Source organism: Rattus norvegicus, chromosome 1, assembly GCF_021556685.1.
Source record: "Rattus norvegicus strain SHRSP/BbbUtx chromosome 1, alternate assembly SHRSP_T2T, whole genome shotgun sequence".
In the NCBI taxonomy this organism is placed as follows: domain Eukaryota; kingdom Metazoa; phylum Chordata; class Mammalia; order Rodentia; family Muridae; genus Rattus; species Rattus norvegicus.
Genome location: NC_141534.1, coordinates 223395290 through 223467378, shown reverse-complemented (window position 1 = coordinate 223467378; position 72089 = coordinate 223395290). Strand labels below are relative to the sequence as shown.

Here is a 72089-nt window from a genome sequence, read left to right as displayed (position 1 = left end):
GTCATCAAAAAAGATAAGGAAGGACACTTCATATTCATCAAAGGAAAAATCCTCCAAGATGAACTCTCAATCCTAAATATCTATGCCCCAAATACAAGGGCACATACATACGTAAAAGAAACCTTACTAAAGCTCAAAACACACATTGCACCTCACACAATAATAGTGGGAGATTTCAACACCCCACTCTCATCAATGGACAGATCATGGAAACAGAAATTAAACAGTGATGTCGACAGACTAAGAGAAGACATGAGCCAAATGGACTTAACGGATATTTATAGAACATTCTATCCTAAAGCAAAAGGATATACCTTCTTCTCAGCTCCTCATGGTACTTTCTCCAAAATTGACCATATAATTGGTCAAAAAACGGGCCTCAACAGGTACAGAAAGATAGAAATAATCCCATGCGTGCTATCGGACCACCACGGCCTAAAACTGGTCTTCAATAACAATAAGGGAAGAATGCCCACATATACGTGGAAATTGAACAATGCTCTACTCAATGATAACCTGGTCAAGGAAGAAATAAAGAAAGAAATTAAAAACTTTTTAGAATTTAATGAAAATGAAGATACAACATACTCAAACTTATGGGACACAATGAAAGCTGTGCTAAGAGGAAAACTCATAGCGCTGAGTGCCTGCAGAAAGAAACAGGAAAGAGCATATGTCAGCAGCTTGACAGCACACCTAAAAGCTCTAGAACAAAAAGAAGCAAATACACCCAGGAGGAGTAGAAGGCAGGAAATAATCAAACTCAGAGCTGAAATCAACCAAGTAGAAACAAAAAGGACCATAGAAAGAATCAACAGAACCAAAAGTTGGTTCTTTGAGAAAATCAACAAGATAGATAAACCCTTAGCCAGACTAACGAGAGGACACAGAGAGTGCGTCCAAATTAACAAAATCAGAAATGAAAAGGGAGACATAACTACAGATTCAGAGGAAATTCAAAAAATCATCCGATCTTACTATAAAAACCTATATTCAACAAAATTTGAAAATCTTCAGGAAATGGACAATTTCCTAGACAGATACCAGGTATCGAAGTTAAATCAGGAACAGATAAACCAGTTAAACAACCCCATAACTCCTAAGGAAATAGAAGCAGTCATTAAAGGTCTCCCAACCAAAAAGAGCCCAGGTCCAGACGGGTTTAGTGCAGAATTCTATCAAACCTTCATAGAAGACCTCATACCAATATTATCCAAACTATTCCACAAAATTGAAACAGATGGAGCCCTACCGAATTCCTTCTACGAAGCCACAATTACTCTTATACCTAAACCACACAAAGACACAACAAAGAAAGAGAACTTCAGACCAATTTCCCTTATGAATATCGACGCAAAAATACTCAATAAAATTCTGGCAAACCGAATTCAAGAGCACATCAAAACAGTCATCCACCATGATCAAGTAGGCTTCATCCCAGGCATGCAGGGATGGTTTAATATACGGAAAACCATCAACGTGATCCATTATATAAACAAACTGAAAGAACAGAACCACATGATCATTTCATTAGATGCTGAGAAAGCATTTGACAAAATTCAACACCCCTTCATGATAAAAGTCCTGGAAAGAATAGGAATTCAAGGCCCATACCTAAACATAGTAAAAGCCATATACAGCAAACCAGTTGCTAACATTGAACTAAATGGAGAGAAATTCATTGAAGGAATCAGAGAAAGAACTGGAAGAGCTTGAAGGGGCTCGAGACCCCAAAAGTACAACAATGCCAAGCAACCAGAGCTTCCAGGGACTAAGCCACTACCTAAAGACTATACATGGACTGACCCTGGACTCTGACCCCATAGGTAGCAATGAATATCCTAGTAAGAGCACCAGTGGAAGGGGAAGCCCTGGGTCCTGCTAAGACTGAACCCCCAGTGAACTAGTCTATGGGGGGAGGGCGGCAATGGGGGGAGGGTTGGGAGGGGAACACCCATAAGGAAGGGGAGGGGGGAGGGGGATGTTTGCCCGGAAACCGGGAAAGGGAATAACACTCGAAATGTATATAAGAAATACTCAAGTTAATAAAAAAAATAGACAAACAGACTGGATATGTAAAGAGGACACAGTGTTTTGCTGCGTACAGGAAATACTCCTCAGGGACAAAGACAGACACTATCTCAGAGTAAAAGACTATAAAACGACTTTTCAAGCAAATGGACCAAAGAAACATGGTGGAGTAGCCATTCTAATATTGAATAAAAGTGACTTTCAACCAAAAGTCATCAAAAAAGATAAGGAAGGACACCTTATATACATCAAAGGAAAAATCCACCAAGATGAACTCTCAATCCTAAATGTCTGTGCTCCAAATGCAAGGGCACCTACATACATAAAGGAAACCTTACTAAAGCTCAAGTCACACATTACACTTCACACAATAATAGTATGAGATTTCAACACTCCACTATCATCCATGGACAGATCATGGATACAGAAATTAAAAAAAAGACTTAGAGAAATGAACAGAAGTTATGAATAAAGTGGATTTAACAGACATTTATAGAACATTCCATCCTAAAACAAAAGAATATACCTTCTTCTCAGCACCTCATTGTACCTTCTCCACAACATACCACATAATTGGTCAAAAAAGAGGCTTCAACAGATACAGCAAGATAAAAATAATCCCATGCACCCTATTAGATCACCAGAGACTAAGGATGGTCTTCAGTACCAACAATAATGACAGAACACCCACATGTACATAGAAGATGAACAATGCTCTATTCAATGATAACTTGGTCAAGGAAAGAATACAGAAAGGAATTAAAGACTTCATAGAATTTAATGAAAATGAAGGGACAATGTACACAAAGTTAGGGGACACAATGAAAACAGTGCTAAGAGGAAAACTCATAGCTCTGAGTGCTTGCAAAAGGAAACAGGAGGGAGCATATATACAGCACACCTAAAAGTTCTATAATAAATAGAAGCAAATACACCCAAGAGGAACAGACAGCAGGAAATAATCAAACTTGGGCCTGAAATCAACCAAATAGAAACAAAAGGACTATACAAAGAATCAACAAAACCAGGAGATTAACCCTTAGCCAGACTAACCTGAGGGCACAGAGAGTATCTCCAAATTAACAAAATCAAAAATGAAATGAGAGATATAACAACAGAATCTCACGAAGATTAAAAAAAATCATCAAATCCTCCTACAAAAGCCTATAGTCAACAAAACTGGAAAACCTGAAAGAAACAATTTTCTAGACAAATCCCAGGTACCAAAGTTAAATCAGGAACAGATAAACCATTTATACAACCCCATAACTCTTAAAGAAATAGATCCAGTTTTTAACAGTCTCCCAACCAAAAGAAGCCCAGGAGTGTATGGGTTTAGTTCAGAATTCTATCAGACCTCATAGAAGACCAATACAAATACTGTCCAAACTATTCCACAAAATAAAAACAAATGAAGCACTATGAAATTCCTTCTACAAAGCCACAATTCCTCTTATACCTAAACCACACAGAGACCCAACAAAGAAAGGGAACTTCAGACCAAGTTCCCTTATGAATATTGACACAAAAATACTCAATAAAATTCTTACAAAACGAATCCAAGAACACAGCAAAATGATCATCCATCATGATCAAGTAAGCCCTCATTCTAGCGATGCAGGGGTGTTTCAATATTCAAAAATCCATGAAGGTCATCTACCATAGAACCAATTTAAAAGATAAAAACCACATGATCATTTCATTAAATGCTGAGAAAGCATTTGACAAACTTAACACCCCTTCATGATAAAAGTCCTAGAAAGATCAGGAATTCAAGGCCCATATCTAAACCTAGGAAAGCAATGTACAGCAAACCAGTAGCCAACATCAAACTAAAAGGTGAGATACTTGAAGCAATCCCACTAAAATCAGGGACTAGACAAAGCTGCCCACTCTCTCCCTACATTTCAATATAGCACTCGATGTCCTAGACAGAGCAATCAGACAATGAAAGGAGGTCGAAGGAAGAAGTCAAAATATCACTATTTGCAGATGATATGATAGTATATATAAGTGACAACAAAAGCTCCATCAGAGAACTGCTAAGCCTGATAAACAACTTTAGCCATGTTGCTTGGTATAAAATTAACTCAAACGAATCAGTAGCCTTCCTCCACTCAAAGGAAAGAAAGGCTGAGAAAGAAATTAGGGAAATGACACCCTTCAAAATAGTCCCAAGTAATATAAAATAACTCAGTGTGACTTTAATGAAGCAAGTGAATGATCTCTATGACAAGAACTTCAAGTCTCTGAAGTAAGAAATTGAAGAAGATCTCAGAAGATGGAAAGATCTCCCATGCTCATTCATTGGCAGGATTAATATAGTAAAAATAACCATTTTGACTAAAGCAATCTATAGACTCAATGCAATCCCCATCAAATTTCCAACTCAATTCTTCATAGAGATAGAAAGAGGAATGCACAAATTCATTTGGAATGTCAAAAAACCCAGGGTAGCAAAAACTATACTTGACAATAAAAGAACTTCTATGGGACTAACCATTCCTGACCTCAAGCAGTATTACAGAGCAATAGTAATAACTGAATGATATTGGTATAGTCAGGCAGATAGATCAGTGAAATAGAATTGAAGACCCAGAAATGAATCCACACACCTATGGTCACTTGATTTTTGACAAAGGAGCTAAAACCAACCAATGGCAAAAATATAACATTTTCAGCAAATGATGCTGATTCTACTGGAGGTCAGTATGTAGAAGAATGCAAATATATCCAATCTTATCATCCTTTACAAAGCTTAATGCCAAGTGGATCAAGGACCTCCATATCAAACCAGATACTCTCAAAGTAATAGAAGAAAGTATGTCAGTACCAGCAAGTTATGGTACTGAGAACCAAGTGTAGGCCTGAAGGATTTAAAAAGAACAAACAGACTTACGTCATTCATGTTAAAAAAAAGAATGCCAAGTTTTACTGAGGTTCACAGAATATATACCCCAAGTTGAACAAGTGGAGAATTCCAGGAAGCACAATGGGAAAACAGGTTTCTGTCCTCAGGAGAAAAACATGAACAGAAAATAGGAACTGAATTAACAGTGTTATCTCCCAGGTGTACTGCCAAGGTATTACCTTGCAGATCAAACAGAAAGGTCAACATGTTACTTTGTTAGAAAGAAAAGGCTTTCACATGCATCAGCAAGATTCAGTCGGGTCCAAACACTGACAGTGCCCAGGAGGGTCCAACAGAAGTTTCTTGGGCACATATGTACTGGGAAAAATTTCCTCAGCAAAACATGAATGGGTTATAGTCTAAGATCAAGAATTGACAAATGGAACCTCATAAAACTGTAAAGCTTCTGTAAGACATAGGACACTGTCATTAGGAGAAAATGGCAACCAAGAGATTGGGAAAAGATCTTTACCAATCTTACATCCCATAGAGGGCTAATGACCAAAATATAGGAAGAACTGAAGAAGTTAGACTCTAGAGAGCCATATAACTGTACTAAAAATGGGTTACAGTGTTAAACAAATAATTCTTATCTGAGGAATATGGAATGGCTGAGAAGCACCTAAACAAATGTTCAAGATCCTTAGTCATCAGGGAAATGCAAATCCAAGCAACCCTGAGATTCCACCTCACACTAGTCAGAATGGCTAAGATTAAAAACTCAGGCCTCAACAGATGCTGGCAATGATGTGGAGAAAGCAGAACACTCCTCCATTGTTGGGATTGCAAACTGGTACAACAACTCTGGAAATCAGTCTGGAGGTTCCTCGGAAAATTGGACATTCCACTACCTGAGGACCCAGTTATACCCTGGGCATATACCCAAAAGATGCTCAAACATACAACAAAGACACATGCTCCACTGTGTTCAGAGCAGCCTTAGTTATAATGGCCCCGATTTGGAAAGAACCCAGATGCCCTTCAACAGAGGAATGGATACAGAAATGTGGTATATGTACACAATGGAGTACTACTCAGCTATCAAAAACAATGACTTCATGAAATTCATAGGCAAATGGAATGAACTAGAAAATCTCATCCTGAGTGAGGCAACCCAATCACAGAAAAACACACAGGGCATGTTCTCACTGATAAGTGGATATTAGCCCAAAAGCTTGAATGCAATCAACAGACTACATGAAACTCAGGAAGAAGAATAACCAAAATGTGGATGCTTCACTCGTTCTTAAAAAGGGGAACAAAAAAAATCCATATCAGGGGATAGGGAGGCAAAGTTTAGAGTGGAGACTGAAGGAACAGCTATTCAGAGCTGGCCCCACATGTGGCCCATATATTTATAGAGCCACCCAAGCTAGATAAGATTGATGAAGCTAAGAAGTGCATGCTGGCAGGAACCAGTTATAGATCTCTCTTGAAAGACACAGCCAGGGCATGTCAAACACAGAGGCAAAGGCTAGCAGGAAACCATATAACTGAGAACAGGACCCCCATTAGAGGAATTAGAGAAAGAATTGAAAGAGCTGAAGAGGCTTGCAACCCCATAAGAACAACAATGTCAACCAACCAGAGTTTCCAGGGAATAAACCACTACCCAAAGATTATACATGGACTGACCCATGGCTCCAACTGCTTATGCAGCAGAAGATGGCCTGTTGGTCACCAATGGAAGGAGAAGCCCTTGGTCCTGCCAACCTTTGACCCCCAGTGTAGAATGTTAAGGGCTGCCCAGAAGGGGGGAGCAGTTTTGGATGGGAACACCCTTTTAGAAAGGAGGTGGAGGGCATAGGGGCCTTGTGAACAGAAACATTTGAAATATAAATAAAGAAATATCCAATAAAAAACAAACAAACACACAATCAAAGAATACAAAGCATTATAAACTCCTAACCTAAAACATCTGGGAGATCCAGGACACAATGAAAAGATCAAATATAAGAATGGTAGGAATAGATGTGAAGGAGGATTCCCAACTCAAAGGAGCAGAAAACATCTTCAGCAAAAATCATAGAAGAAAACTTTCCCAACCTAAGAAAAGAGAAGGCCATAAATGTTTAAGAAGCCTATAGAAAACCAAATGGGTTGTACCATAAAAGAAGTTCCTCTCATTATATAATAATCAAAACACTAAATGCCCAGAATAAAGAAAGAATATTAAAACCTGTAATGGAAAATGGTCAAGTAACATGTAATGGTAGATGTATCAGAACTACACCAGGTGTCTCAACAAAGACCCTAAAAGCCAGAAGAATCTGGACATACCTCATGCAGAACATAATAGAACACAAATGTCAGCTTAGTATACTATGCGTAGGAAAACTTTCAATGATTGTACATAGAGAAATCAAAAAATACTATGAGAAAATTAAATTTAAACAATATCTATTTACTAATCCAGCTATACAAAGGAATTTAGAAGGAAAACTCCAACAGGGAGTTTACAATCAGGGACTTACACACACACACACACACACACACACACACACACACACACACACACACACACAAAGATTTAATCATTTCATAACAAAACCAAAATGAAAGAATCACATACGTACAATGCCACATAAAATAGCAAACATAATAGGAACTAACAAACTACTCTGTTTATTATTGCTCAATATAATAGGCCTCAAATTCCCAATAAAAGATATGAGATAACAGACTGGATACACAATCAGAATCCAGTATTTTGTTGCATACAAGAAACACACCTCAATGACAAAGGAAGACACTACCTCAGATGAAGGCTGAAAGAAGTTTTAAAAACAAATGGTCCCAAGAAAAAAGGAAGGAGTTGCCATACTTATAAAAATAACTTAAAGTTTTCAAGTTTTGATGGGGAAGATCACGTCATATTCATCAAAGTTAAAAGAAATCTACCAAAACAAAGTCTCAATTCTGAACATCTATGCTCCAAATACATTCATCACAGAAACTTCACTAAAGCCCAAAACAGACATTGAGCCCCACACAATAATATTGGCAGACTTCAACACCCCATTCTCACCAATAGACAGGTCATGAAAACAGAAACCAAACAAAGACACAGTGAAACAAATAGAGGTTATGAACCAAATGGATTTAACAAATATTTACAGAATATTCCAGCCTAAAACAAAACGATATACTTTCTTCACAACATCTCAGGCTACATGCAACAGTTGACCATATAATTGGTCACAAAAAGTCTGGGACAAGACCCTTCTGCTCTCCATCTTCTCCCAGAGGGCTGTCTCACAGCCCTATGACTCAAAACCTGACCAGACAGAGATGGTCTCCCAGGACTGCTCTCACTCCTAAGATTGCAGACTCACAGTTCCAGAGGAGGTACAAGCTCCAGTTCGACAAAGAAAGGCAAAATAAAATCAGAGAGAACCAGAAGGCAGGAGGCAAGTGTGAGAACTTAAGAAAAAATTCAGGAAATAAACTAGCATCATCAGAATACAGCTCTTTCACCACAACAAGAACTGGATACCCCAGCACACTTGAAAAGTAAAATTGGATTTAAAAACTACACTTACTGATGATTGTAGAGGACTTTTAAAGGGGCATAAATAACTCCCTTAAAGAAATACAGGAGAACACAGGTATACAAGTAGAAGCCCTCAAAGAGGAAACACAAAAATCCCTTAAAGAATTACACGATACAGACCCGGTGAGAGAGAGACCCAACTGCCTGGTCAGGTGGGCACTCCTGAGGCTGCAGAGCGGAAGAGACCACCAACACTGCTCACCCCTGCCCACATCCCTGGCCCAAGAGGAAACTGTATAAGGCCTCTGGGCTCCCGTGGGGGAGGGCCCAGGAGCTGCAGGACCCCTGCCAGAGACACCGCCAGACCCTGAAGGAAACAGACCGGATAAACAGTTCTCTGCACCCAAATCCCGTGGGAGGGAGAGCTAAACCTTCAGAGAGGCAGACAAGCCTGGGAAACCAGAAGAGACTGCTCCCTGCACACACATCTCGGACGCCAGAGGAAAAAGCCAAAGACCATCTGGAACCCTGGTGCACTGAAGCTCCCGGAAGGGGCGGCACAGGTCTTCCTGGTTGCTGCCGCTGCAGAGAGCCCCTGGGCAGCACCCCACGAGCAAACCTGAGCCTCAGGACCACAGGTAAGACCAAATTTTCTGCTGCAAGAAAGCTGCCTGGTGACCTCAAGACACAGGCCCACAGGAACAGCTGAAGACCTGTAGAGAGGAAAAACTACACGCCCGAAAGCAGAGCACTCTGTCCGCATAACTGACTGAAAGAGAGGAAAACAGGTCTACAGCACTCCTGACACACAGGCTTATAGGACAGTCTAGCCACTGTCAGAAATAGCAGAACAAAGTAACACTAGAGATAATCTGATGGCGAGAGGCAAGCGCAGGAACCCAAGCAACAGAAACCAAGACTACATGCCATCATCAGAGCCCAATTCTCCCACCAAAACAAACATGGAATATCCAAACACACCAGAAAAGCAAGATCTAGTTTCAAAATCATATTTGATCATGATGCTGGAGGACTTCAAGAAAGACATGAACACACTTAGGGAAGCACAGGAAAACATTAATAAACAAGTAGAAGCCTACAGAGAGGAATCGCAAAAATCCCTGAAAGAATTCCAGGAAAACACAATCAAACAGTTGAAGGAATTAAAAATGGAAATAGAAGCAATCAAGAAAGAACACATGGAAACAACCCTGGACATAGAAAACCAAAAGAAGAGACAAGGAGCTGTAGATACAAGCTTCACCAACAGAATACAAGAGATGGAAGAGAGAATCTCAGGCGCAGAAGATTCCATAGAAATCCTTGACTCAACTGTCAAAGATAATGTAAAGCGGAAAAAGCTACTGGTCCAAAACATACAGGAAATCCAGGACTCAATGAGAAGATCAAACCTAAGGATAATAGGTATAGAAGAGAGTGAAGACTCCCAGCTCAAAGGACCAGTAAATATCTTCAACAAAATCATAGAAGAAAACTTCCCTAACCTAAAAAAAGAGATACCCATAGACATACAAGAAGCCTACAGAACTCCAAATAGATTGGACCAGAAAAGAAACACCTCACGTCACATAATTGTCAAAACACCAAACGCACAAAATAAAGAAAGAATATTAAAAGCAGTAAGGGAAAAAGGTCAAGTAACATATAAAGGGAGACCTATCAGAATCACACCAGCCTTCTCGCCAGAAACTATGAAGGCCAGAAGATCCTGGACTGATGTTATACAGACCCTAAGAGAACACAAATGCCAGCCCAGGTTACTGTATCCAGCAAAACTCTCAATTAACATTGATGGAGAAACCAAGATATTCCATGACAAAACCAAATTTACACAATATCTTTCTACAAATCCAGCACTACAAAGGATAATAAATGGTAAAGCCCAACATAAGGAGGCAAGCTATACCCTAGAAGAAGCAAGAAACTAATCGTCTTGGCAACAAAACAAAGAGAAGAAAAGCACACAAACATAACCTCACATCCAAATATGAATATAACGGGAAGCAATAATCACTATTCCTTAATATCTCTCAATATCAATGGCCTCAACTCCCCATTAAAAAGACATAGATTAACAAACTGGATAGGCAATGAGGACCCTGCATTCTGCTGCCTACAGGAAACACACCTCAGAGACAAAGACAGACACTACCTCAGAGTGAAAGGCTGGAAAACAACTTTCCAAGCAAATGGTCAGAAGAAGCAAGCTGGAGTAGCCATTCTAATATCAAATAAAATCAATTTCCAACTAAAAGTCATCAAAAAAGATAAGGAAGGACACTTCATATTCATCAAAGGAAAAATCCACCAAGATGAACTCTCAATCCTAAATATCTATGCCCAAAATACAAGGGCACATACATACGTAAAAGAAACCTTACTAAAGCTCAAAACACACATTGCACCTCACACAATAATAGTGGGAGATTTCAACACCCCACTCTCATCAATGGACAGATCATGGAAACAGAAATTAAACTGTGATGTCGACAGACTAAGAGAAGTCATGAGCCAAATGGACTTAACGGATATTTATAGAACATTCTATCCTAAAGCAAAAGGATATACCTTCTTCTCAGCTCCTCATGGTACTTTCTCCAAAATTGACCATATAATTGGTCAAAAAACGGGCCTCAACAGGTACAGAAAGATAGAAATAATCCCATGCGTGCTATCGGACCACCACGGCCTAAAACTGGTCTTCAATAACAATAAGGGAAGAATGCCCACATATACGTGGAAATTGAACAATGCTCTACTCAATGATAACCTGGTCAAGGAAGAAATAAAGAAAGAAATTAAAAACTTTTTAGAATTTAATGAAAATGAAGATACAACATACTCAAACTTATGGGACACAATGAAAGCTGTGCTAAGAGGAAAACTCATAGCGCTGAGTGCCTGCAGAAAGAAACAGGAAAGAGCAGCTTGACAGCACACCTAAAAGCTCTAGAACAAAGAGAAGCAAATACACCCAGGAGGAGTAGAAGGCAGGAAATAATCAAACTCAGAGCTGAAATCAACCAAGTAGAAACAAAAAGGACCATAGAAAGAATCAACAGAACCAAAAGTTGGTTCTTTGAGAAAATCAACAAGATAGATAAACCCTTAGCCAGACTAACGAGAGGACACAGAGAGTGTGTCCAAATTAACAAAATCAGAAATGAAAAGGGAGACATAACTACAGATTCGGAGGAAATTCAAAAAATCATCAGATCTTACTATAAAAACCTATATTCAACAAAATTTGAAAATCTTCAGGAAATGGACAATTTCCTAGACAGATACCAGGTATCGAAGTTAAATCAGGAACAGATAAACCAGTTAAAGAACCCCATAACTCCTAAGGAAATAGAAGCAGTCATTAAAGGTCTCCCAACCAAAAAGAGCCCAGGTCCAGATGGGTTTAGTGAAGAATTCTATCAAACCTTCATAGAAGACCTCATACCAATATTATCCAAACTATTCCACAAAATTGAAACAGATGGAGCCCTACTGAATTCCTTCTACGAAGCCACAATTACTCTTATACCTAAACCACACAAAGACACAACAAAGAAAGAGAACTTCAGACCAATTTCCCTTATGAATATCGACGCAAAAATACTCAATAAAATTCTGGCAAACCGAATTCAAGAGCACATCAAAACAATCATCCACCATGATCAAGTAGGCTTCATCCCAGGCATGCAGGGATGGTTTAATATACGGAAAACCATCAACGTGATCCATTATATAAACAAACTGAAAGAACAGAACCACATGATCATTTCATTAGATGCTGAGAAAGCATTTGACAAAATTCAACACCCCTTCATGATAAAAGTCCTGGAAAGAATAGGAATTCAAGGCCCATACCTAAACATAGTAAAAGCCATATACAGCAAACCAGTTGCTAACATTAAACTAAATGGAGAGAAACTTGAAGCAATCCCACTAAAATCAGGGACTAGACAAGGCTGCCCACTCTCTCCCTACTTATTCAATATAGTTCTTGAAGTTCTAGCCAGAGCAATCAGACAACAAAAGGAGATCAAAGGGATACAGATCGGAAAAGAAGAGGTCAAAATATCACTATTTGCAGATGACATGATAGTATATTTAAGTGATCCCAAAAGTTCCTCCAGAGAACTACTAAAGCTGATAAACAACTTCAGCAAAGTGGCTGGGTATAAAATTAACTCAAATAAATCAGTTGCCTTCCTCTATACAAAAGAGAAACAAGCCTAGAAAGAAATTAGGGAAACGACACCCTTCATAATAGACCCAAATAATATAAAGTACCTCGGTGTGACTTTAACCAAGCAAGTAAAAGATCTGTACAATAAGAAGTTCAAGACACTGAGGAAAGAAATTGAAGAAGACCTCAGAAGATGGAAAGATCTCCCATGCTCATGGATTGGCAGGATTAATATAGTAAAAATGGCCATTTTACCAAAAGCAATCTACAGATTCAATGCAATCCCCATCAAAATACCAATCCAATTCTTCAAAGAGTTAGACAGAACAATTTGCAAATTCATCTGGAATAACAAAAAACCCAGGATAGCTAAAGCTATCCTCAACAATAAAAGGACTTCAGGGGGAATCACTATCCCTGAACTCAAGCAGTATTACAGAGCAATAGTGATAAAAACTGCATGGTATTGGTACAGAGACAGACAGATAGACCAATGGAATAGAATTGTAGACCCAGAAATGAACCCACACACCTATGGTCACTTGATTTTTGACAAAGGAGCCAAAACCATCCAATGGAAAAAAGATAGCATTTTCAGCAAATGGTGCTGGTTCAACTGGAGGGCAACATGTAGAAGAATGCAGATCGATCCATGCTTATCACCCTGTACAAAGCTTAAGTCCAAGTGGATCAAGGACCTCCACATCAAACCAGACACACTCAAACTAATAGAAGAAAAACTAGGGAAGCATCTGGAACACATGGGCACTGGAAAAAATTTCCTGAACAAAACACCAATGGCTTATGCTCTAAGATCAAGAATCGACAAATGGGATCTCATAAAACTGCAAAGCTTCTTCTGTAAGGCAAAGGACACTGTGGTTAGGACAAAACGGCAACCAACAGATTGGGAAAAGATCTTTACCAATCCTACAACAGATAGAGGCCTTATATCCAAAATATACAAAGAACTCAAGAAGTTAGACCGCAGGGAAACAAATAACCCTATTAAAAAATGGGGTTCAGAGCTAAACAAGAATTCACAGCTGAGGAATGCCGAATGGCTGAGAAACACCTAAAGAAATGTTCAACATCTTTAGTCATAAGGGAAATGCAAATCAAAACAACCCTGAGATTTCACCTCACACCAGTGCGATTGGCTAAGATTAAAAACGCAGGTGACAGCAGATGCTGGCGAGGATGTGGAGAAAGAGGAACACTCCTCCATTGTTGGTGGGATTGCAGACTGGTAAAACCATTCTGGAAATCAGTCTGGAGGTTCCTCAGAAAATTGGACATTGAACTACCTGAGGATCCAGCTATACCTCTCTTGGGCATATACCCAAAAGATCCCTCAACATATAAAAGAGACACGTGCTCCACTATGTTCATCGCAGCCTTATTTATAATAGCCAGAAAATGGAAAGAACCCAGATGCCCTTCAACAGAGGAATGGATACAGAAAATGTGGTACATCTACACAACGGAATATTACTCAGCTATCAAAAACAACGAGTTTATGAAATTCGTAGGCAAATGGTTGGAACTGGAAAATATCATCCTGAGTGAGCTAACCCAATCACAGAAAGACATACATGGTATGCACTCATTGATAAGTGGCTATTAGCCCAAATGCTTGAATTACCCTAGATCCCTAGAACAAACGAAACTCAAGACGGATGATCAAAATGTGAATGCTTCACTCCTTCTTTAAATGAGGAAAAAGAATACCCTTGGCAGGGAAGGGAGAGGCAAAGATTAAAACAGAGACTGAAGAAACACCCATTCAGAGCCTGCCCCACATGTGGCCCATACATATACAGCCACCCAATTAGACAAGATGAATGAAGCAAAGAAGTGCAGACCGACAGGTGCCGGATGTAGATCTCTCCTGAGAGACACAGCCAGAATACAGCAAATACAGAGGCGAATGCCAGCAGCAAACCACTGAACTGAGAAGGAATCAGAGAAAGAACTGGAAGAGCTTGAAGGGGCTCGAGACCCCAAAAGTACAACAATGCCAAGCAACCAGAGCTTCCAGGGACTAAGCCACTACCTAAAGACTATACATGGACTGACCCTGGAATCTGACCCCATAGGTAGCAATGAATATCCTAGTACGAGCACCAGTGGAAGGGGAAGCCCTGGGTCCTGCTAAGACTGAACCCCCAGTGAACTAGTCTATGGGGGGAGGGCGGCAATGGGGGGAGGGTTGGGAGGGGAACACCCATAAGTAAGGGGAGGGGGGAGGTGGATGTTTGCCCGGAAACCGGGAAAGGGAATAACACTCGAAATGTATATAAGAAATACTCAAGTTAATAAAAAAAAAAAAAATTACACGATAACACAACCAAACAGGTGAAGGAATTGAACAAAAACAATAGAGGATCTAAAAGTAGAAGTAGAAACAATTAAAAAAAAGCACAAAGACAGACAATGCTGGAGATAGAAAACCTGGGAACGAGTTCAAGAGTCATAGATGCAAGCATCACCAACAGAATACAAGAGATTGAAAAGAGAATTTCAAGAGCATACCATTGAAACAATAATAAAAGAAAATATAAAATGCAAAAAGCTTCTACTCAAAACATTCCAGAAATTCAGGGTGTACTGAGAAGACAAAACCTATGGAAAATAGATATAGAGGAGAGCTAAGATTCCCAACTTAAAGGGTCAGAAAATATCTTCAACAAATTATGGAAGAAAACTTTACTAACGTAAACAAAGAGATATCCATGAACATACAAGAAGCCTCTATAACTCCAAATAGATTGGACCAGAAAATAAACTCCTCCCATTACATGATAGTCAAAACAACAAATTCACACAAAAAAAGAAAGAATATTAAAAATACTAAGGAAAAATGGTCAAGTAATATATAAATTCAGACCTATCAGAATTACACTAGACTTCTCACCATAGACTATGAAAGCTAGAAGATTCTGGGCAGACGTCTTATAGACCCTAGGAGAACACAAATGCTAGTTCAGGCTACTATTTCCAGCAAAACTTTAAATTACCATAAATGGAGAAAAAAGATATGTAAAATGAAATCAAATTTTCACAATAGCATTATACAAATCCAGCACTACAAAGGATAATCAATGGAAAACTCCAAAATAAGGAGGGAAACTACACCCTATAAAAGTCAAGAAATTCATCTTCTTTTAGCCAACCTAAAAGAAGTTAGTCACAAAAAAAAAAAAAAATACGTCCACCTCTAACAACAAGAATAACAGGAAACAAAAAATACTATTCCTTAATATCTCTTAATTTTAATGGACTCACCTTCCCAATAAAATACATAGACTAACAAACTGGATACAAAAAGAGGAACAGCATTTTGCTGCATATAAGAAACACACCTGAGTGACAAAGACAGACAATACCTCAAAGTAAAAGGCTGGAAAACAATTTTCCAAGTAAATGGTTTCAAGGAACAAGGAGTACCCATTTTAATATTAAATAAAATTGACTTTCAACCACAAATTATCAAAAAATAAGGAAGAACCCTTCATATTCATCAAAGGAGAAAATAAACCAGGATGAACTCTCTCTTTTTTTTTTTCCGGAGCTGGGGACCAAACCCAGGGCCGTGCGCTTCCTAGGCAAGCGCTCTTCCACTGAGCTAAATCTCCAACCAGGATGAACTCTCAATCATGAATATCTGTGCTCCAAATGCAAGGACATCTATATTCATAAAGAAAACCTTACTAAAGATCAAAGCACACATTGCCCCTCACACAATAATAGTGTGAGACTTCAACACCCTTCTTTTAGCAATGGACAGATCGTGGAAACAGACTAAACAGAGATACAGAGAAACTAGCAGAAGTTATGAACCAAATGAATTTAAGAGATATCTGTAGATCGCTGCATCCTAAAAGAAAAGAATATACCTTCTTCTCTGCTCTTTATGGTACCTTCTCCACAATTGACCATATAACCAGTCACAAAGCAGGCCTCAACAGATACAAGAAGATTGAAATAATAAAATGCTATTCCATCCTATCAGACTATTATGGACTAGGGCTGATCTTCAATATAAACAAAAGCAAAAGAAATCCCACATACACATTGAAGTTGAACAACATTCTATTCAATGATAATTTGGTAAAGAAAGGAATAAAGAACTAAATTAAAGACATTTGAGAATTTAATGAAAATGAAGGGACAACATACCCATACCTGTGGGATACAATGAAAGCAGTGCTAAGAGAAAAGCCATAGCTCAGATGCCTCCAAAAATAAACTCGGGAGAGTGAACACTAACAACTTGATAGTGTACCTGAAAGTTCTAGAACAAAAAGAAGCAAACATACTCAAAAGGAGTAGAAGGCAGGAAATAATCAAACTCAGGGCTGAAATCAACCAAGTAGAAACAAAGAGAACTACAGATAGAATAAAAAAAGAAAACAAAACAAAACAAAACAAACAAACAAACAAACAAAACAAAACCAGGAGCTGGTTCTTTGAGAAAAATCAACAGGATAAACACTTAGCCAGACTAACCACTAACCAGCAGGCACAGAGATAGTACCAAAATTAATAAAATTAGAAATCAAACAGAAGGCATAATAACAGAAACTGAGGCAATTCAAAAAATTATCAGATCATACTGCCAAAGATTTTACTCAAGAAAACTTGAAAATATGCATGAGAGAGAAAATTTTCTAGGCAGATAACAAATACCAAATTTAAATCAGGACCATATAAACAATCTAAACAGTCACATAATCCTTAAAATAATAGAAGCAGTTATTAAAATTCTCCCAACAGAAAAAGTACAGGATCAAAAGGGTTTAGTGCAGAATGCCACCAGACCTTCAATGAAGACCTAATACCAATCCTCTTCAAACTATTCCACCAAATAGAAACAGAAGGAATACTACTCAATTCATTCTTTGGAGCCACAATTATACTTACAACACAAAGACCCTACAAGGAAATAAAACTTCATACCAATTTTCCTCCTGAATAACGATGCAAAAATATTCAATGAAATTCACATGAGGTGAATCTAAGAACATGAAAATATCACCCATCATGATCCAGTAAGCTTCATCCATGATGTGGTTCAATATATTTAAATCCATTAACATAATCCACTATATAAACAAATTCAAGATAATTCTGTGTGATCATGTAATTAGATGCTGAGAAAGCATTTGACAAATTTCAACACTCCATCATGATAAAAATCTTGGAAAAAATCAGGCATACAAGGGCCATATCTAAACATAGTAAAAGCAATATACAGCAAACCAGTAGTCAACATTAAACAAAATGGAGAGAAACTTGAAGCTATCCCACTAAAATTAGAGACTATAAAAGATGGTCCACTCTCTACCTACCTATTCAAAATAGTACTTGAAATCCTAGCAAGAGCAATTAGACAAAAAAATGGCGGTCAAAGGGATAGAAACTGGAAATGAAGAAGTCAAAATATCACTATTTGCAGATTATATGATAGTATATTTAAGTGATCCCAAAAATTCCACCAGAGAACTACTGCAGCTAATAAACTACTTCAGCAAAGTGGCTCGATAGAAAATTCACTCAAACAAATAAGTAGCCTTTCTCAACTCAAATGATAAACAGGTTGAGAAAGAAAGTAGGGAAATGACACCCTTCACAATAGTCACAAATAATATAAAATATCTTGGTGTGACCTAATCAAGCAAGTGAAAGATTTGTATGACAAGAACTTCAAATCTCTGAGGAAAGAAATGGAAAAGAACCCAGAAGATGGAAAGACCTCCCATGCTCATGGATTGGGAGGATTAATATAGTAACAATGGACATTTTGCCAAAAACAGTCTACAAATTCAATGGAATCCCCATCAAAATTCAATTCTTCATAGAGCTAGAAAGAACAATTTGCACATTCATGTATTATAACAAAAAACTCTGGATCCTTAAAACTATTGTCAACAATAAAAACTTCTGGGGAAATCGTCATCCCTCACCTCAAGTTCTACCAGAGAGTAATTGTGATAAAAACTGCCTGATATTGGTACAGAGACAGGACCATAGATCAAGGGAATAGAAGTGAAGACACAAAAATAAACCAACATACCTATGGTCACTTGATCTTTGACAAAGGATTTAAAAACATTCAATGGAAAAAAGACAGCATTTCCAACAAATGGTGCTTGCTCAACTAGAGATCAGCATGTAGAACAATGCAAATCAACACTGTCCTATATCTTTGTATTGAAGCTCAAGCCTAAGTGGATAAAAGACCTCCATAACAACAAATGCACTAAAACTAACAGAAAAGAAAGTAGGGAAGAGCCTCAAACACATAGAAACAGGGGAAATTTTTCTGAACAGATCACCAATGACATCTTATTTAAAATTAAGACTTGACAAACGGGACTTCATAAAATTGCTAACTTGTGTAAGGCAAAGGACAATGTCAATAGGACAAAACAATAACCAACAGATTTGAAAAAGATCTTTACTGATATATTTAATTGTGTGCTAATATTTAAGATATAAAAATGACTCAAGAAATTAGACTCTGGAGAACCAAATAATCTAATTAAAAATGGTGTACAGAGCTTAAAAAATAATTCTCAACTGGGGAATATCAAATGGACTTGAAGCACCTAAAGAAATGTTCAACACCCTTAGTCATCAGGGAAATTCAAATAAAAGACAAACAAAGAAACAAACAAAAACCCCTGATTTTCTGCCTCACACCATTAAAAGGAGTTAAGGTCAAAAACTCAGGTGACAGCAGATTTTGATAGGGATGTGGAGAAAGAGGAACACTCCTCCATTGTTGGTGGGATTGCAAGCTGCTATAAGCACTCTGGTAGTTCCTCACACAATTGGACATAGTGCAACCTGAGGACCCAACTATTCATCTCATGGGCATATACCCAAAAGATGCCTCAATAAGAACACGTGCTCCACTATGTTCATAGTAGCAATTTATAATACACAGAAGCTGGAAAGAACCCAGATGTGCTTCAGTGGAAAAATGAATACAGAAAATATGGTACATTTTCACAATCAAGTACTATTCAGCAATTAAAAACAATTACTTAATGAAATTCTCAGGCAAATGGATGGAACTAGAAAATATAAACCTGAGTGAGCTAAGCTAGCTAAAAAGAACCCACATGGTAAATACTCACTGATAAGTGGATATTAGCCCTAGTGTGTGGAATACCTGTGTAGCAATTTACAAATCATATGCAGCTGAAGAAGAAGGAAGACTAAAATGTGGGTGGTTCAGTTCTTCTTAGAACAGAGACCAAAATACTCAAGGTAGGAAATACTGGGACAAAGTTTGGCACAGGAAATGAAGGAATTGTCATCTAGAGACTTCTCCACCTGGGGATCATTCCCATATTCAGCCATCAAACCAGACACTGTTGTGGATGCCAAGAAGTGCATTTGTACAGGAGCCTGATATAGTTGACATTTGAGAAGCTCTGCCAGAACCCTCCTGATAGAAATGAGGATGCTTGCAGCTAACCATCAGACTGAGCACAAGGACCTAATGGAGGAGTTAGGAAAAGAACTGAAGGAGCTGATGGCATTTGCATCCCCATAGGAAGAACAACAATATCTACCAACCAGATCCCCCCTGATCTCTAGGGGCTTAATCCACAAACCAAACAGTACACCTGGAAGGACCCATGACTCCAGCAGCATATGTAGCAGAGGATTGCATTGTCTGGCATCAATGTGAGAATTCCTTGGACCTTGAATGCTCATTTCCTCAGTGTAGGGGAATGTCAGGGTGTTGAGTCAGGAATGGATTGGTGGGAATGCAAGAGTGGGAGTGGATACATCTTCCTAGAAGCAGGGGGAGGGAACATGAATATGGGAGAAAGAAAAAATTCATAGCTCTAAGTACCTTAGCAAAGTAATTTGAGAGATCCTACATTAGCAGCTTAACAGTACATCTGAATACCTTAGGGGGAAAAAAGAAGCAAGCACACCTAAGAGGAGTAAGCTGCAAGAAATAAACCAAGGGCCAAAATTAATCAAATAGAAACAAAGAGAACTGTAGAAAGACTAAAACAAATCCAAAATCTGGTTCTAGAGAAAAATCAACAAAACAGATAAACCTTTAACCAAATAAACTAAATGGCATAAGACATTATGCAAATAGAATCAGAAATGAAAAGGGAGACATAACAACAAAAACTGAGAAAATTAAAAAAAATCATCAGATCCTGCTAAAGAGTCTATGCTCCATTAAACTGGGAAGTCTAGATGAAATGGCTCGTTTTCTAGATAGATACCACTACTATCACGTACCAATGTTAAATCATCAGCAGGTAAACTATCTAAACAGACCGATATTCCCTGAGAAAATATAGTAAAAAAAAAAACTTCCAAACACAGCCATTAAACCCTGATACTATTTCAAATGATAAGAAGTGCATGCTGACAAGAGCCTGATATAGCTATCACCTGAGAGGTTCTATCATAGCCTGACAAATACAGGGACAGATGCTCAGAACAAACCTTTGGACTAAGAACAGGCTCACCAATGGATGACTTAAGGAAAGGACCAAAGGAGCTGAAGGTGTTTGCTACTCCATAGGAAGAACAATACCAACCAACCAGACAGACTAGAGCTCCCAAGGACTAAACCACCAATAAAAGAGTACACATGGAGTGACTGATGGCTCCAGCCATACATGTAGCAGAGGATGACCGTGTTGGGCATCAGTGGGAGGAGATGCCCTTTGTCCTGTTAGGGCTCAATATCTCAATGTAGGGAAATGCCAGGGTGGGAAGAATGGAGGTAGCACCCTCATAGAAGCAGGAGGAGGGGAATGGGATGGGGGATGCTGGACAGTAAACTAGGAAGGGGGATGACATTTGAAATGTAAAGAAAACATTCAATAAAAGAAAAAGATACTCAATAAAAGAAAAAAATGAAAAAAAAAAACTCCCAAGCAATTACAGCCCAGGGTCTGATGGTTGTAGTTCAGAATTCTACCACATCTTCACTGAGGAGTTAATACCAATACTCCTAAAACTATACCATAACATAGAAAGAAAAGTAACATTACCTAATTCATTCTGTGAAAATACAACTATGCTGATACCTCAACCACCCAACGATCCCACAAAGAGAACTTCAGACCAATTCTGCTTATGAATATTGATGCAAAAATACTCAGTAAAATTACCCTAGATTCACAGAACACATGAAACTCAAGAAGGATGACCAAAATGCAGATGCTTCACTCCTTCTTTAAAAGGGGAACAAGAATACCCTTGGGAGGGCATAGGGAGGCAAAGTTTAGAATAGAGGACGAAGGAACGCCCATTCAGCGCCTGCCCCACATGTGGCCCATACTTACAGCCACCAAACTAGATAAGATGGATGAAGCAAAGAAGTGCAAGCTGACAGGAACCAGATGTAGATCTCTCCTGAGAGACAAAGCCAGAATACGGCAAAGACATAGACTAATGCCATCATTAAACCACTGAACTGAGAACGGGACCCCCGTTGAAGAAATCAGAGAAAGGACTGAAAGAGCTGAAGGAGCTTGAGACGTCATATGAACAATGCCAACCCACCAGAGCTTCCAGGGACTAAGCCACTACCCAAAGATTATACATGGATTAACCCTTGGTCCTGCCAAGGGTGGACCCCAAGTGAACAGTGATTCTTGGGAGGAGGGTGATAATGGGGGGAGGATGGGGAGGAGAACACTCATGGAGAAGGGGGGGAGGGGTTAGGGGAATGTTGGCCTGGAAACTGGGAAAGGGAATAACATTTGAAATGTAAATAAGAAATACCCAAATTAATAAAGATGGAAAAAAAAAGTGTGGAGGTCAGGAATTCAAGGCCCATACCTAAACATAAGAAAAGAGACCAGAAAACCAACAGCCAATAGCAAATTAAATGGAGAGATACTTGAAGCAATCCCAGTAAAATCTAGGACAAGACAAGGTTCCCTCTGTTTAATTGAAGCTCTCACTAGAGGAAAAAGAAAATAAAAAGAGATCAAGAGGAAACAAGTTGGACATGATAGTATACATAAGCAGACAGAATTCCATCTGAATTCCATCAGAAAACTTCTACAGTTGACACAAAACTTCACCAAAGTGGCTGGGTATAAAACTAACTAAAAAAACAAACAAACAAACAACAACAACAACAAAACAGGAACAAACAAACAAACAAACAAACAAAAAAACCCAGTAGTCTTGCTTTTCGTTAATGTGGAATCTCTAGGTCATTTTTATTTTTATTTTTTTTCCATGATGACTAAGTCCTTTGAACATTTCTTTAAGCACTTCTAGGCCATTCAAGGTTTCTCTGTTGTGAATTCTCTGTTCAGCCCTATACCCCAGTTTTTATTTAGGTTGAGTTCTTTATAAATGGTGGCTATTAGCCTATATTGGTTGTTAGTGAAGCTTTTTCTAAGTCTCTCTATTCTCCATTTGTCTTATTGACTATGTATGTTCTTTCTTCGTTACAGAAACTTTTCAGTTTCATGAGGTCCCATTTTTCAATTCTTGGTCTTAGAGTCTAAGCCATTGGAGGTATGTTTAGGAAATTTATCCCCATTCCAATGAGTTCTAGGTACTTTCCTATTTCCTCTTCTATTAGTATGTAGTATATCTGGTTTTATGTTGAGATCCTTGAGCCACTTAAACTTGTGCAAAGTTGGCAAATATATATCTATATTTGTTTTTCTCCATACAGACTGCCAGTTACATCTGCACCATTGGTTAAAGATGCTTTGTTTTATTCCACTGTGTATTTTTGTCTTCTTCGTCAAAGATTAAGTGTCCATGTTGTGTGGTTTTATTTCTGAGTTTTCTATTCTCTTAAGTTGATCATCCTGTCTCTGTACCAATACCACGCAGTTTTATCACTATTACTCTATAGCTATAGCTTGAGGTCAGAGAACTTCCCCCAGAAGATTTTTATTGTTAATAATTGTTTTCACTATCCTGAGATTTTTGTTTTTTCATATGAAATTGAGAATTGCTTTTTCCATGTCTGTGAATAATTTGTGTTGGAATTTTAATGGGGCTTGCATTGAATATGTAAATTGATTTTGGTACAATGGCCACTTTTATGATGTTGATCCTATCAATCCATGACCATGGGAAATTTCTCCATTTTGTTTAGTTTTTCGTTCATTTCTTTCTTGAGAGACATGAAGTTATTGTCATACAGAACTTTCACTGGTTTGTGTAGAGTTACCCCAAGATACTTTCTATTTTTGGGGACTATTTTGAGTGCTGTTTCTTTTCTTTTTCAGCCCTTTTATCCTCAGCCCTACCACTTAGAATATTACCCTTTTCACCTTTAACTGAGGATATTAATTTTATGTTGCCTGTCAAGACAATACTGCTGTTCTTAAAAACGTGTTACCTGAATTCCCAGTCCTGCCCAGTTTCCCATTTTGGAGCAATGGGTGAGGAGGCATAGAATCAATGTCTCAACCTCAGGCAACAGGTGAGAATGCAATAGTAAAATCGTTCATTAATTCTCTGGGAGTGCCCTTTATATACTACACCTGCATTCACTTGGTCCCAAGCCAGTGTGTCATCTACATCGAAGTTAGTTATTGACTGTCATTAGCTGCAGCACCAATATTTATTCTATCGGGCAGCCTTCAGTTTGTTTATGTAGAAGCAGTCACTATGTAGCAGGACTTTTCTGATCCTCCTACAAGAACACATCAAGAGTTGTCTCAAGACCTACAACTATACTTAACAATACTAAAAGAAGGCACTTAGACAGCGGTGTGGGTAGAGAACCTAGTCCATTAATAGGTATCCAACACTTCTAAAGACCTTTTTGAGTTTGCTAATTTATTCCAGCTAAGGACTGGGAAATATATGTGGAATGAATTTTAGCAAGAATACCCTTGGGAGGGGATAGGGAGGCAAAGTTTAGAACAGAGGCAGAAGGAACACCCATTCAGAGCCTGCCCCACATATGGCCCATACATATACAGCCACCAAACTTGATAAGATGGATGAAGCAAAAAAGTGCAGGCCTACAGGAACCGGATGTTGATCTCTCCTGAGAGACACAGCAAGAATACAGCAAATACATAGGCGAATGCCATCATTTAACCACTGAACTGAGAATGGGATCCCCGTTGAAGGAATCAGAGAAAGGACTGAAAGAGCTTGAAGGGTCTTGAAACCCCATATGAACAACAATACCAACCAACCAGAGCTTCCAGGGACTAAGCCACTACCCAAAGACTATACAGGGACCGACCCTGGCCTCCAACCTCATAGGTAGCAATGAATAGCCTAGTAAGAGCACCAGTGGAACGGGAAGCCCTTGGCCCTGCCAAGACTGAACCCCCAGTGAACGTGATTGTTGGGGGGGGAGGGCAGTAATGGGGAGAGGATGGGGAGAGGAACACCCATATAGAGGGGGAGGGGGAGGGGTTAGGGGCATGTTGGCCTGGAAACAGGGAAAGGGAATAACAATCGAAATGTAAATAAGAAATACCCTAGTTAATACAGTTGAAAAAAAAGACTGTGGGATATGGTGGAAAGAACAAAATTCTGTATCAGGACGAATTTATTGAAATGGCCCCTTTGAGTGGAGATTCTTCGTTTAATACAGAAGCTAACATAATTAATAATAGTTTCAAAAGTTTCTTTGAAATGTTGGCTGAAGCATTTTTCCAAAAATAAGTCAGTGGAAAGGAGTTAGTTATTCCTATAATACTTTGCTTTAGTGTTGACAAAGTAAAAAATTTTAAGGCACTAGAAACAAAAAATAGTAATGATAAAATGGAGACACTGTGTAAAAACCTAAATGCCTTCAATGGGAAGGTCAGAACACATAGCCTTCACTAATCATATAGGACATAAATAATGAGAGACACCAGCACATTTGAAGTGCTTTATTTTTTTTCTAAAGATTTATTATTTTATGAATATGAGTACACTTCAGACACACCAGAAGAGGGCATCAGATCTCATTACAGATGGTTGTGAACCACCATGTGGTTGCTGGGATTTGAACTCAGGACCTCTGGAAGAGCAGTCAGTGCTCTTAACCGCTGAGCCATCTCTCCAGCCCCCTTGAAGTGCTTTATTGTCATCCTTTTTCTCCTCCTAAACCTTAGCATTGACAATAATGTGCATTTTAGATAATTATATGCAATAGGTTTAAATGTGTTCTCAGGTTGCAGAGGTCAGATGGAATTTCCAAAGTCAAATTGATCATGATTATCCTAAAGCTCAGTATAGGCAAAATAATGGCCTAACCTGTAATGGTAAGCACAGGCAATCTGAATTATAAGGTGCCACAACAGGCATGATCATTTGGTACTGGTTAATGAATCATGGTGTCTCCAGCCATTAAATGTATGAGAAATCTAGTAAATTGTTTGATCTGTATAGGCAGAAAATTTCTCAAACAAATGAAAGAAAGTTACAATGTGGCAAAAGAAATCTTGGCTCATCAATTAATTTCCAGATGAGACAATTTGCAGACAGACAGTCCATAGAATGAAAGGACAGCCAGTTTTCCCTGAAGAAGGAAATTGATAAAACACCTAACTTTTACTCTTATCTTTTATCCAGTCCTTCTTCAATAAGCAACCTACAGCTTTTCACAAAAGTAAATATACAAAATAAAACAATCAGACACGTGAGGGTCTACTGAACACTTCTTATAAATTAATGCTGATTCTGTGAGATTCCTAAGAAACATTTTGTCTCCCCAGCTAAAGTAGGGGTTTTTGGAGGTCAGTGGGTTGAGATTTGATTGAAGTTCTACTTGCAGTATGTCTAGTGGGAGCCCAAATTTACTCTGTGGTTATTTTCCCAGTCTCATAGTGTATAATTGGGAAGATATACTTAGAAGGTGGACCTTCAGCAATGAGGTGATGGCAATTATTGTTGGAAAGGATAAAGAGCAGCCTTTAGTTTTTCCTTTGCCAAGGAAAATTGTCAACTGACTCCTGTATGATATTCCTGAAGGAATTAAAGAAATTAGTGCTATCATTCAGTACCAAGGATAACATGAGGAAATTTACCATCTTGCTAGATGTACACTACCATGAGTTCTGATGCATAACTAAATTCTCTTGTTCTTGTATCAGTTGCTGTCTAGTGTGAAGGACCATCTGCTGAGTTCAGAATATGAGGAAGCCGAATAAGGCACAGATGAATATAGGAACTTCCTTGATTGCCACAACTGGAAAAATTCATTGTAATGTGACTCTGACACTAATTTTAGCTTGCTTCTTTTACCAACTTTTCTTTTATGGTTTTCCACATAGGACTACTTTATACTACCTGAAATCACTTGTAGGTATTCTTGCTTTAAATTTGCACTGATTTCTTATATGAAAAAAGGGTGTAATGTAGGGACATGCAGCCAATCTTTAATGCAGACAAAAGCTGTTAGTGAATCTGTAATATATCATGAACCCTTTTCAACTGATTTTTGTGATTTCTTTCTCCTTTTTCTATTGTTGCTGGATGTCAAACTCAGGTGTGTTAAAGAAATGCTATATCATTATGATACATATCCAACCTACGTTTTTTTTTTGTTGTTGTTTTTACCATATGTAGATAAGTAATGATTTATTCTCTTCTCTAGAGACACACATTATTTTATGAGAACTTTTACTGGAATCTTTTCTTTAAACACAGATGAGTCGATATGTACAACCTCTAGAACATACTATTCCCTTGAAATGAGTTATAAACGGTGTTAAAAACCCCAGCCTTGATCTTCTACTCAGGAACGGGTCCTGAGCAGTCCTTAGAGACCCTCTCATATTTCCTTAAAAGTTATCAACAATTAATCATATAATCATTGGAATGATTTTCATGACTTGATGTGATATTTTGATATATATAGTTTGGCTGTTACCCTAAGCAGAAGGGAAAAGTAAAGGTAGAGTACAATCTGATAAATACTAAATACTAGACGTTCTAGTAAAAATCATTATTACTAGAATGCAGAAACATACAAGATAAAATAAACATTAACTCAATTGTTTCTTTTATTGACAATGCATGATTCATGTAGAATATTAAGGAATCAATAGTAATTATAGTAACAGCAAAATAATAAGTTATACTGAAATGAAGAAAGAAGTAAATAAAAAATATTAATAACAAAAACATGACCAAATTAAAATTTTATAAAATAGGAAAATAGTATACATACAAGCATATGTACAATTAATGCTCAGCGATACCAGGAACCGTAATACAAATAGATGGCAAAAAAGCTTAACAGAAGTCTTTCTGAATGATGGACAATTGAGTATTTTCATTGCTCCCCTTATTCTGCATTTTATTTCAGTAGGATAAATCAGAAATATTAGTAAGCTAAAATTTCCAGAGGCAATTGTTACATCACTTTATAAAAAATGGAAATGGCTTCTGAAAGAAAAAGAATAACTTTACTCCTGGGACAAACCTCCAATTAGTTATTCTAAACCCTACTGTTCAGGTCAGCCATGCATAAAAGAAAAGAAAGTCTTGAATTTCTGATGAAGTAGATAGAAGGATGGAAGTAAAGAAGAAGGTGGACAGAAGTTAAAAGGACAGAGTTCCTGTATAAAATTTACAAAGAAATGAAGTAAAAATAAAATGAGACCTGGGAAGTGAGAGACTCTCAGTTCTAACAGTGAGGGACATCAGATTAAATGCCCAACAGTGAGGAGAGGGAACTTGTAGAGTCTACATCCAGTAAAAATACAGGGTATCAAGCAGCGGGTTGGGGTTGCCATTCCACAGACAAAAATTCTGACCAAGAAATGTTCCTGCTTAAAAATTGGAGGGACAAAAATAGAGAATATACTTAGGGAAAGGAGGTCCAGTGACAGGAGCAAATTGGGATACAGCTCAAGAGGAGGTTCCAGGGCTTGACATTATTGCTGATGCTATGGTGTTCTTACAGACAGGAACTTAGCATGGCTGGCCTCCAAGAGACCCAGCAAACACCTAAAAGAGTCAGATGCAGATACTCACACCTAACCAATGGACAGAAGTTAGGGAGCCCTCTCTTTGAATAGGGAAACATTGGAAGAGAATGAAAAAGAGGACTACTCCATAGGATGACCAGAGATCTCAACTAACCTGGACCCTTAAGGTATCACAGACTCTGAGCTGCCAACTAGGCAGCATGCGTAAGCTTGTCTGAGGGCCCTGAGACATATACGGCAGAGAACTGCCTGGTCCATCCTCAGTGGAAGATGGACCTAATCCTTGAAAGACTTGAGACCCCATGGAGTAGGGAGGTCTGGTGGAATGGGGAGCATCCTCTTGAAGATAGGGGAAGGAGTACTGGAACTATGGGAGAGTAGACCTGGAGAATGGTAATGACTAGACTTAACATAACAGTAATTATTTTAAATAGTTAAACATTAAAACATTTTAAATGAACTAGCCATTTGAAAAACTGAAATGGAGCAGACCCATGTATGCTACTTTATTCTCCCTCTTCTCTTTTCCTTCAGTTTTCCTATTCTGTCAGCTATTTGCCAGGGAGAGAACCCTACTTTCAGTCTGTTAACATTATTTTGAATCTCACCTGTCCCCTTGCTTACAGGGAAATTATAGGCAACATATATGTTTCTTCTCTTCCTCTCTGCTTTAATTCTGTTTGGTCAAACTGCATCCAACCTCAAAAATTTAGACATACCTTACATCCTGTATTCAGTCTGACTTGTTTCCTTGACCATAGATCATGTACACTATATCTTCATTTCATTCCTCCACATCTGTATGCAGATAAAACTAAGGAGCTTCCTGAGCCTTACTAGATCATGTCAGCTACAGCCCTTGGGCCTTACTCAGACCATGTAGCTTGAAGTAGCCCAGGATCTCAGATCTGATATGCAATGCACAAAAAAATTCCATATACTCTGAAGTAATTATAAAATTACAAAAATATTTGAAGTAAAAAATATATTTCCCCTAAAATCTCTGGTCCAATAGCAAGGTCTTCCATCAAGAATTATATGAATGAACTCGAGGACACAAAAAGTTAAAGAATTCAAGAAGTTTAAATAAGACACAAACAAACAGATTAGTGAACTTGACAAGGACAGCAATAAATACGTCAGTGATGCCCAAGAAACTACACACACACACACACACACACACACACACACACACACACACCTGAGTAAAATGACAAGGAAGACTTAGCATTTGTGGTATAGAACTAAACTGAAAATTCACAATAGAGAAATCTCCAATGGCTGAGAAGCACCTAAAGAAATGTTCAAAGTCCTTAATGATCAGAGAAATGCAAATCAAAACAACACTGAAGTTCCACCTAACACCAGTAAAAATGGCTAAGATCAAAACCTCAGGTCATAACACATCAACATGAGTGGAGGATATAAAGAAAGAGGAATACTACTCCATCGCTGATGGGATTGCAAACTGGTACAAACACTCTGGAAATCAATTTATAGGTTCCTCACAAAATTTGAAATAGAACTGCTTAAAGACCCAGAAATACCACCCTTGGTAATACACCCAAAAGATGTCCCAACATGTGACAGGAGCATGTCCTCTACTATGTTCATAGTGACCTAAATTGTGATAGCCAGAAGCTGGAAGCAAGCCAGATGTCCCACAACAGAAGAATGAATACAGAAAATGTGGTTCATTTACACAATAGAATACTATTCAGCTATTAATAACATGGACATCCTGAGTTTTGCAAGCAAATGGACGGAACTAGAAAATATCCTGAGCCACCCAAACTCAGATCCAATAGGACATGCATAGTATGTTCTCACTAATAAGTTGATATTAACAAAAAAGAAAAGTACATAATACTAAAGATACAGTCCATAGAACTCAAAATGGGCAATAAGCTGAAGGTCCCAAGTGAGGAGGCCTCAGTCCCACTTGGAAAACAGAAAAAACCAACTACAAGGTGGGAGGGAGGGAGGTATAGGGGATGGATGTTGGGGAAGAGGGGATCATGATCTGGCCTAAAGTGGGATCCAGCTCAAGGGGAGTCTTCAAGATCAGACACCATTACTGTGGCTATGGGACACTCACAATAGGGACCTATCATGATCCAACAAGCAGCTGAAAGAGTCAGATGCAGACATGTGCAACAAACCGATGAACAGAAGCTGCTGACCCCTCTGGTTGAATTAGGGATAAGCTGGAGGAATCTGACGAGGAGGACAACCTTGCAAGAGTACCAGCAGTCTCAATTTATCTGGAACGCTGAGATCACTCAGGGGTATAACCAACCAGGCAGAACACAACAATGAGGCCCCCAACCCATATTATACAGCAGAGGACTCCCTGATTCATTCGCTAAAAATGCACATGACGCTCAAGATACTGGAGACCCAGGAAGTTTATAGGTCTAGTGGGGTGGGTGGGGTGAGTGGGATTGGAACATTCTCATGGAGACTAGGGGACCAGGTTGAAGAATTTTGGGATGTGGAACAGTCATGGGGAAGATCGGGCAGGGAATAACATCTGGAGTGTGAAAATAAATACATAAATAAAAACCTGATTCTATTAAAGAGATACAAGTATTGAAGAAAATTGAAGCTGAAATAAGTAATTGAAATCCTCAAAAAATCCAACTGGACAACTCGGAGGAAAGTTTGGTGTTTAATTCTACCAGTGGCGATGAAGCTATTGGCAATTTATAGCTGCTGGAAGACAGAGACATTTCTCCCTAAAAGTATACCTAAGTGATCTTGACGTGAAAAAACCAAAAAATACAAAATTGTGGTAGGAGTGGTAGGGGATAATTGAGGGGGTTGAAATGATTGTGATCAGAGAACATTATATAAAATACTTAAGAAACTAATAAAAAATTAAAAGTAATGTTAATAAAACCCTGATATCTCTATGCCTCTAACATAATATGTATTATATATTATATATGAATATTCATCTATATTTATACCTCCTGTCTATACCTCTATCTCTCTCATCTATCTATCTATATTGTTGCAAACCTATGGCCATCATCATAGTTCTTGTGAGATATGAACAAATATCTATTCATCACACAGAAGGCCTAGATGACACCAGTGAAGCAGTTATGTCCAGGTCTATCTTGCTGATCTGATCAATTTAGTGGTGGCTGTGAGTTGCATGAACATAGGAAAGGAGCTCTCTACATACACATGCATGTCTCTAAGACAATTAATCCTTAGAAAGCCTATCCTTCATTGGTGATCACTCAAAAAAAATCTGAATTCCTAGATAGAGCTCCATAAACAAACTCAAATGCACTTATGTTGTGTCTCTTCATTTTAGCATTACTATTCCATTATCTTTTTAAGGACCCACCTTTATGAGTCTTGAAAAATTGTGAGATCTGGAACTTAGTATGTTTCATTAGGATCATATTTCTTTTAAAATTAGTAAGATTTCTGAGCATTTAATATTTTTTCTAAAACTTATCTTTTTCCATGTCAAAGAACCAAAATTTTATTCAAAGGAAACAAACAAAGACATATATTTTATAGTGCATGTAGGATGCTGTAGTATCTGGGATTATAATCTTGATATTTAAAGGTGAGATACTCTATTCTATTATAATTATCCAATATGAAAGGAATCAGTCAGAATGCAGAAGAAATAATGAGGCTTCATCTATGAAATACCAATACACAAAAATTAATGCTACGAAGAATTATATCTAGAATATTTAATGACAATATACCACAAAGTATTTCATAATTTCCAAACATGTTACACTTAGACTAATCCCAGTGAAAACAAAACTTTTCCAGTAAACTTTCTGAATGCATTCTTGACCTCTGTGTTCCTCAGGCTATAGACTATAGGGTTCAACATGGGAATGATCATGGTATAGAATACAGATGCTACCTTGTCAGTGTCCATGGAGTGTGTGGAGCTGGGCTGTAAGTACATGAAGATGATCGTGCCATAGAATATGGAAACAGTGGTCAGGTGTGAAGCACATGTGGAAATGGCCTTCTTTTGTCCATCAGCAGAACGCATTCTCATGATTGCAACAAAAATAAGTATGTAAGAATTCAAGATAACCAATACAGTTAAGGCAACATTAAGGGCTGCCAAAATGAACAGTACAATTTCATTTGTGTAGATACTAGAACAAGAAAGATCCAGTAGTGGGGGAATGTCACAAAAAAAATGATTCACTCTGTTGGAATGGCAAAAGGATAGGTGGAATGTGAAGGCAACATGGATGGAAGATTGTAAAAATCCAATTATGTAAGAACCTGCAATAAGCAGGGTACATATTGTTGTTGTCATGGTGGTAGAGTAATGCAAGGGTTTGCATACTGCTGCATGACGATCAAAGGCCATAGATGCCAAGAGAAAACCTTCAGCAATTGCAAATGCTATTAAAAAGAACATCTGGGTAGCACATGTATTGTAGGATATGATCTTGTTTTCTGTAAGAAAGCCTTCTATTACTTTGGGAGTGACCGCTGAGGCATAAACACAGTCCACCAATGAGAGATTACTGAGAAAAAAGTACATGGGAGTGTGGAGACGAGAATCCAGGAGAATCAACCCAATCATCCCAAGATTACCAATCAATGTGGTCAGATAAATAAAAGTGAAGATGATACATAAAGGAATCTGTAGCTCTGGGGCATCTGTTAATCCCACAAGGATAAATTCAGTGACTTCTGAAATATTCTGCATCTTTGTTTCATGAGAATTATGGCAGTCTCCTAGGATGAAATCAGGAAATAAAAAAGTATTGTATATGAACTCACTGCAAGATTTTAGGTATGAAAATGTTATGTAACTCAAATTTCCACACACCCAGTGTTAAAAAACTTAAACTGAATGCTGTGTACTTGTGAGATGAATTAAGTCATTTTCTGGAGATAGTACAAATGGAGGTGCTTACTTCATTGTTGCCAATAGGTTTCTTTACTCTAAAACTAGAGGATTTTTTTCTTTCAGTTTTCTGTAATGAAAATATTTATTTCAGTAACCTACAAAGTACTTATTTATTACTTGTAATATTTCCCAAACACACCTTCCTAAGCTGTGTATCAGTGGTTACTTGTTTGCAAGAGCAATGTAGAAATATACAATCCACTTTGCTCTATGTTAGTAACAAAATTTCTATACTATTATTTCCCATCTCTGATACTTGTACAAAATTCCATTCACATTGCTGTAGCTATGTAGTGATTCTTTTACTACCATCTCACAATTCTGTTTTATTTGTGTTTGAGAGAGAATAAGGTGAAAACAAATGAGTTATTTTTGCTCTATCTACAAACTGTTTTATCATTCATGTTGTATCTTATATAATTTTCATGGTGAATCAGATGACATATAACTTTATATCCATGGTCCCATATAAGTCTGCTTCTTAACTTGAGAGCCACTTTCAAACTTAGAATCTTTGATATACTCATCAATCTTCATTAGTGACCTCTTATAATCTAGGCAACAGATAATATAACCATATTCTTTTAAATGATGTGGTTGAAATTAATTCTTCTTTACAGGCTATAACTGCACTTACATTGCAATAAATGTGTTAGTTCTTAAAAGGTACAAAAGATAGTAACATTTTAAAATTATGTAAATAATACCTATTACCATCCAAACTCTTTTTCTCCTTTGCCCTCTTTCTTTACAATGGTCAGATGATAGAATGAATGTCTAACAGTTGATGCTTTCAGGGTAACACACCTAGAAATTGACATGACAAATGGATATTGAAAGTTGTACAGCCACAAAGGACTCAAGATCAACACACTCTGGAGACACTTGTACATCAACATTTATAGTAGTCCTTGTCATAAGAACTCAGAAATTGAACCAGCCGGGATCTCAATCAAAAATAACTGGCCCTGTCAAGAGTCCTGGATCAATGAGGGGCCATAATCAGAAATTGGATCATTTTGAACAATTTCTCTCTGTGTGTGTGTGTGTGTGTGTGTGTATGAGTGTGTAAAAGTGGAGAAATATATCAATTAAATATTCATTCATGAAAAGAACTTTGTACAGTCTTCTGAAACTAAACATGAGCTATAGAACATGTAGACTTTTAATGTTGTAGATTATAATTATTAGTAAATTAGAACATTGTCTTCTTCTAGAGTAAAAGCATCACCTCAGGATTTAAAAGTACTTAGAATATAATCTGGATACTCTTCAGCAGTAAAATAATTAGAAAAGCTGGGCCAAGAGTGAAAGGATTATTAGTAATACTGTATAGGTTACTCAGCTTCTTTACTAGTCTAGATAGTAACTTCACTTTTTGTTGCACATAAAAAATAAAAGTGGTTGGGTATTTTATCACAATTATAACTATTTCTACTTATAATAAAATATTTTAATACTTACTATTGTTCTAAGAACAGAAAAAGAAGAGTGAAAAGGTGTGGTAAGAAATATTTCATATCCAATATGTGGATTCAACATCCATTTCCAAAAAAAGAAAATATTTTACTCTTCATCTTCTCCATAGGCTGAGCTCTGCTGTGGAATAGAAACTGGTCTTGTACTATTCTCAATATGAAGGAAAGATTACAAGCTATATACATATCTCAGAAGGAAACAGTACATATGAGTGGATGTCTCTGGAGATGTATGAATCCATATTGATTCTTCAACTTGCCCTTAATGGAGCTGTCAGGTGATAATGTTTTTATTTTGTCTAACAGTGTTCATAAAGATATTGCAAAATAGGAGCATAGAAGAAAGAGCCTCCAATTATCAATCATAGATGTTGCACAACCAAGTTTCATACACACCAAAATGAAAAGACTGATTAAAACTTCTACATAAGAAACTTTAGTTACTTATGAAAGCATTCTGAGACAAGATTTATAACAAAAGTTAAGGTGCCTCAGGATACTTTATACTTTTAGTTTCAGCTTTGCAAAGAATATACTCATATTTCTTATCATAGCACATATCATTTGTGTATATGTTCTTAGTATTGTGTATATAAAATTTTAAGATTTCCCTCATTCTTCTCTAGGGTGTATCCTTGAAAGTCTACTTGACATCTTTGTTGAGACGTTTTCTGAATCTCTCCGTATCTAAGCTCTGTACTCCTCCCATTCCTTCTGTCAAGTCTGATAAGCCAGCTGTACACTGCCACTAAACTCTAGGTTTCCAAAGGACCCACACTACTTGTAACCACCACAGTACTTCATTCAACTACTCCACCCACCAAACATCCCAATTACTTCTCCAGAATCTAACCAGATGACTCTCCCTGTCCTATTTCTTCACACCCTCCCCACAAATCACCATATCATACCTGTGTTCTACTCACATATTTTCCTTGCCTAGTCTGGTTTCCTCTGCCTATAGCAGAAATAAGTCTAGGATTTAGCTATGAACCACTCTAGCTATCCTACAACACAAAGAAGTCTTCTATATCATATACAACTTCCACTATGCCAGATATAGCTCCACATGTAATTCTACTGAACATCAGTTTGATCACCTAAGTGTAACTCACCTGATTTCACCAAAGTATTTATCAAACTCTATGCTAAACTTGCTTTGACATCCTCCCCAAAGCCACAGCCAACTCTATTTAAATCAGATTTAAAACAAACAAACAAAAAAAAACATGCTCATATTGCAATTGCAAATATACCAAAATGTGAAAGATTAGGGTATTATATTTTTCCTTCAAAATCTATCAGTCCTAAAGAAATGTTTACTAATGATATTGTCCTATATGAACCCCAGGATACAGAATTTAAAAGAATAATTATAACACTCATCAAATAATTTAAGTATTTTAAAGAAGAAACAGATAAATAGCATAGTTAAATTAAAAATAAATAACTTAAGAATAATAAACACCTGAGTAAGGAACACAGAAACAGAAAGCTGATGGAAATAATGAAGACAACCTAAAACTTGTGAATGGAATTCAACATGGACATAGAAATTTCAAAAAGAATTAAGCTAAAATGAATTTGGAACTGCAACTAAGAAAAATACATAATGTTTATAAGTAGTGTGCAGCTTGTCCACAGTTTGCTTCTGTATTTCATCACACTATTCCACCCACTGAACATTCCACTTCCTTCTCCAGAATCTAGCCATTTGACTCTATAAGTCCTATCTATTTACATCTTCCCACAAACCTCCACATCATGCCTGTCTCCTACCCACATAGTGTCCAAGGCTAGGCTGGCCTTCTCTTCCTAAACAAGAGAAAATTTCAAAGATCTTTTCTATTTCTTTGAGTTGTGTAGGTACTTTCTTCAGCAATGGTGACTTACCATCTGTGGAAAGTAATCTATAGTTTTGGCAGTAGCCTGGCTTCTTTAGTGATTACAATGGGACCCCTTTGACTAACAGCTCAATTAGATATAACTCAATCCCAATACAGGGAGCTTCATTTAATGGCAAGAGCTTTCTCTGTGTCTCCACCCGTATTTGGTGATTTAATTTATATTGCCTTAATACATGCATATCTTTTAGGAAGCTTATAAAGCTTAAAATCTATTGGAATTCCATATAAACCCTCAAGCCTTCACCATCTTTGGTATGTGAAAATACTATTTATGTATGTTACCAAACATACATAACAGAAACACAAACACCAAAACAACCACAAACCCTTTGATCTACAATGGTTTCTGAACTTAAAAAATGCTAGTGTCATTGTGACACAAGGATTTTGAATAACCATCCATAATATGATTTGACTGAAGACCTACTTTGAGATAGAGTACATACACAAACTCTTTGAGTGAGAAAGAACATGAGACAAGATGTACCATGGACCTAGGATAAAACCAAATACTACTGACCTAAAACAAGAAAAAAAATAAGTGGTGGTAAATGAACTCCTAATAACATCCTGCTATCCTAATAAATTTGTACTTTGATCAGAAAATATTTTTTGATCTTCAGAAAATCTTCCAACTATAGCAGATGAGGACAATCATAAAGACCCACATTCATTGTGCAGCCCCCAAATGGGATGTTACTATCAAACTGATTCCCTAAGGATCTAGGAAACTCTGCAATATAGGAGGTATAAAGAGTATAAGAGACAGAGGCAATAGAGGACTTCAAGAAAAGACGGTCCTCTAAGTCAGCATGAATAACACATATATGAATACACAAAGACAAAGCTAACATGCTCAGGACTCACACAAATCTGCCTGAGAAAATGTCCTAGAGCTGAAAGTAGAATTGAACACATGCCCCCATTTCTAACCCAGACACAATCTTGAATTGGTAACCACTTTCCAAAGAAACTTTATTTTTCTCCAGGAGAATTTCACTGGATAAAAATGAATACTTAAGGGAGGTTGCCTGTGCAGCAATAGATGTTCAGCAAAAAATGAATTCATAGCATCTTTGGAGGTTCCAGTATCTCACAATATCATGTCATGGCTTCTTTATTTTTTAATTTTACTTTATTAATTTTTTATTTTCATTGCACTTATACACATACATTTTCTTCTGAGTTTTTACCCTATGTGTCATTTCTATACATAATATGGCTTTCAGTTTATTATTTTTATGAGACCCCTGGATGTATGAATGAATGAGTTACTATTTCTTGGGTTCTTTCCCTTCTATTTGTTTTGTTCAACTGTGATATATAGTATTTATTTTATAATATTGTCTTATATTTAATAAGTAATGAATATTACAAATTTCTATAAGAATTTTATACACATTTGTCCAAGGAATTAATTGATATTTTAGTATCTAAGACGTGTATAGAGTAGCATTTGCTGCAAAATACATCCTAATTTATTTTGAGAAGATGTGAATAAAATGTCAAGGGTTTAAGTGTTCTTGTTCTTGACTATCACCTCTTACCTATCTTGCTGTCTTTCCTCATAGCTATTGTATTTTGTTTACAGTTATTTTATTAGGGGGATATAAACAGACTAAATAAGAGAACTACTAACTTAGTGCTAAAATACAGTATATATTTCAAAAACGAAACATATAATATATGTATAAGTTAAATGAAAGAATTAATGAATCATTTGTATAAAATAGCATAGAAAGTAGCAGAAAAATAGCGAAAACTTGCACTATTCTTCAGCTTTGCTTTCAAGCTAAGGGTAGTACTTTTTAAATTATTTCTTGATTTTTAAAAATATTTTTATTATTTAATTTTTATATTAAATATTTTGGTCATATTCATTCGCATTTCCAACCTTAACAATATCCTCCACTCTTCCCTACCTACCCAACTCAAAAAATTAAATCCAATACAACCATAAAACAAAAATAGTAAAACAAAACACCTCTCCCCAAAAGAAAAAACAAAACACCAAACTGTAAGCCAATAAAAGCACACATGCATAAACTCACGAATAACTTGTAGACAACATTTTTGTTGGTCAACTACTCATGAACATGAGATCATACCTAGATCTGTTGATTTATCCAGTGTAATCAAATTAGATAAAACATATTGTCCTCTCCAGGAAGTATAAGTAAGTATAAATGAGAGTTTTGTTGTTAATCTTTACCCTAGTGGCTAATTTAATATATTTTCTTTTCTTTCTTCTTCTCTTCCTTCCTTTCTTTAAAACATATAAGAAAATAAATTATACTAATAGAAATGAAAATTCTCCTATTGAAATTGGACAAACCAAAAATGGAAAAGAACCCAGAAGAGGACAAAAGGATCAGGTAACCAGTAATTGCATATTCAGGAACCTCATTAAAAACTGGAAGCCATAATGTAATTGCAGAGGACTTGGTGTAGACTCATGGCATTTGGCATGCTGATTCAGTCTCTTTAAATGCATGTGAGATTTTCTCATGTTCAATTAGAGGGCCTTATTTTTGGGGTGTCCTCCATTACCTCTTGCTCTTATATACTTCATGCTTTCTCCTCTTTCTCAGGGTTCGATGTAAATTTTGTCTAAAGAGCTCTATATTTGTTCCCATCTACTGCAGGAGGAAGACTTTCTAATGATGATTGAACAAGGCACTGATCATAGTATAACCGTATGTCATGAAGAGACATTTTATTCTACATTTTTATTTAATTTTTAAAATAACAGTACTGATTGTTTTGTGCTAGGTCCTTGGGCTGTGTAATCTCAGGCTTTTACTCTCTGAAGTCATGCCAAGTTGTGTTCAAACACCATCTTGTGGAGTTGGCAATAAGTCAACTCAGTTATTGGTTTATTACTTCCATAAATTTGTATAACTATTGTCCTGGTATAACTTGCAGGGAGTACACTTTTGGAGATAGAATGATTTTTGTTGGTTTGGTGTTTATGTCTCCCTTTTAATAACATGCATAGTACTATTTTTAATAAAGACACTGGAATGTAGAATAGAGGCACTGTGTAAGCATTTGTGTGCTACCCTATGTTCAGTGAGTTTTATAGCTGTCACCTTCAGAAATTGAGCCTTTCATGAGTTTTGAGAAAGCAATCTCTAGCCTTGGGAATAGGAATGTATATGACTTGTTCTTTCATGACATGATCTGTCAAGAATTGTGTTAGAATTTTGATGGGAATCTCATTAAATTTGAAGATTGCTATTGCTAAGATGATCAATCCTACTGATTCATGATTATGAAAAATATTTCCAACTTCTGATTTCTTCTTCAATTTCATTCTTCAAAGAGGAAAATTTTCTTTTATACAAGTCTTTCACTTGCTTGGTTTGTGTTATCCAAAGATATTTTATATATTTGAGGCTAATGTGGGAGGTGTTGTTTGATTTCATTCACAGACCATTTGTTATTTGCATATAAAAAGGCTACTTTTGAGTTGTGTGTCCAGATACTTTAAGCTATTTCTCTGTCTATCTCTGTGTCTCTCTATGTCTCTCTCTCTCACACACACAAATTCATGCATACACACACACACACATGCACACACTTCTCACACTTTCTCAAATTCTCTCTCACTGTACACTCAACTCATGCACACCTCATGCACAACTTACTCTCTTTCCAACCATTCTTCACTTACTCTTTACATACTTTCCACCCATATTCAGATGGTCTCTATTGCCTTTTGTACCAGTCTTTTATTGATACTCCAAAAGCAGATAGAAAAAAAAGACATTGTATAATCACGGCAAAATCAAACTCAAAGAATAACCAAGGACACCGCCGGAACCTGAAGGGACAAACCAGATAAACAGGTCTCTGCACCCAAATCCCATGGGCAGGAGAGCTAAACTTTCAGAGAGGCAGACACGCCTGGGAAACAAGAAGAGACTGCACTCTGCACACATCTCTGACGCCAGAGGAAAACACCAAACGCCATCTGGAACCCTGGTGCATGGAGGCTCCAGGAAAGGGCGGCACAGATCTTTCTGGTTGCTGCCGCCGCAGAGAGCTCTTAGGCAACACCCCAAGAGCAAACTTGAGCCTCGGGACCACAGGTAAGACCAACTTTTCTGCTGCAAGTGACCTGCCTGGTGAACACAGGAACAGCTGAAGACCTGTAGATAGGAAAAACTACATGCCCAACAGCAGAACACTCTGTCCCCATAACTGGCTGAAAGAAAACAGGAAAACAGGTTTACAGCATTCCTGACATACAGGATTATAGGACAGTCTAGCCACTGTCAGAAATAGCAGAACAAAGTAACACTAGAGACAAGCTGATGGTGAGAGGCAAGCGCAGGAACCCAAGCAACAGAAACCAAGAGTACATGGCATCATCGGAGCCCAATTATCCCACCAAAGCAAACACGGAATATACAAACACAATAGAAAAGCAAGATCTAGTTTCAAAATCATATTTGATCATGATACTGGAGGACTTCAAGAAAGACGTGAAGAACTCCCTTAGAGAACAAGTAGAAGCCTACAGAGAGGAATTGCAAAAATCCCTGAAAGAATTCCAGGAAAACATAAATAAACAAGTAGAAGCCCATAGAGAGGAGTCACAAAAATCCCTGAAAGAATTCCAGGAAATCATAAATAAACAAGTAGAAGCCCATAGAGAGGAGTCACAAAAATCCCTGAAAGAATTCCAGGAAAACACAATCAAAAGTTGAAGGAATTAAAAATGGAAATAGAAGCAATCAAGAAAGAACACATGGAAACAACCCTGGATATAGAAAACCAAAAGAAGAGACAAGGAGCTGTAGATACGAGCTTCACCAACAGAATACAAGAGATGGAAGAGAGAATCTCAGGAGCAGAAGATTCCATAGAAATCATTGACTCAACTGTCAAAGATAATGTAAAGCGGAAAAAGCTACTGGTCCAAAACATACAGGAAATCCAGGACTCTATGAGAAGATCAAAACTAAGGATAATGGATATAGAAGAGAGTGAAGACTCCCAGCTCAAAGGACCAGTAATTATCTTCAACAAAATCATAGAAGAAAACTTCCCTAACCTAAAAAAAGAGATACCCATAGGCATACAAGAAGCCTACAGAACTTCCAATAGATTGGACCAGAAAAGAAACACCTCCCGTCACACAATAGTCAAAACACCAAACGCACAAAATAAAGAAAGAATATTAAAAGCAGTAAGGGAAAAAGGTCAAGTAACATATAAAGGCAGACCTATCAGAATTACACCAGACTTTTCACCAGAATCTATGAAAGCCAGAAGATCCTGGACAGATGTCATACTGACCCAAAGAGAACACAAATGCCAGCCCAGGTTACTGTATCCTGCAAAACTCTCAATTAACATAGATGGAGAATCCAAGATATTCCATGACAAAACCAAATTTACACAATATCTCTCTACAAATCCAGCACTACAAAGGATAACAAATGGTAAAGCCCAACAGAAGGAGGCAAGCTATACCCTAGAAGAAGCAAGAAACTAATCGTCTTGGCAACAAAACAAAAAGAAGAAAAGCACACAAACATAACCTCACATCCAAAAATGAATATAACAGGAAGCAATAATCACTATTCCTTAATATCTCTCAACATCAATGGCCTCAACTCCCCAATAAAAAGACATAGATTAACAAACTGGATACGCAATGAGGACCCTGCATTCTGCTGCCTACAGGAAACACACCTCAGACACAAAGACAGACACTACCTCAGAGTGAAAGCCTGGAAAACACCTTTCCAAGCAAATCGTCAGAAGAAGCAAGCTGGCCTAGCCATTCTAATATCAAATAAAATCAATTTTCAACTAAAATTAATCAAAAAAGATAAGGAAGGACACTTCATATTCATCAAAGGAAAAATCCACCAAGATGAACTCTCAACCCTAAATATCTATGCCCCGAATAAAAGGGCACCTACATACATAAAAGAAACTTACTAAAGCTCAAAGCACTCATTGCACCTCACATAATAATAGTAGGAGATTTCAACACCCCACTCTCATCAATGGACAGATCATGGAAACAGAAATTAAACAGTGATGTCGACAGACTAAGAGAAGTCATGAGCCAAATGGACTTAACAGATATTTATAGAACATTCTATCCTAAAGCAAAAGGATATACCTTCTTCTCAGCTCCTCATGGTACCTTCTCCAAAATTGACCATATAATTGGTCAAAAAATGGGCCTCAAGAGGTACAGAAAGATAGAAAAAATCCCATGCGTGCTATCTGACCACCACGGCCTAAAACTGGTCTTCCATAACAATAAGGGAAGAATGCCCACATATACGTGGAAATTGAACAATGCTCTACTCAATCATAATCTGGTCAAGGAAGAAATAAAGAAAGAAATTAAAGACTTTTTAGAATTTAATGAAAATGAAGGTATAACATACCCAAACTTATGGGACACAATGAAAGCTGTGCTAAGAGGAAAACTCATAGTGCTGAGTGCCTGCAGAAATAAACAGGAAAGAGCATATGTCAGCAGCTTGACAGCACACCTAAAAGCTCTAGAACAAAGAGAAGCAAATACACCCAGGAGGAGTAGAAGGCAGGAAATAATCAAACTCAGTGCTGAAATCAAAAAGGACGATAGAAAGAATCAACAGAACCAAAAGTTGGTTCTTTGAGAAAATCAACAAGATAGATAAACCCTTAGCCAGACTAACGAGAGGACACAGGGAGTGTATCCAAATTAACAAAATCAGAAATGAAAAGGGAGACATAACTACAGATTCAGAGGAAATTCAAAAAATCATCAGATCTTACTATAAAAGCCTATATTCAACAAAACTTGAAAATCTTCAGGAAATGGACAATTTCCTAGACAGATACCAGGTACCGAAGTTAAATCAGGAACAGATAAACCAATTAAACAACCCCATAACTCCTAAGGAAATAGAAGCAGTCATTAAGGTCTCCAAACCAAAAAGATCCCAGGTACAGACAGATTTAGTGCAGAATTCTATCAGACCTTCATAGAAGACCTCATACCAATATTATCCAAACTATTCCACAAAATTGAAACAGATGGAGCACTACTGAATTCCTTCTATGAAGCCACAATTACTAAACCACACAAAGACCCAACAAAGAAAGAGAACTTCAGACCAATTTCCCTTATGAATATCGACGCAAAAAAACTCAATAAAATTCTGTCAAACCCAATCCAAGAGCACATCAAAACAATCATCTACTATGATCAAGTAGGCTTCGTCCCAGGCATGCAGGGATGGTTTAATATACGGAAAACCATCAACGTGATCCATTATATAACAAAACCACATGATCATTTCATTAGATGCTGGGAAAGCATTTGACAAAATTTAACACCCCTTCATGATAAAAGTCCTGGAAAGAATAGGAATTCAAGGCCCATACCTAAACATAATAAAAGCCATACACAGCAAACCAGTTGCTAACATTAAAGTAAATGGAGAGAAACTTGAAGCAATCCCACTAAAATCAGGGACTAGACAAGGCTGCCCACTCTCTCCCTACTTATTCAATATAGTTCTTGAAGTTCTAGCCAGACCAATCAGACAACAAAAGGAGGTCAAGGGGATACAGATCGGAAAAGAAGGAGTCAAAATATCACTATTTGCAGATGATATGATAGTATATTTGAGTGACCCCAAAAGTTCCTCCAGAGAACTACTAAAGCTGATAAACAACTTCAGCAAAGTGGCTGGGTATAAAATTAACTCAAATAAATCAGTTGCCTTCCTCTATACAAAAGAGAAACAAGCCTAGAAAGAAATTAGGGAAACGACACCCTTCATAATAGACCCAAATAATATAAAGTACCTCGGTGTGACTTTAACCAAGCAAGTAAAAGATCTGTACAATAAGATAGGAAATAAGATGGATAGGATAGGAATGGCCGAGAACACCTAAAGAAATGTTTAACATCTTTAGTCATAAGGGAAATGCAAATCAAAACAACCCTGAGATTTCACCTCACACCAGTGAGAATGGCTAAGATCAAAAACTCAGGTGATGCAGATGCTGGCGAGGATGCGGAGAAAGAGGAACACTCCTCCATTGTTAGTGGGATTGCAGACTGGTACAACCATTCTGGAAATCAGTCTGGAGGTTCCTCAGAAAATTGGACATTGAACTGCCTGAGGATCCAGCTATACCCAAAAGTTGCCCCAGCATATAAAAAAGACACATGCTCCACTATGTTCATCTCAGCCTTATTTATAATAGTCAGAAGCTGGAAAGAACCCAGATGCCCTTCAACAGAGGAATGGATACAGAAAATGTGGTACATCTACACAATGGAATATTACTCAGCTATCAAAAAAATGACTTTATGAAATTCGTAGGCAAATGGTTGGAACTGGAAAATATCATCCTGAATGAGGTAACCCAATCACAGAAAAACACACATGGTATGCACTCATTGATAAGTGGCTATTAGCCAAAATGCTTGAATTACCCTAGATGCCTAGAACAAATGAAACTCAAGACGGATGATCAAAATGTGAATGCTTCACTCCTTCTTTAAAAGGGGAACAAGAATAGCCTTGGCAGGGAATAGAGAGGCAAAGATTAAAACAGACACAGAAGGAACACCCATTCAGAGCCTGCCCCACATGTGGCCCATGCATATACAGCCATACAATTAGACAAGATGGATGAAGCTAAGAAGTGCAGGCCGACAGGAGCCGGATGTAGATCTCTCCCGAGAGACACAGCCAGAATACAGCAAACACAGAGGCGTATGCCAGCATCAAACCACTGAATTGAGAATAGGACCCCCGTTGAAGGAATCAGAGAAAGAACTGGAAGAGCTTGAAGGGGTTCGAGACCCCATATGTACAACAATGCCAAGCAACCAGAGCTTCCAGGGACTAAGCCACTACCTAAAGACTATACATGGACTGACCCTGGACTCTGACCTCATAGGTAGCAATGAATATCCTAGTAAGAGCACCAGTGGAAGGGGAAGCCCTGGGTCCTTCTAAGACTGAACCCCCAGTGAACTAGATTGTTGGGGGGAGGGCGGCCAGGGTGGGGAGGCTGGGGAGGGGAACACCTATAGAGAAGGGAAGAGGGAAGGGGGATGTTTGCCCGGGAAACCGGGAAAGGGAATAACACTCGAAATGTATATAAGAAATACTCAAGTTAAAAAAAAAAAGAATAACCAAATCTCACAAAGAATCAAGAATTATAATTTTACTATAGTAATCCTGCCAATCCATGAACACAGGAGATCTTTCCATCTTCTGAGATCTTTTTCAGTTTCTTTCTTCAGAGGTTTGAAGTTCTTTCATAAAATCTTTCACTTGCTTCGCAAAAGTCACCACCAGGTATTTTATATTATTTGGGACTGTTATGAAGGGGGTCGTTTCCCTAATTTCTTTCTGGGCTTGTTTCTCTTTTGTATAGAGTAAGTGTACTGATTTATTTGAGTTAATTTTATACCCAGCCACTTTGCTGAAGGTGTTTATCAGGTTTAGTAGTTCTCTGGTGGAACTTTTGGGATCATTTAAGTATACAATCATATCATCTGCAAATAGTGATATTTTGACTTCTTCCTTTCCCATCTCTATTCCTTTGATCTCCTTTTGTTGTCTGATTGCTATTGCTAGGACTTCGAGAACTATATTGAATAAGCAGGGAGAGAGAAGGCAGCCTTGTCTAGTCCCTGATTTTAGTGGGATTGGTTCAAGTTTCTCTATGTTTAGTTTAATATTAGCTACTGGTTTGCTGTATATGGCTTTTGCTATGTTTAGGTATGGGCCTTGAATTTCTCTTCTTTCCAGGACTTTTATCATGAAGGGGTATTGAATTTTGTCAAATGCTTTCTCATCATCTGAGGAAGTGATCATGTGGTTTTTATCTTTCAGTTTGTTTCTATAGTGGATTACATTGATGATTTTCCGTATATTAAACCATCCCTGCATCCCTGGAATAAAGCCTACTTGGTCATGATGGATGATGGTTTCGATGTGCTCTTGGATACGGTTTGTAAGAATTTTATTGAGTATCTTTGTGTCGATATTCATAAGGGAAATTGGTCTGAAGTTCTCTTTCTTTGTTGGGTCTTTGTGTGGTTTAGGTATAAAAGTAATTGTGTCTTCATAGAAGGAATTTAGTAGCGCTCCATCTGTTTCATTTTCGTGGAATAGTTTGGATAGTATTGGTATGAGGTCTTCAATGAAGGTCTAAAGAATTCTGCACTCAACCCATCTAGACCTGGGCTCTTTTTGGTTGGGAGCCTTTTAATGACTGATTCTATTTCTTTAGGAGTTATGACGTTGTTTAAATGGTTTATTTGTTCCTGATTTAACTTCGGTACCTGGTATCTGTCTAGGAAATTGTCCATTTTTTCCACATTTTCAAGTTTTGTTGAATATAGGCTTTTGTAGTAGGATCTGATGGGTTTTTTTGAATTTTCCTCTGGCTCTGTTGGTATGTCTCCCTTTTCATTTCAGATTTGGTTAATTTGGACACATGCTCTGTGTCCTCTGGTTATTCTGGCTAAGGGTTTATCTATCTTGTTGATTTTCTCAAAGAACCAGCCAATTCTTCATAGAGTTACACAGAACAATTTGCAAATTCTTCTGGAATAACAAAAATCCCTGGATAGATTAAACTATCCTCAACAATAAAAAGACTTTCAGGGGAATCAGTATCCTTGAACTCAAGCAATATTACAGAGCAATAGTGATAAAAACTGTTTGATATTAGTACAGAGACAGACAGATAGAAGAGTGGAATAGAATTGCAGACCCAGAAATGAACCCACACACCTATGGGCACTTGAATTTTTGACAAAGGAGCCAAAACTACCCAATCGAAAAAAGCATTTTCAGCAAATGGTGCTGGTTCAACTGGAGGTCAATAAGTAAAAGAATGTAGATCTATCTATCCATTCTTATCATCCTGTACAAAGCTTAAGTCCCAGTGGATCATGGACATCCACGTCAAATCAGATACACTCAAACTAATAGAAGAAAAAAATGGGGAAGCATCTCGAACACGTGGGTACTGGAGAAAATTTCCTGAACACAACACCAATGACTTATGCTCTAAGATCAAGAATTGACAAATGGGATCTCATAAAACTGCAAAGCTTCTGTAAGGCAAAGAACACTGTTGTTAGGAAAAAACAGCAACCAACAGATTGGGAAAAGTTCTTTACCAATCCTACAACTGATAGGGGGATTATATCCAAAATATACAAAGAACTAAAGAAGTTAGACTCCAGGGAGATAAATAACCCTAAAAAATGGGTACAGAACTAAACAAAGAACTCACAGCTGAAGAATGCTGAATGGCTGAGAAACACCTAAAGAAATGGTCAACATCTTTAGTCATAAGGGAAATACAAATCAAAACAACCCTGAGATTGCACCTCACACCAGTCAGAATGACTCAGATCAAAAACTCATGTTACAGCAGATGCTGCCAAGGATGTGAAGAAAGAAGAACACTCCTCCATTGTTAGTGGGATTGCAGACTGGTACAACCATTCTGGAAATTAGTCGGGAGGTTCCTTAGAAAATTGAACATTGAACTACCTGAGGACCCAGCTATACCTCTCTTGGGCATTTACCCAAAAGATGCCCCAACATATAACTAAGACACATCTTCCACTATGTTCATAGCAGACTTCTTTATAATAGCAAGAAGCTGGAATGAACCCAGATGTCCTTCAACAGAGGAATGGATACAGAAATTGTGGTACATCTAAGCAATGAAATACTACTCAGCTATCAAAAACAATGATTTTATGAAATTCATAGTCACATCGATGGATCTGGAAAATATCCTCCTGAGTGAGGTAACCCAATCACAGGAAAAACACATATAGTATGCACTCATTGATAAGTGGATATTAGCCCAAATGCTCAATTTACCCTAGATGCACAGAACACATGAAACTCAAGAAGGATGATGAAAATTCAAATGCTTCACTCCTCCTTTAAAAGGGGAACAAGAATACCCTTGAGGGGGAATAGGGAGACAAAATTTAGAACTGAGGCTGAAGGAACATGCATTCAGAACTTGCCCCACCTGTGGCCCATACAAATACAGCCGCCAAACTAGATAAAATGGATGAAGAAAATAAGTGCAGGCTTACAGGAACCGGATGTAGATGTCTACAGAGAGACAGAGCCAGAATATGGCAAATATTCTGGTGAATGCCAGCAGCAAACCACAGAACTGAGAAGGGGACCCCCGTTGACGGAATCAGAGAAAGGACTGAAAGAGATTGAAGGGTCTTGAGACCCCATATGAACAACAATGCCAACCAACCAGAGCTTCCAGGGACTAAGCCACTACCCTAAGACTATACATGGACTGATCCTGGGCTCCAACTGCATAGGTAACAATGAATAGCCTAGTCAGATCACCAGTGGAAGGGGAATCCCTTGGTCCTGCCCAGATTGAACCCAAAGTGAATGTGATTTTTGGGAGGATGGCGGTAAAGGGGGAAGTATGGGGAGGGGAACACCCATACAAAAGGGGAGGGGAGGAGTTAGGGGGATGTTGGTCAGGAAACCACTGGGAAAGTTAATAACAATTGAAGTGTAAATAACAAATACCCAAGTTAATAAAGATCGAGAAATAAAAAGGAAAAGGATAAAAAAAACAAAAAAAAAAGAAAAGAAAAACCCCCCAAAAACAAACAAACAAAAAGAAAAAAAGAAAAAACTACAAGTCAAGCTTCAAGGCTTCCAGCATGGCTATTCTAACTGTACTGCAGTTTATTGAAATGTACAGAATTAGAGCCCGGGCAAGTTTCCTTTGAGTCACTATTTCATTGTAGCTCTTTAATATTTTATTTGTGAGTGCCTTACAATAAACTGGTTCTTGTTTAAAATAAAAATGGAACTAATTTCTATAATAACATCCAAATTAACTTTATATTGTCAGAATACAAAAGTAATAAACAGAAAATACTTATAACAAATATACCCTGAACTTAAGATACGTTACAAGTAACTGGCTAATCCCAGTGAAGGCAAAGCTTTTCTAGAAATCTTCTTGAATGCATTCCTGACTTCTTTATTTCTCAGGCTGTATACTAGAGGGTTCAGCATGGGGATGACCATGGTGTAGAACACAGATGCCATTTTGTCAGTGTCCATGGAGTGCCTTGAGCTGGGCTGTAAGTAGAAAATTGAAACAGTGGTAAGGTGGGATGCACAGGTGGAAATGGCCTTCTTTTGGCTCTCAGCAGAGTTCATTCTCAGAATTGCAACAAAAATGAGTAAGTAAGAAGTCAAGATAATGAATAGAGTAAAGCCAACATTGAATGCTGTCAACATGAATAGTATGATTTCATTTGTGTAAATACTTGAGCAAGAAAACAGCTAATAGTGGGGGAAATATCACAGAAAAAGCGATTTACCACATTGGAATGTCAAAAGGAAAGATGAAAAGTGAAAGCAACATGGATGGAAGATTGTTAGAGTTCACTGACATATGATCCAGCCAGAAATCGGGCACAATTCATAGTTCTCATGGTGGTGGAGTAATGCAAGGGTTTGCACAGTGCTGCATGATGTCATATGCCATTGAGGCCAGGAGAAAACTCTCAATAGTAGCAAATGCTGCAAAGAAGACCATCTGGGCTGCACATGTATCATAGAATATGATCTTGTCTTCTGTGACAAACCCTTCTAATACCTTGGGAGTGACAGCTGAGGCATAAACACGGTCTACAAGGGAGAGATTACTGAGGAAAAAGTACATGGGAGTGTGTAGTCTAGAGTCCAAGAGAATCAACAAAATCATCCCAAGATTCCCAACCAAGGTGGTCAAATAAATGAGAGTGAAGATAATAACCCAGCAAGAATAAATTCAGTCACTTCTGAAATATTCTGCATCAGTTTTATATGGGAATTATGACAGTCTCCTAGGATGAAAGAAAAGTATTTTATCTGTATATCGGCAAAATATCTTAAGAATGTTCACATTCTCTTAATCACATGTCAGCTTTCTTTTCTGTGTTAAATGGCTTAATCTGAATTCTGTGGAGGAATGACCTAAATGAAGTTACTTACCTGGTAGTGGTCAAATGGAAATTGTCACTTCATTGCTGTCCATAGGTTTTCCTATTATAAACCTATGTCATATTTCAGTTTCTCATAAGTGAAAATGTTATTTTCAGTAACATACATAGGACTGATTTTTTGCAAAATTTATAAGCATATTTTATGAGTTGTGCATCAGAATCTTACTCAAAACTAAAGCAATGTAGGAACAACCAATTATTCTTCTCTTTGTGTTAGTAACAAAACCTATCCAATGAATTTTCCATCTGTAATACTTCCATCAATTTTAACACACTAACTGGGGCTATACTGAATTTTGGGTGTTGGTTCATGAGTACTCGGTTTTATAACTAAGTTACTAAGGTCTTTCTTAAATTATTTCCTTTTAACATTGGACAAGATGATAACTTCTTGTTGTATGGAGCATGTTCATTGTGAAGTTTAGATATATCAAAACACTCATTTGAAAACCTAAGGTCATAGTGTTTCAAAAAGTTGAAATACTTTGAAATGCTTTCATTATATATAGTGGGCACTATTTTATTTTATATTATATATGTTGCTGTTTTCTATTACCACCACACAAGTTTGTTATACTTGCATGTGAGGGAGAATGCCGTAAAAACTATTGGATAGCTAGTTTGGTCTCTTCATATAATGTGTAACTTCAAATATAGTGTATTAAAAGTACATCTTGTTTTACCATTACCATGGTAGACTGCATGACACTTGAAAATGCAGCTATGATTTCAAATGAGTCTCCTTAACTTGGGATCTACTCTCAACTTGAAAATCTTAGGTATACTTATTTCTCGGCATTAATAACTTCTTATGTTCAAGGCATCAGATAATGTAATCTTATTCCTTTAAATGAGCAGTATTCAAATGATACTTTCTCTTCATGTACTTAAATTGAAAGAAATGTGTAAATTTTTGCATGTATAAAAGATACTATTTTACATCATGTAAATCATAGCCATTACCATTCCAGTCCTTGTTTATCTTTTCTTCATATATTCATAAAATCAGCTTATCATATTCATACCTAAATGTTAATTCTCTCAGGAAACAGACACTTGTAACTGATATATTTAAATTGATGTTGAAAGTTCTACAACCTTATGAAATTAACAGTGAGCTGAAATTATCTGATCCTTTAGAACATTTTAAATAGAAAATTAAAACTTGGGCTCCCTCTGGAGTGAAACTAGTAGGATCTAAATGTCTTTAGAGGAGAATTTTGGCTCTTCTAGTGCAGCATATTTGTCATAAGAACAATGGGACAAAATTGAAAAGATTTTCAATAATCAAGTATCTCTGGACCTGTTGCTTTAATGTTTTAAATATTAATTTCACTTATTTGTTTGTATCTATAAATCAAAATGAAAATAGATTGGTATTTACAGTTATGTCTACCAATATTTACATGTTTTAATACTTACTTAATACTTAGTGTTGTGCTAGAAACAGAAAAATAGAAGGCAAAAGGAAGGCTGTGTGATATTTCACGTCCAGTGCATTGACCTAACATACATAACTATGACAGTATATTGATATTGTCCTTCTCCACATGTAGAGCTCTGCTGTGAACTAGAATCTTGTCTTATAATATTGCCAATATAATAACATAACTAGAAGCTATATCTAGAAGCTGTATCTCAGGGGGAACAGTACATATAATTGGGTGTCCCTAGAGACTAATGAACTTACATTGGTTTTTAACATTGATGGAGATTGCAAAATATAGTGTTTGCATTTTGTCTAACAGCACATATGAAGATATTGGGGAATATACACTCAGATGAAAAAGTCCCCAGTTTTAAAACACAGTTTTCCACAACAAGGTTGAACAGAGAAATGGAAAGCAAATAAGAAATCAACTTTAAAGTCCATTATATGTAGCAGAGGATGGACTTGCTGAGCACCTATGGAAGGAGAAGCACTTGTTCCTGCAAAGGCTGGACCTCTAGTGTCAGGGAATGTGGGGGGAGTGGTAAGTGGAGATGGATGGGGAGGGGAACACACTTATAGATGATAGGAAGGGGGAGGGTATAGGAGTCTTATGCACAGGAATCTGGGAAGGGGAATAACATTTGAAATGTAAATAAAGAAATATCCAATAAAACTTTTTTCCATAAACAACTTTAGCAACTTATTCAAGCAGTGTGATAGCAATTTTCCTCAAAAGTTAGGAGTTAGAACTTTTACTTCTTCATTTTAAGCATTATAAAAAGATACTTAAGTTTACATAGTATGTTATTTTGAGTATATGTGTTTTCTTTTTTTTTTTTTTTTCTTTTTCTTTTTTTCGGAGCTGGGGACCGAACCCAGGGCCTTGCACTTGCTAGGCAAGCGCTCTACCACTGAGCTAAATTCCCAACCCCATGTGTTTTCTTTTTACTTATTAATTTATATCTAGCTCAGAGCACTTCTTCTGTTCACCTCTTTACACAATCCTTCCCCTATCCTTCCTCCTCTTCTCTACTGAGCAGGTGGCCACCCCTGGTTATTCCCCCTGGTATTTCAAGTGTCTGTGACCCTAAGGGCTTCCTCTGCTACCAAAGCCAGACAATGAAGCCAAGCTAGAAGAATGTATCCCACATACAGGGAACAGATGTTGGGATTACCCCTGTTCCAGTTGTTCAAGACTCATATGAAATTTAAGCTGTTCATATGCTACATATGTGCAAGGAGGCCTAGATACAGCCCTCTAAGTTCTTTGATTGTTGGTTCAGAAAATGAAAACCCCAAGGGTCCAGGTTACTCTACCTTTATGGGCTACAATCCTTCCTCCTATTCTTCCATAAGAGCCCACAAGCTCCTTGAGACTTTCTACATTCTTCTCCATTGTCTTTCCTTAACATACCTATTCTTCGCAAATCTCCAGACCTAGTTTGAGTACCACCCACATAGTGTCCTAGCCTAGTGTAGATATTCCTCAACCAAATGGATCCTCATACATCATATTCAAATTCTTCCAAACTAAATCAAACCCCATACTCCAAGCATAGACAAGAAAGCAAGTCAAGAACACAATCTCAATCCCTTTTGTCCATGTGACTTTATTCCACCCATTCCATTTCTAATCACAAGTTTCATCCTGTTACATACTTCCTGCCCATTTCCTCTACTGTATTCTCTGAGTCTAAGAAAGTACTATATACTATTCATGCTTCTGAAGTACTTAACTGTTGTCCTTGAAAGTGATGCAGTTGAGGAAAGGCTGCAAACATGTGGTATGGACCTGTAAAGCTTACATGTCAACAGTACCAACATCCAGGGAAGCATTTTCTTATGGAGAGAATCATCTTTCTCATCTGTGGAACTCTGCTGTGGAACAGAATTAAGTCTTGTACTTTACATTTTAAAGTTTAAGATGACAAGATTTGCAAATATCTCATTGGGAGCAACTCCATGAGAATGGCTATCTCTAGAACCTCATGATCCTACAAAGGCCATCCAAACTACCAAGTCAGAAGCCTGTAAATACTTTGTCTGTGATGGTTTATGAGTATATTGAGGAAGGGAATTTCAGGAAATACAGCCTGTTCAAATCAGTTGAGCTAGACACAAGTTAGGCAGAAAAATAATATTAAAATTCATTGAAATCTCTTTGTATATGATACAATAACTTTTGCAATTTTTATTATTATATATTTATTGTTTAAAGTTTTCAATTTTAAATATATTTGATAATATTTTTCCTCTCTGTCAGTACATAACTGTCACACAAGATCCTTTGTATGACATTAGATAAAATTTTTTCAACTTTTTTGTCAAGAAAATATCCACTTTTGTTTTTACCACAAAATCATTATCTGCATTAATTTTTCTTATTAATTTTAATATATAAAATAGCAATACATTATGGATAGAGGTAAAGTGCATAATTTTATGATAAAATATAGATACACACAATGAAATGATCATTTTGGTATAATTAGAATATTTATTACATATATAATTTTGGCTTTAAGAACATAAATATGGGGCTGAAGAGATGGCTCAACGGTTAAGAGCACCTGACTACTCTTCCAGAGGTCCTGAGCTCAATTCCCAGCAACCACATGGTGGCTCACATCCATCTGTAAAGACATCTGATGCCCTCTTCTGGTGTATCTGAAGATAGCTACAGTGTACTCATATATAATAAATGAATAAATCTTAAAAAAAGAACATAAATATGAGGTTGCATTTTTAAAAAATACATTAATATATCATGTACTAGTAGTGCATGGAGCAATTATTTCTTTGAAAAATTAAGAGAATTGATTTGTTTATCTGATCTCAAGTTCCACAGTGAAACTTTCAGTAGCCTTAGAGACTCAGCTCCTTAATACATTGGTAGAGCGTGGGGACTTTATTATCAGAGATCTATACCTAAGCAAAACTTGGATTTGTAAACTTAATGGGGAAAGTAGTTCCAAGAAGAGAAAAAATCATGCAAAGTTGATTTTCTTAAAGAGTGAATGGAAAGTAGTCATGAGGTTCCATTTTTTAATTCTTGGTCTTAGAGCCTAAGCCATTCGGAGTTATTTAGGAAAATTATCCTCATTCCAATGATTTCCAGGCTCTCTCCTATTTCCTCTTCTATTAAATGTAGTATATCTGGTTTTATGTTGAGATACTTGAGCCCCTTAAACTTGAGCTTTATACATGTTGGCAAATATGTCTCTATTTTGTTTTTCTGCATACAGGCTGCCAGTTAGACCAGCACCATAGATTGAAGATGCTTTGTTTTATTCCATTGTGTACTTTTGTCTTCTTTGTCAAATATCAAGTGTCCATGTTTTATTGCTGAGTCTTCTATTCTATTACATTGATCAACCTGTTTCTGTACTAATATCATGAAGTTTTATCACTATTGCTCTGTAGCTATAACTTGATGTCAGATAACTTCCCGATGAAGTTCTTTTACTGTTAACAATTGCTTTCCCTATCCTGGGACTTTTGTTTTTTTCATATGAAATTGAGAAATGTACTTTCCCTGTCTGTGAATAATCGTGTTAGAATTTTGATGGGGTTGCACTGAATATGTAGATTGCTTTTGGTAGAATGGCCACTTTTATTAGTTTGACCCTACCAGTCCATGACCATAGGAGGGATATCTTTCCATTTTGTTTAGTTTTTCTTTGATTTCCTTCTTGAGATACTTGAAGTTATTGTCATGCAGATTTCTCACTGGTTTGATTTGAGTTACCCAAACTAATTTTATATTATTTTGAACTATTTTTAACGCTGTATCTTTTCTTTCTCAGCCCATTTATCCTGAGGTCTATCCCTTGAAATATTGCCCTTTTTCCTTTAACATAGGATATTAATCTCATGTTGCCTGTCAAGACAATATTGCTGTTCTTAAAATCCTATAATCTGAATCCCCAGTCCTGCCCAGTTTCGCATTTGTGAGCAATGGGTGAGAAGACACAGAATCAATGGCTCAACCTCATGGAACAGGGGAGAATGCAATAGTAAGATCATGCCTTAATTCACTGGGAATGTCCTTTATATACTACACCTCCATCACCTTGGTCTCAAGCAAGTGTGTCCTCTATGTGGGAGTTAGTTATTGGCTGTCATTAGCTGTACCACCAATATTTATTCAGTCGGGCAACCTTCAGTTTGTTTATGTGGAAGCAGCCACCTGGCAGCAGGACTTTTCTGTTCTTCCTACAAGACCCACCAATAGTTGCCTCCAGACTTACAACTATACTTAACAATACTAAAAGCAGGCACTTAGGAGTATGGATAGAAAACTTAGTCCATTAGGAGGTATCTAACACTAATAAAGACATTTTTGAGTTTGCTAATTCATCCAAGCTAAGGGCTGGGAAACATGTGGAAATGGATATTAAGACTGTGGGATAGTGGTGGAAAGACCAAAATTCTGTATCAGGCTAAATTTATTGAAATGAGCCTTCTGAGCAGAGATTCTCGGTTTAATACAGAAGCTCATTTAATTAATAATAGTTTCAAAAGATTCTTTGAATTGCCAGCTGAAGTATTATTCCAAAAATAAGCCACTGGGAACAATTTTGATTTAGTGTTGATAAAGTGATTTTAAGGCACTAGAAAAGAACAATGGTAGACTGGGCACACTGTGTAAAAACCTAATCCCCCACAATGGGAAGTCCTAGAGTAAATAACCTTCACTTATCTGTAGGACATAAAATAATAAGTGAGACACCAGCACATTTGAAGTGCTTTATTTTTATCCATTGTGTCCTGTCAGACCTTAGCATTGACAATATTGATGTGCATTTTGGATAATTATATACAAAGGGTTTAAATGTGTTCTCAGGTTGCAGAGGTCAGATGGCAATGCTGAATTTCCAAAGTCAAGGTGATCATAATTATCCTAACGCTCACGATAGATGAAATAATGTTCATACTTGCCTAAAAGGTAATGGTAAGCACAGGCAAAGTGAATTATATGGTGCCACGACAGGTATGATCATTTGGTACTGGGTAATGAATCATGGTGTCTCCATTCATAAACTATATAAGAAATGTCCTAAAATGTTTGATCTGTATAGGCAGAAAAATTCTCAAACAAATGTAAGAAAGTCACATTGTTGCAAAGAAATTTTGCCTCATGAATCATTTTCCAGATGAGATAATTTGCAGACAGACAACACATAGAATGAAAGAACAGCCAGTTTTCCCAGAGGAAGGACCTTGATAAAACACCTAAATGTTTTACTGTTATCTTTTATTCAGTCTTTCTGCACTAAGGAACCTACAGCCTTTCACAAAGGTAACTATATACTGCAAAAGAAAACAATCAGACACTCGAGGATCTGATGAATACTTCTTATAAATTAATGCTGATTCTGTGAGATTTCTAAGAAACATTTTATCTCCCCAGCTAAAGTAGGGGTTTGTGGAGGTCGTGGGTTGAGTTTTGATTGAAGTTCTACTTGTAGTATGTCTAGTGGGAGCCCAAATTTACACTGTGGTTATTTTCCCAGTCTCATAGTGTATGACTGGGAAAGATATACTTAGAAAGTAGACCCTCAGCAATGGGGTGATGGCGATTATTGTTGGAAAGGCTATAGAGAAGTCTTTAGGCTTTTCTTTGCCAAAGAAAATGGTCAACCAACGCCTGTATCATATCCCTGAAGGAATTGAAGAAATTAGTGCTACCATCCAGTATCAAGGATAACATGAGCAAATTAACCATCCTGCTAGTTTTACACTACCCTAAGTCCTGAAGCATGACTAAATTCTCTTGTTCTTGTTATCAATGTGTTGTCTAGTGTGAAGGAACATTTGCTGAGTTCAGACTATGAGAAAGCTGAATAAGGCACAGATGAACATAGGAACTTCCTTGATCACCACAACTGGAAAAATTCAATGTAATGTGATTTTGGGGCTCATTTCAACTTGCTTGTTATACCATCCTCTCTTTTATGGTAATCCACATAGGACTACTTTATACTACTTGAAATCAATTGTTGGCACTCTTTCTTAAAATGTGCACTTATATTTTAATGAAAAAAGGGTGTAATGTAGGAATGTGTCACCAAACGTCAGCATGCTATGCAGGCAAAAGCTGTTAGTGGATCTTTCATATATCCCAAACACCTGTCAACTGAGTTTTGTGTTTTCTTTATCCTTTTGTTATTGTTGCTGGATGTTGAACTCATAAATGTTAAAGAAATGCTATACCACTAAGCTAAATACCCAACCTACGTTTTTCTTACCATATGTAGATAAGTAATGATTTTTCTCTTCTCCAGAGACACACATTTTTATGAGGACTTTAACTGGAATATTTTCTTTAAAAACAGGTATTTAGAAATGAACAACCTCTAGAACATACTATTCCCTTGAAATGAGTTATAAACAGTTGATTATAACTGGTACGATTAGGTTTTAAAAAACCAAACCCTGATCTTCTACACAGGAGCAGGTCCTCTTAATTCCTGAGCAGTCCTTAGATAATTTCTTTTATTTTCTTAAAAGCTATCCACATGTAATCATTGGAATGATTTGTATGGTTTGATGTGATATTTTTACAAATGTAGTTTGGATATTATCCTAAGCAGAAGGGAAAAATAAAGGTACATAGAGTACAATCTTACAAATACTAAATACTAGACATTCTACTAAAAATCAGTATTGCTAAAAATGCAGAAATGTACAAGATAAAATAAACATGAACTCAATTGCTTCCCTTCATTAACAATACATGATTCATGTTGAATATTAAGGAATCAGTATCAGCATCAAAATAATAAGTTACATTGAAATGAAGAAAGATGTAAATGCAAAATATTAATTACAAAATCATCACTATTTATTGGTGAATTGAGTACATTTATGTTGAGAGATATTAAGGAATAGTGATTGTTGCTGCCTGTTAATTTCATTGTTAGAAGTGGAATTATGTTTGTTCCTCTTTTGGTTTCATTGCAAGGAAATTCTATTATTGATTTCTGTATGGTATACTTTCTCTCCTTGTGTTGGAGTTTTCCAACTATTATCCTATGTAGGGCTGGATTTGTAGAAAGATACTGTGTAAATCTGGTTTTGTCATGGAATAGCTTGATTTCTCCATCTATGTTAATTGAGAGTTTTGCTGGATACAGTAACTTGGTCTGGCATTTGTGTTCTCTCGCGGTCTGTCCAGGATCTTCTGGCTTTCATAGTCTCTGGTTATAAATCGGTTGTAATTCTGTAAGGTCTGCCTTCATATGTCACTTGACCTTTTACCCTTACTACTTTTAATATTCTTTCTTTGCTTTGTGAATTTGGTGTTTTAACTATTATGTGACAGGAGCAATTCCTCTTCTGGTCAAATCTATTTGAATTTCTGTAGGCTACTTGTATGTTCATGGGCATCTCTTTCTTTAGGTTAGGGAAGTTTTCTTCTATATTTTTGCTGAAGCTATTTACTGGTCCTTTAAGTTGTGAGTCTTCACTCTTTTCTATACCTATTATCCTTAGGTTTGACCTTCTCCCTGTGTACTGAATTTCCTGTATGTTTTGGGTTAGGAGCTTTTCTGTTTTATCTTTTACAGACTGGATACATAAAGAGGATCCAGCATTTTGCTGCATGCAGGAAACACACCTTAGAGACAAAGACAGACACTACCTCAGAGTAAATGCCTGAAAAAAAACTTTCCTAGCAAATGGCCCAAAGAAAAAAGCTGGAGCTGCCATTCCAATATCCAACAAAATTGACTTGCAACCAAAAGTCATTAAAAATATAAGGAACGACACTTCATATTCATCAAAGGAAAAATCAACCAAGATGAACTCTCAATCCTAAATATCTATGCTCCAATATCTATGCTCGAGCAGCTACATTCATAAAAGAAACCTTACTAAAGCTCAAAGCACACATTGCACCTCACACAATAATAGTGGGACATTTCAACACCCAGATCTGATCAACAGACAGATCATGGAAACAGAAATTAAATAAAGAAATAGGTAAAATAACAGAAGTATTAAACCAAATGTATTTAACAGATATTTATAGAACATTCTATTCTAAATCAAAAGGATATACCTTCTTCTCATTACCTCATGGAACCTTATCCAAAATTGAAATATAATCGGTCACAAAGCAGGGCTCATCAGATACAGCGAGATAGAAATAATCCCATGCATCCTAACAGATCACCATGCACTAAGACTGGTCCTCATTAACAACAATAATGACAGAAAGACCACATATACATGGAAGTTGAACAGTATTCTACTTAATGACAACTCAGTGAAATCCCCATCGAAAGTCCTACTCAATTCTTTATAGAGTCAGAAAGAGCATTTTGCAAATTCATTTGGAATAACAAAAAGCACAGGATAGTGAAAACTACACTCCACAATAAAAGAACTTCTGGGGAAATCACCATCCCTGACTTCAAGCACTATTACAGAACAATAGTCATAAAAACTGTATGGTATTGGTACAGAGATAGGCAGATAGATCAGTGGAAGAGAATTGAAGACTCAGAAATGAACCCACACACCTATGGCCAATTGATCTTTGACAAAGGAGCTAAAACCCTGCAATGGAAGAAAGATAGCATTTTCAACAAATGGTGCTGGTTCAACTAGAGGTCAGCATGTAGAAGAATGCAAATCAATCCATTCTTATCCCATGTAAAAGGCTTAAGTCCAAGTAGATCAGGGACCTCCACATCAAACCAGATACACTCACACTAATAGAAGAAAAGGTGGGAAAAAATCTCAAACATATGGAGCTGGGGAAAACTTCCTGAACAAAACAACAATGGTTTATGCTCTAATGTCAAAAATTGATAAATGGAACCTCATGCAACTGCAAAGCTTTTGTAAGACAAAAGACATTGTCATTAAGACAAAATGGCAACCAACAGATTGGGAAAAGATCTTTACCAATCCTACATCTGATAATGGGCTAATATCCAAAATATACAAAGAACTCAGGATGTTAGACTCCAGAGAGCCAAATAACACTATTAAAATGGGGTATAGAGCTAAACAAAGCATTCTCAGCTGCGGATTATCAAATGCCCACAAAGCTCTGAAAGAAATGAAGAAATGTTCAACATCCTTAGTCATCAGGGAAATGCAAATCAAAACAACCCTGAGATTCCACCTCACACCAGTCATAATGGCTAAGGTATGAAAATGCAGGTGACAGCAGATGCTGGCAAAGATGTGGAGAAAGAAGAACACTCCTCCATTGTTGGTGGGATTACAAAATGGTACAACTACTTTGGAATCAGTCTGGAGGTTTTTCAGAAAATTGGACATTGCACTACTTGAGGACCCAGCTATACCACTCCTGGGCATATACCCAAGAGATGCTCCAACATCCATCCATTACCTCTGCTCCACTATAATCATAGCAGCCTTATTTATAATAGCCTTAAGTAGGAAAGAAACAGATGGCCTTCAACAAAGGAATGGATTCAGAAAATGTGGTACATCTACACAATGGAGTACTACTCAGCTATCAAAATCAATGACTTCATGAAATTCATAGGCAAATAGAATGAAATAGAAAATATCATCCCGAGTGAACTACCTCAATCACAGAAAAACACACTTGATATGTACTCATTGAAAAGTGGATATTAGCCAAAAGGATCGAATTACCCAAGACGAAATCTAAAGATCACGGGAAGCTGAAGAAGGATGACCATAATGCAGATGCTCCCACTCCTTAAAAAGGGAAAAATATCCATAGGAGTGGATATGGAAGCCAAGTTTAGAGCAGCGACTCAAGGAATGACCACTCACAGCCTGCCCCACATGAGGCCCACATTATATATCCACCAAAACTAGATAAGATCGATGAAGCTAAAAAATGCATGCTGAAAGGGACCAGGTATAGATCTCTCCTGAGAGAAACATCCAGAGCATCTCCAATACAGAGATCAATGTTAGCAGCAACCACTGAACTGAGAACAGGACCCCCTTGGGGAAATTAGAGGAAGTACTGAAAGAGCTTGCAACCCCATAAAAACAACAATGCCAAGCATTCAGAGGTTCTAGGGACTAAACCACTACCGAAAAACTATACATGGATTTACCCAGCGCTCCAACTGCATATGTAGCAGAGAATACATATTGTTTGGGCACCAGTGGAAGGGGAAGCCTTGGTCCTGCCAAGGTTGGACCTACAGTATAAGGGAATATGGGGGAGTGCAGTAAGGTGGATGTATGGTGTAATTCCGAGTATGTGGTAGGGGGAGTTGAGGGGCTGGGGGCTTATGGACAGGAAAACAGGAAGGGGAATAACATTTGAAATGTAAGTAAAGAAATATATCTGATAAAAAATATTAAAAAAAACAAAATCAGGACTAAATTAAAATTTTATAAAATAAGAAAATAGAATACGTACAAGCATATATACAATTAATGCTCAGCCATACCAGGAACCTTAATACAAAAAGATGGCAAGAAAAGAGCTTAACCAAAGTGATTTCTGATTGATGAAAAATCTAGTATTTTCATTGCTTCCCTTCATTTGCCTTTTATCTCAATAACATAAATTACAAATGTTAGCAAGCTTAAATTTCCATAAACAATTGTCACATCAATTTATAAGATATGGAAATGGGTGATGAAAGAAAAGAACAAATTTACTCCTGGGACAAACCTCCAATTAGTTAGTTATTCCATACCGTACACCGGTCAGGTCAGGTATACACACACACACACACACACACACACACACACACACACACACACACACACATAAGCATAAAAGAAAGTCATGAATTTGAGAGGAAGTAGGTAGAAGATGGCAGTAAAGAAGAAGGAGAGAAGTTAATAAGATAGTGTTCCTGTATAAAATTTACAATGAAATGAATAAAAATAAAATGAGAGCTAGGAGGTGAGAGATGCTCAGGACTCACAGCAAGGGACATTAGATGAAGTGCTCAACAGTGAGGAGAGTCCATATCCAGTAGAAATACAGGGCATCAAGTAGAGAGAGGGTTTTGCCATCCCACAGTCAAAAATTGTGACCCAGAAGTGTTCCTGCTTACAAATTGGAGGGACAAAAATGGAGAAGATATTTAGGGGAAAAGAGGTCCAATGACAGGAACAAATTGGGATACAGCTCAAGAGGTGTTTCCAAGGCTTGACACAATTATTGATGCAGATACTGGCACCTAACCAATGAACAGAAGCTAGGGAACCCTATGGTTGAATTAGGGAAAGATGGAAGAGAATGAGGAAGGTTACTATAGGATGACCAGCGGTCTCAATTAACCTGGACCCCTAAGACCTCTCAGACACTGCGCTGCTAACTAGGAAGCAAACATAAGCTGGCCTGAAGCCACTGAGACATAAACAGCAGAGAACTACCTGGTTCATCCTCATTGGAAGATGTACCTAACCCTTGAAAAGCTTAAGGCCCCACAGACTTGGAAGGTTTGGTGGTATGGGGAGCATCATTTTGAAGATAGGGGGAGGAGGAATGGAACTGGGGGAGAGTAGACCAGGAGAGTGGTAATGACTAGACATAAAAACGTAACAGTAGGGTTGGGGATTTAGCTCAGTGGTAAAGCGCTTGCCTAGCTAAGTGCAAGGCCCTGGGTTCAATCCCCAGCTCTGAAAAAAAGAAAAAAAACGTAACAGTAATTATTTTAAAAAGTTAAACAATAATTTTTTTTAAAAAAGAACTAGCCATCTGTAAAACTGAAATGGAGCAAACCTACGTAGGCTTCTTTATTCTCTCCCTTCTCCTTTCTTCCAGTCTTCCTATTCTATCAGCTATTTGCCAGGGAGCGCACCCTACTTTCAGTCTGTTACCATTATTTTGAATCTCACCTGTTCCCTTGCTTACAGTGAAATTGTAGGCAACCTATATGTTTCTTCTCATCCTCTCTGCTTTCATTCCATTTGCTCAAGCTGCATCCAATCTCAAAAATTTAGCCATATCTTATATCCTGTACACAGTTTGACTTAATTCCTTGACCATAGATCATGTACACTATACCTACATTCCATGCTTTCACATCTGCATGCAGGTAAAATTAAGGAGCACCTTGAGCCGTACTGCTTCAGGCCAACTATAGCCCTCATAGTTTACCCAGACCACATAGCTTGAAGTAGCCCGAATCTCAGATCTGACATGCAATGCACAAAGAATTCCATATTCTCAGAAGTAATTATAAAATCACAAACAGTATTTGAAGTAAAAAACAAATTTCCCATAAAATATCTGCTCCTATAGCAAGGTCTTCCATCAAGAATTACATGGATGAACTCCAGAACACAAAATGTTAAAGAATTCATGATGTTTAAATAAAATTCAAACAGTTTAGTGAACTTAACAAGGACAGCAGTAAATACAAAAGTGATGCCAAAGAAACAAAGAAACACACACACACACACACACACACACACACACACACACACATTCCTGAGTAAAATGACAAAGAAAATCTACCATTTGTGGTATAGAACTAAACTGAGAATTGACAACAGAGGAATCTCAAATGGCTGAGAAGCACCTAAAGAAATGTTCAAAGTCCTTAGCGATCAGAGAAATGCAAATCAAAATGATTCTGAGTTTCCACCTAACACCAGTCAGAATGGCTAAGATCAAAACCTCAGGTGACAACACATCAACATGGGTGGAGGACATAGAGAAAGAAGAATACTCCTCCATTGCTTGTGGGATTGCAAACTGGTACAACCACTCTAGAAGTCAATTAAAAGGTTCCTCACAAAATAGGAAGTAGACCTACTTAAAGACCCAGAAATATCCCTTTTGGGAATATACCCAAAAGATTCCCCAACGTGTGACAGGGACATGTGTCCCATTATGTTCATAGTGGCCTAATTTGTGATAGCCAGAAACTGGAAGCAAGCCAGATGTCCCACCACAGAAAAATGGATACAGAAAATGTGGTTCATTTACACAATAGAATACTACTCACCTACTAAGAACATGGACATCCTGAGTTTTGCAGGCAAATGGATGGAACTAGAAAATATCGTCCTGAGAAAAGTAATTCATACCCAAGAGACAATACATGGTATGTTCTCACTAATAAGCTGATACTAGCAATAAAGTAAAGTTTATAGTACCAAAGATACAGTCCATAGAACTCAAATGTCAACAAGCTGAAGGACCCAAGTGAGGAGGCCTCAGTCTCACTTGGGAAAAAGAAGAAAGCAACCACAAGGGGGGACATGTGGAAGGTATAAGGGAGGGAAAAGGGATGGTTGTTGGGGAAGAGGGGAACATGATCTGGCCCAAAGTGGGATCCAGCTCAAGGGGAAGCCCCAAGACAAGACACCATTACTGAGGCTATGGGGCACTCACAAGAGGGACCTATCATGACTACCGTCTAAAAGATCCAACAAGCAGCTGAAAGAGTCAGATGCAATGAACAGAAGCTGTTGACCCTTCGGTTGAATTAGGGAACATCTGGAGGAATTTGATGACGAGGGCAATCATGTAGGATTACCAGCAGTCTCAATTTACCTGGACCCCGAGATCACTCAGACTCTGGATCACCAACGAGGAAGGACACAGCAGCTGAGATGAGGCCCCTAACACGTATTATACAGCACAGGAATTCCGGGTCTGGATTCATTCACAGAAAATGCACATAAACTCAAGATCCTGGAGGCCCAGGAAGTTTAGATGTCTGGTGGGGTCGGTGGGATGGGTGCTATTGGAACATTCTCATGGAAATGGGAAGCGGCAAGTTGAAAAAGTTTTGGGATGTGGAAGAGTCGTGGGGTGGATCGGGAGGGGCATAAAATCTGCAGTGTGAAAATAAATAAATAAAAACCTCATTCGATTAAAGAGATATAAATATTGAAGAGAATTGAAGCTGAAATAAACAAATAATTGAAAATTCAACAAACCAACTGGACAGCTCAAAGGTGAGTTTGGTGTATAATTCTAATAGTAGCCAGGAAGCTATTGGCAAGTTATAGCTGCTGGAAGACAAACACATTTCTCTCTAAAAGTGTAGCTAAGTGATCTTGAAGTGAAAAAAGCAAAAAATACAAAATTGTTGTGGGGGAAATTGAGGGTGTTAAAATAATTATGATCAAAGAATATTATATGAAATCCTTAAGAAATTAATAAGAAATTAAAAGTAATGATTATAAAACCCTGATATCTACATACATCTGCCATAATATATACTGTATATAACATATATGAATATTCACCTATATTTATACCTCCTTGTCTATGCCTCTATCTATCTCTCATCTATCTATCTCTCATCTATCTATCATCTATCTATCTATCTATCTATCTATCTATCTATCTATCTATCTATCTATCTATCATCTATGTTACATACCTATGGCCATCAACAGATTTCTATTGAGATGTGAACAAGTATCTCTTCAACACACACAGGGCCAGGATGACATCAATGAAACAATTATGTCCAGGTCTATCTTGTTAATCTGATCAGTTTGGTAGTGGCTGTGAATTATATGAGCATAGGCAAGGATCTCTCTACAAACACATACATTCATCATTAGAAAGCCTATCCTTCATTCATGTGCTCAATCAAGAAAAAAAATCTGAACACCTAGATAGAGCTCAACAAACAAATTCAAATGAACTTATGTTAAGTCTCTTCATTCTAGCATTACGTTTACATTATCTTTCTAAGACCCTGCCACTGTGAGTCTTTTAATATTGTGAGATCAGGAGGTTAGTATGTTTCATTAAGATCATACTTCTTTTAAAAGTAGTAAGATTTCTGAGCATGTAATATTTTTTCCTGAAACATATTATCTTCCTCCATCTCAAGGAACCAAATTTTTATTCAAATGAAGCACACTAAGACATACAGTTTATGGTACAATGTGGGATGCTTGTAATATCTGGGATTATAATCTTGATTTTTTTTTTCTTTTCTTTTTTTCGGAGCTGGGGACCGAACCCAGGGCCTTGCGCTTGCTAGGCAAGCGCTCTACCACTGAGCTAAATCCCCAACCCCATAATCTTGATTTTTAAAGGTAATAAATGCTATTTCTATTATATATATCAAAAATGAGAGGAGTTAGTCAGAATCCAGAAAAAATAATGAGGCTTCATCTATGAAATACCAATTAACAAGTGTTAATGTTATGAAGAATGATATCTAAAATATTTAATGGCAATATATCACAATGTTTTCCATAATTTCCAAACATGATACACTTAGACTAATCCCAGTGAAAACAACACTTTTCTAGTAACATTTTTGAATGCATTCTTGACCTCTGTGTTCCTCAGGCTATAGATTATAGGGTTCAACATGGGAATGATCATGGTGTAGAATACAGATGCTACCTTGTCAGTGTCCATGGAGTGAGTGGATTTTGGCTGTAAGTACATGAAGATGATTGTGCCATAGAATATGGAAACAGTGGTAAGGTGTGAAGCACATGTGGAAATGGCCTTCTTTTGTCCATCAGCAGAACGCATTCTCATGATTGCAACAAAAATAAGTATGTAAGAATTCAAGATAACCAACACACTTAAAGCAACACTGAGTCCTGCCAAAATGAACAGTACAATTTCATTTGTGTAGATACTAGAACAAGAAAGATCCAGTAGTGGGGGAATGTCACAAAAAAAAATGATTCACTCTGTTGGAATGGCAAAAGGATAGGTGGAATGTGAAGGCAACATGAATGGAAGATTGTAAAAATCCAATTATGTAAGAACCAGCAATAAGTAGGGTGCATATTGTTGTTGTCATGGTGGTAGAGTAATGCAAGGGTTTGCATACTGCTGCATGACGATCAAAGGCCATAGATACTAAGAGAAAACTTTCAGTAATTGCAAATGCTATGAAGAAGAACATCTGGGTAGCACATGCATTGTAGGATATGATGTTGTTTTCTGTGAGAAACCCTTCTATTACTTTGGGAGTGACAGCTGAGGCATAAACACAGTCCACCAGTGAGAGGTTACTGAGAAAAAAGTACATGGGAGTGTGGAGACGAGAATCCAGGAGAATCAACCCAATCATCCCAAGATTACCAATCAATGTGGTCAGATAAATAAAAGTGAAGATGATACATAAAGGAATCTGTAGCTCTGGGGCATCTGTTAATCCCACAAGGATAAATTCAGTGACTCCTGAAATATTGTGCATCTTTGTTTCATAAGAATTATGATACTCTCCTAGGATGAAATAAAAAATGAAAAAATATTGTATATGGAACTCACTTTGATATTTTAGGTGTTCTATAACTCAATTTTCAACACTCACAGTGTTAAAAAGACAAACTGAATGCTGGGTACTTGTTGGATGAATGAAGTAATTTATCTGGGGATGCTACAAATGGAGGTGCCTACTTTGTTGCTGCCAATATTGTTCTGTAATATGAAACTAGAGTATTTTTTCAGTTTTCTTGATATTAAAATATTTACTTCAGTAACTTACAAAGTACTTATTTGTTACTTGTATTATTTCCTAAACATACTTTTCTAAGATGTACATCAGAGGTTACTTGTTACCAAGTGCAATGTAGAATTATACCATCAACTTTGCTTTATATTAGTAAAACAAATTATGTACTGTATTTCCCATCTCTGATACTTGTATGAAATTCTATTCACATACCTATAGTTATGAAGTGATTTTTTACTGCCATCACACAAGTCTGTTTTATTTGTATTTGAGAGAGAATAAAGTCAAAATAAATGAGTTATTTTTCTCTCTCTACAATTTGTTTTATCATTCATGTTGTATCTTATATAATTTCTATGATGAATCAGATGACATATGACTATACATCCATAGGACCATATAAATCTGCTTCTTCACTTGAGAGCCACTTTCAAACTTGGAATCTTTGATATACTAATTCATCTTCATTAGTAAACTCTTATAATCAAGGGAACAGATAATATAACCTTATTCTTTTTAATGATGTGGTTTAAATTCATCCTTCTTTACAGGCTATGACTGCACTTACATTGCAATAGAGGTGTAAGTTCTTAAAAGATATAAAAGATAACAACATTTTAAAATTTTGTAAGTCGATACGATTACCTTCCAAGCTCTTTTTCATCTTTGCCCTGTTCCTTCCCAATGCTTAGATCATAGAACTAATGTCTAATAGTTGATGATTCCAAGGAAATAGACCTACAAATTGAAATGACAAATGGATATTGAAAGTTGTACAGCCACAAAGGACTCAAGATCAACACACTCTGGAGACACTTGCATATTCACATTTGTAGTAGTACTTGTCATAAGAACAAAGAAACTGAATCAGCCATGATCTAAATAAAAAAAAATACCTGGATAAAGAAAATACAAAACTTGCCCATTCAACTGTCTTCGACCTATGAGGGGGCCTAATCAGAAATGGGATCATTTTGAACAATGTGTGTGTGTGTGTGTGTGTGTGTGTGTGTGTGTGTGTGTGTGTGTTTAAAAGATGAGAAATATATCAATTAAACATTTATTCATAAAAAAGTTGTACATCCTACTGAAGTTAAGCATGAGCACTATAACATGTAGACTTTTAATATTGTAGATTACAATTATTAGCAAATTAGAACTTGGTCTTCATGTAAGGTAAAAGCATCACCTGAGAATTTAAAAGTACTTAGAGTATAATGTGGATAGTCTGCACCAGTATAGTAGTTAGATAAGCAGTAACCAAGAGTGAGAGCATTAATAATAATACTGTATACGTGACTCAGCTGATTTACCAATCTAGGTAGTAAGTTCACTTTTTGTTTGAACACAGAGAATAAAAGTGGCTGGGTATTTTATCATCAATTATATTTATTACTACTCATACTAAAATATTTTTAATACTTACTGTTGTTCTAAGAACAGACAAATATGTGTGAAAAGGTATGGTGTGATATATTTCATATGCAGACTTTGGATTCAGCATTCATTTCCAAAAAAAATAAGTATTTTCCTTTTCATCTTCTCTGTAGGTTGAACTCTGCCATAGAATTGAAACTGGTCTTGTAATATTGCCAATATTAAGGAAAAGATTACAAGCTATATACATATCTCGCAGGAAACAGTACATGTGAGTGGATGTCTCTGGAGATGTATGAATCCATATTGATTATTCAACTTGCCCTTAATGGAGCTGTCAGGTGATAGTGTTTTTATTTTGTCTATGAGTGCACATTAAGTTATTGGGAAATAGGAGCCTAGAGGAAAGAGACTCCAGTTATCAATCACAGATGTTGCACAACCAAGTTGCACACACAACAAAATTAAACCCTCATTAAAACTTCTACATAAGAAATTTTAGCTACTTATGAAAGCATTCTGTTATAAGATTTATTACAAAAGTTGAGATGTCCCCAGAATATTTTATTATTTCAATCTAACCTTTGCAAAGAATATACTAATATTTCTTATCACAGCACAAACCATTTTGTTTTTATGTTCTTAGTAGTGTGTATTTAAAATTTTAAGATATCCCTATTCTTTTCTAGGATCTACCCTTGAAAGTCTACTGTACTTCTTTAATGAGATGTTCTCTGAAACTCTCCATATCTAAGCTCTGTACTCTCCCCATTCCTTCTGTCTAGACTGATAAGCCATACTTACACTGCCACTAAACTGTAGGTTTCTACCAAGGCCAACACTACTTGTATCTGCCACAGTTTGATTCTGTATTCACCCAAGTACTCCACCCACCAAACATCCCAATTACTTCTCCAGAATCTAACCAGATGACTCTCCCTGTCCTATTTGGTCACACCTTCCCCACAAATCACCATAGAACACCTGTGTTCTACTCACATATTTTCCTTGCCTAGTCTGGCTTCCCCTGCCTATAGCAGAAAAAAAGTCTGGGATTTAACTATGTAACACTCTAGCTATCCCACAACACCACGAAGTCTTCTACATCATGTACAACTTCCACTATGCCAGATATAGCTCCACCAATAATTCCTGTGAACACCAGCTCTATCACCTATGTGTAACTCACTTGATTTCACCAAAGTGTTTATCAATTCTTTGTTAAACCTGCCCACACAGCCTCTCTACAGCCACAGTCTCCTCTATTTAAATCAGACTTAAAACAAAACAAAACAACCACAAAAACCCCACATTCTCATATATGATTGCAATTGCAAAAATACCAAAATGTGAAAGATTAAGGTAGTATATTTTTCTTTCAAAACCTATCAGGAATAAAGAAATGTTTACTAATAAGAATGTCCTATATGATCCCCAGTACACAGAATTTAAAAGAAAAAATATAGGATTCATCAAATAATTTAAGTATTTGAAAGAAGAAAGAGATAAACAACTTAGTTAAAATTAAAATAAATAACTTAAGAATAATAAAGACATGAATAAGGAACACCAAAACAGAAAGCTGATGGAAATAATGAAGACAATCTAAGACTTGTGAATGGAATTTAATGTGGAGAAAGACATCTTGAATAAGAATAAAGGTAAAATGAATATGGAACTGTAACTAAGAAAAATACATAATGTTCATGAGTAGTGAGTAGCTTGTCCACAGTTTCTGTATATCATCCCACTATTCCTCCTACTGAACATCCCCCTTTCTTCTCCAGAGTCTAGCCATTTGACTCTACATGTCTTATCTATTTACACCTTTTCACGAACCTCCAGTTCACACCTGTTTCCTACCGACAGTGTCTAAGGCTAGGCTGGCCTCTTTTCCCTATATAAGAACAAATTTCAAAGATCTTTTCCATTTCTTTAAGTTGTGTAGGCATTTTCTTCAGCAATGGG

General features: G+C 37.1%; 1 protein-coding gene and 2 pseudogenes across 1 annotated transcript; all 3 read right to left on the bottom strand.

The window, feature by feature from the left end:
• Positions 1–32331: 32331 nt before the first annotated feature.
• On the bottom strand, positions 32332–33273 carry Or5b124 (olfactory receptor family 5 subfamily B member 124). Its single transcript, NM_001000258.1, has one exon. It carries the CDS (start codon positions 33271–33273, stop codon positions 32332–32334), a length of 942 nt encoding a protein of 313 aa, NP_001000258.1.
• On the bottom strand, positions 49843–50695 carry Or5b130-ps1 (olfactory receptor family 5 subfamily B member 130, pseudogene 1; annotated as a pseudogene).
• Or5b124c-ps1 (olfactory receptor family 5 subfamily B member 124C, pseudogene 1) lies at positions 67544–68486 on the bottom strand (annotated as a pseudogene).

What these genes read in the sequence shown, in the direction of transcription:
- Or5b124 (NM_001000258.1), bottom strand. Translation starts at nt 33,273, where the DNA reads ATGCAGAATATTTCAGAAGTCACTGAATTTATCCTTGTGGGATTAACA.